Source organism: Pyrus communis, chromosome 12 (genome assembly GCF_041283825.1).
Source record: "Pyrus communis isolate YQ-2024b chromosome 12, ASM4128382v1, whole genome shotgun sequence".
Lineage (NCBI taxonomy): Eukaryota > Viridiplantae > Streptophyta > Magnoliopsida > Rosales > Rosaceae > Pyrus > Pyrus communis.
In genome coordinates, this window is record NC_142576.1 from 9,202,330 (window position 1) to 9,274,418 (window position 72,089).

The 72,089-nt window shown below is 37.4% G+C and overlaps 4 protein-coding genes and 2 long non-coding RNA genes across 6 annotated transcripts; 1 reads left to right on the top strand and 5 right to left on the bottom strand.

The window, feature by feature from the left end:
- Positions 1–17,753: 17,753 nt before the first annotated feature.
- Positions 17,754–19,008, bottom strand: LOC148692302 (uncharacterized). Its single transcript, XR_015953819.1, has 2 exons — positions 18,067–19,008; positions 17,754–17,916 (listed from the first exon to the last, which is right to left on the bottom strand). It is a non-coding gene; the product is annotated as an uncharacterized LOC148692302 (long non-coding RNA).
- A 2,466-nt stretch (positions 19,009–21,474) lies between these two features.
- LOC137744342 (uncharacterized) lies at positions 21,475–29,476 on the bottom strand. Its single transcript, XM_068484179.2, has 18 exons — positions 29,064–29,476; positions 28,341–28,562; positions 28,164–28,259; positions 27,628–27,680; positions 27,291–27,387; positions 26,606–26,679; positions 26,213–26,330; positions 25,553–25,663; positions 25,087–25,163; positions 24,619–24,685; positions 23,984–24,049; positions 23,556–23,663; positions 23,287–23,417; positions 23,000–23,066; positions 22,824–22,888; positions 22,662–22,752; positions 22,458–22,528; positions 21,475–22,349 (listed from the first exon to the last, which is right to left on the bottom strand). Exons 1-18 carry the CDS (start codon positions 29,211–29,213, stop codon positions 21,770–21,772), a joined length of 2,244 nt encoding a protein of 747 aa, XP_068340280.1. The 5' UTR covers positions 29,214–29,476; the 3' UTR covers positions 21,475–21,769.
- A 1,882-nt stretch (positions 29,477–31,358) lies between these two features.
- On the bottom strand, positions 31,359–37,174 carry LOC137745761 (phosphatidate phosphatase PAH1). Its single transcript, XM_068485768.2, has 11 exons — positions 36,688–37,174; positions 34,615–36,243; positions 33,940–34,520; positions 33,765–33,838; positions 33,389–33,473; positions 33,120–33,206; positions 32,865–32,937; positions 32,223–32,266; positions 31,987–32,115; positions 31,793–31,894; positions 31,359–31,680 (listed from the first exon to the last, which is right to left on the bottom strand). Exons 2-11 carry the CDS (start codon positions 36,128–36,130, stop codon positions 31,627–31,629), a joined length of 2,745 nt encoding a protein of 914 aa, XP_068341869.2. The 5' UTR covers positions 36,131–36,243; positions 36,688–37,174; the 3' UTR covers positions 31,359–31,626.
- Positions 37,175–42,466: 5,292 nt separating this feature from the next.
- Positions 42,467–44,188, top strand: LOC137744827 (protein CANDIDATE G PROTEIN-COUPLED RECEPTOR 7). The gene has a single exon (XM_068484633.2). The coding sequence runs from the start codon at positions 42,581–42,583 to the stop codon at positions 43,895–43,897; it is 1,317 nt and encodes a 438-aa protein (XP_068340734.2). The 5' UTR covers positions 42,467–42,580; the 3' UTR covers positions 43,898–44,188.
- A 6,667-nt stretch (positions 44,189–50,855) lies between these two features.
- On the bottom strand, positions 50,856–56,478 carry LOC148692303 (uncharacterized). The gene is made up of 6 exons (XR_015953981.1): positions 56,288–56,478; positions 55,896–56,192; positions 55,634–55,795; positions 54,085–55,532; positions 53,384–53,827; positions 50,856–51,737 (listed from the first exon to the last, which is right to left on the bottom strand). It is a non-coding gene; the product is annotated as an uncharacterized LOC148692303 (long non-coding RNA).
- A 5,642-nt stretch (positions 56,479–62,120) lies between these two features.
- On the bottom strand, positions 62,121–62,893 carry LOC137744665 (uncharacterized). Its single transcript, XM_068484432.2, has one exon. The coding sequence runs from the start codon at positions 62,821–62,823 to the stop codon at positions 62,350–62,352; it is 474 nt and encodes a 157-aa protein (XP_068340533.1). The 5' UTR covers positions 62,824–62,893; the 3' UTR covers positions 62,121–62,349.
- Between the last annotated feature and the right edge of the window lie 9,196 nt (positions 62,894–72,089).

Below are 72,089 nucleotides of genomic sequence, written 5' to 3' on the forward strand. Positions count from 1 at the left end.
TTCATGATTGATCCACATAGGCATATATAATAAAGCAACAAGGTTTGCAGGCTAGCACAAATCACAACGCTCTGCATTCTAGACGCACTCATGGAATCAGATAGAATTGATACACAAGATGGGAAGTTGGATTCCAAACTTATATAATAAAATAACAACGTTCACTATTCCAGATGCACTCATGAAATCTTTTCGCATATTTATAACAAAATAACAAGGTTAGTAGGCTAGCGTAAATCACAACATTCTGCATTCCACTTATGAAATCAGGTACAATTGATACACAAGATGGGAAGCTGGATTCCAAACTTATAAATAAAATAACAATGTTCCACATTCTAGACGCACTCTGGAATCTTCACACACACACACACACACACACATATAAAATAAATAACAGGGCTAGTAGGCTAGCGCAAATCACAATGTTCTGCATTCCAAACGCACTCATTAAATTGGATTGAACTAAAACACAAGATGGGAAGCTGGATTATACACATACTCCTGGCATACCTAGAATGAAGGTATTCACATGGGTTTCAGATCAACTCATGAAACCAGAAAGAAAGTATGAAGCCTAGGGTTTCAAACATATTTATAGAACCAGAAAGAAAGTATACAACAATACCAGTTCTCTGTTAGCCTTCTGAGTTTGCAATCATTCAAAACATACATACATATCTATATATATATATATATATATATATATATATATATATATCATTTTACAAAACAGATCAATGTCTGGGTAATAACACATTTACAATTTCATGTCAAATCCACAAAGGATATCAACATGGGGATTTTCATTGGTGAACTGCTTATCAAATAATATTAAAGTCACTCACCTGAAGTCCAGACTACTACCAACTAGCACGAAGATAGAAACACTTAGACACGATCAACGCAGAATAAAATACACCAAATTAATTCGGAGCTCGTTGACTAAAAATTCAACCATTGCCAAAGTAGGCCCTGTTAGGGTCAACAATCCTAAATTCTAAACTCCGGAAGATCCGAACATCATATTTTTGTTCCATAAGTTCTCAAAATTCCGACAATCAATAAATAACATGCTGACAATATTGAACGACGATCCAACGGTCGGACTGTCGTTAATTACGAAAATTGAACGACGGTACAATTATTTCAAAAATTGAATAATCGAACCTTGGAATCGAGTTTTAACCAACGGAACTTGAATATGGGCTAAGAATATCTAGCTGTCCAAAATCCAAATCACCAGAATTTCCCACTTGCTGCCATGTGTGGTGGTTTCCAATGACGAAAATCAAAATTTCTGACTAACTCCAAATTCTACCAAGTTTTATATGCATGTAGAAACCAAACAACTTTTATATATGAAACGAAGTCCAAAAGTGGACAGAAGACAACCAATTTTGCCACAAAAAGGACTTTGTAGTGGTGGCGTCGATCAATTCTGTTGGGGATGGTCGAAGTTTGGATCGGAAAATTGCAAAGTAAAACGGGTTAGTGGGGTCGCAGGTTGTGCTATCTGGATTCTGGGTTGGCTTTCCTGTTTTGCGAAGTTTTCAACTCTGGTAGGTTTTAAGTTTCCAAAAAGGGCAAATTCCTCTTTATAGTAACTGGCAAAAGACTAAATTGCCCCTCTTTTTTTTTCTTTTTTTTTTTTTTATGCTTGTAACTTCTTCGTTTCAACTTCGATTCGTGAACAGTTTTCTCCTAAATGCTGGTTGGATTAAGCTCTATCCATTTATTATGTACCAACCTCCAAACACCAAAGTGAAATTTAAACCAAAACACTCATGAAATCGTTTTTCCCAAAAGCTATAATATAAATAAATAATAAATGTTCGAGACGTGGTATAACAAAATCAATCCCAAACAAGCCTAGTCTCAAATATTCCCTAGGGAGCTTGCTTCTAATGAGTTCAAGATGTCCAATCAAGACATATAAATGCGGATGTGGATTGTTTGCCCTCTACTCACCATCTTCTTCTCATCCTCTCATATTTGAGAGGTCACGGTTAAACCACGTTAATATTTTATATTGATTTTTTTATAAAAAAATAATAAGACAAAAAACAATATGAATATAAAATACTAACGTGACTTAACCGTGATTGTTTAAATAAAAGAGGATAAGAAGGAGATGGTAAGTGGAGGGCAAACAATCCCCATCCCCATCCTGTAAATGCAAGGACTGTCGAGCGCGATTAGTGGATGACAATTCTTGAACAAACAAAACCCTCATGCATGTTCGTTTTCATAGTCTACATCCACTCCACCCTTGAAAATACCTTGAACTTGGATTTTCAAACGTTCTTAGACTGCTTTCCGACCACCACAAGTAGTACAAGATGTTGACAGAGCAGAGGAGAAGAAAGTCTCCTGTTTTTATTGAGAGTTTCAATGTATAAAACATCCCATCCATCTTTTGAACAGTGTTAAGAAAATGAAAGTACACTGAGAACCAGATCAGAATCTCAGATTGCCAAAATCAGAAAATATCTATGTGGAAATTCTAAATGGAAAATTATCATCGCCAAATCTTTATTCGAAGAATTCTTGCCGGATTCTTTTATGAAAAATTTTAGGAATTTCGTGATCGTGATCATTTATTGTATATCATACGATCAATTTTCGTTAGATATTATTTATATTTAATTTTAAATTTTAAATTTTAAATAATTTTTTACCGCATAACATACAATTAACGATCACGATTACGAAATTCTTAGAATTTCCGGAAAAAGGATTCCGTGAGAATCATTTTCGATTCTAAATGATGGGTTACTTCTGCTTATCTCTTAGAGGTATTCATCAATTCCCCCCCTGAACTTGTGACCATTAGCCAATTTCCCCCTCAACTTTAATTTTGGCCAATTTCCCCCCTCAACTTTAATTTAGCCAATTTCCCCCCTCAACTCTTATAATTAGTCAATTTACACCCTACTGTTAATTTTTTAATTTGATCATAATTAAACAAGTGTGTGTAAGAAACTAAATAAGATGTATGTTAATCATGTTCCTATATCTTTATCCTATTACAAATAGATTAAAATTTAGAATTTTACAATTTATCATAGATAGTATTATTAGTCATGATAAATCAGTATGGAGTAATTTTATTTGATTTTTGACTATACAAAATTGATAACGACAATGATTGATGTGTAAATTTTTGTATGTGAATACAATTTTCTTTATAAAAGTGAAAGCTAAGTTCAAGTAAATTGCGGAGAATCGAGCTTTAATGAAAAAATGGCTAGTCCATTCATAATTTTCGACTTCTTATTAAGAATAACCCATTTTATTGAAATAGGTCTGATCCATGAGTTTAGGATTATTATTTCTTTTTGTTATTATTTCTTCTTCTACATGCTTTAAACCCGATTTATAACTTTTTCTTATAATCAACGCATATCACATACTAATTGTATTATGTTTTTGTACATTTTACCCTATATTATGCAGGTGAGTTTATATTAATTTTAGTACTTTGTTGGAAGTTATTAGAAAGATTGAAAATTAAGAAAAGAATAGATGGAAAATTAAAAAAATAAATAAATAACAGTAGAGTGCAAATTGACTAATTTTGAGAGTTGATGAGGGAAATTGGCCAAATTAAAGTTGAGGGGGGAAATTGACTAATTATGAGAGTTGAAGGGGAAAATTGGCCAAAATTAAAGTTGAGGAGGAAAATTGGCCAATGATCACAAGTTCAGGGGGGAAATTGATAAATACCTCTATCTCTTAAGTCTGTCCTTCCTTTTTCTCAGATTAGTTGTGACAGTTTTGAATTTTCCTCGAATATTGAACCCTTTTTTTAATGCATTGTTTATGTTCTATGACAATGGCCATGTGGAATATGAGATCCAAGGGAAACAATAATTTTTTTAAAATATTAATTTGGTTTAGTTTACTAACTACTGTTTTTCTTCCTTTTTCTTAATTGAGAAACATGCTTTGCTCTGCAATAATTACTAACCTCTCTACAAACCAAGATTTGAATTCGAAAACAGGTGATGAGAGATCAAAATTTTAGACATTTTTTTTAAAGATCACATGATACGGTGATCAATAGTTCAACTCCATAGTAAATGATTAAAAAAAAAAAAAATACAACCGCCAATAGTCTACAAAAAATAATTTGAAAATATAGTCTATCTAACATTTTCTTTCAAAAACAAGTTTTTCGTTATTTTTATTTTATTTTATTTTTGTGTGGACAACCTGTTTCTCCAAATCTGGTTTTCTGCACTCTCACAATATAATCAGTGGGAGATTTATCTTTTATCTTTATTATTTTTCTGAAAAAGGGAAAAATAAAAAAATATTCTCTGTCTGCACAACTATGATGGGCTATCATACTTGGATGTCGTTATCTGACCTAGTCAAAATGTTGTAGATTTTAACCTCCTCATCATCTTGTAAGTATTAACTAACAAGTAGTTACTCTTAAGTAAAAATATAAAAACAAAAACTTCAGTAGAAAAGTCTTTGCATGGATACCAATATGTTTTATCTTCATTATTTGGTCTTGACCTCTCTATCTTTTAGCATTATAACACATTTTGACTTAGATATTGGTAAATATTTTTTGAACATGACGCTTATTCAATCGAGAACAACTTATTTTTCTACATTTTTTATCTTATTTGTTGATGTGGATAATTATGTATGGTATATAATCACTGTCTAGAACTTGAATTCAGGTTTGTAGCCTTGAATTGTTTAATAATTCTAATATTTGTTAATGATAAGTTAAAGTTTCATCATAAAATCAATGAGTAACATGAGAAGTAATTCAACTATTTATAAACATATGCAAAATCTATTAATTCTATTATATGAAATTGGTACTCTCAGCACCGACTAGGTTTTAAGTTTAATCATTTGAATTAAAAGTTAGAAACAATCAATCATCTTGAGGAATTTGTGTTGATTTTCTTTTTTAAATTTTACTATTATTAAAAGAATGAAGAAAGTCCGAAATTTTTATATTAATTTAGAGAATGAAGAGTTTTGAATTTGAAACGCATAGATAAAAATTCAACATTCTATCCACTAAAAATTTGTGTTGATTAAAGCATACATGTATTAGTTTTGTTGTTTTGGCCCGACACACATGCAATAGTTGACTCGAATCTAACCTCCCACGACTTTCATGTTATTTTTTAGTGAGTGTCTTTGAATTGCTTTATGAATTATGAATTGATTCTATATTTTCCCCAAGAGCTTTTTTTTTATAACTAACCTTTTTTGCTTCTGTTACATTTTCCTACGAGGTCCTGCATGCCGTGGCCATTGAAAGGAACGAAAAGGTAAAAGCTCACTGCCAGTAAGGGTAGCCACCACGTGCCTACACGAGACAGTCGCAGACCCCACATTATCTCACTTAATACTTGACCAAGAGGTCACGTGATGCTTGATTACTGCTACTAAGCACGTGATTCATCACATTTCTTGTAGCTAATGTGATTGTAGGAGTCTGCATGATCTCCATAGTAACTGGTTGATTTCATTGTTTCAGTCGGGTACATCATGAATATCACTGATGTTGTCTTCGCTAAGCTACATATTCTTAAATGTTGAATTTTATCATAAAAAATCTCAATGATATTAAAAGTGAGCCTTTCATATACAAATTGTATATTATTTTATTATATTTTCAATGTGAAACGTTATTCTCTAACAATTTAACCTTCTCTGGCCCCATTGTAATGACAAAATGGTGGACTTTTTCTCATAGTTTTCATGTTTCGAGCATAATTGGTTAGCGGACACATTATGAATTATGAATATGAACTTTATATAATTAGAGAGAAAAAGTTCCGGTCAAGGCCGAAGCTCAAGTTTGATCAAGCACTTTTGGAGCTGAAGAGTAGGTTTAACCCCCCACAAGCCAGAAAGACTTACCTACATTCAGAATTTGATGTGGCGGTATTCCAAACAAATCATGCAGTGTTATTTCACGTAGTAAAGTTAAAAATGGTGTATGTTATTGGCTTAGAATACTGTCACATTATGTTTTTCTAAACAAGCAACAAGTCAAACCTAAGGGAAGGGCATTGAGCGAGGAATTTGAAAAATCTCACCCAATGAACCAACCACTTGGTGTAAGTTCCTTCTAATTTGCAAGAAGGCAATGTTTGGGCTAGATTTGTCCCTTGCACAACTTCCCTGGGTCTTGTCTGTCGGGCAAGGTTTGTTGTTTGGTGTACTGCAATATGAGTTTGTTATTAGTTTGAATGATGCCTTTTGTGGGGCTTTTGTTAGGCCTTGAGGCTCACAATCAAAACTAATATGGGTTTGAGTGTGCACCTGTTATCTTTGTATAACAAATTGTTCTTTTTAGTTATTAAATGAATTGATTACTTGTGCCACAAGTTACTTTGACTTCTTAGTTCGATTGGATTGTTCACAGATGGGTTAAGTTTGTATAAAGTTCTTTTTCTTGCCTTGTAAATAAGGACTTTACTCATAACATCATATGTCCAATTAAAGGGAGTCCAAGATCCATCAAGTTATTTCTTTGGTTACCAGTTTAGGCTAACAGTAAAGAAGCAAGATTAATTAGTTTGACAAGATTAATTATAGATGATACTTGAATGAAGGAAGTTGAAAATGACATAAGATCCAATGAAAGACGCATAAACAACACATCTACTTTATGTAAGTACAGACTCGGGCAAGATTACAACCTTGTCAGGCAAGGTTCGTCTTCTTGCAACCACTTCTCTTTGTGTTTTACAGGGGTTGAAGTCTTGGAGAATGAAATATAAACCGGGTTTACCAAAGAGATTCTATACTACAGCACAGGGAAAGGTAGCATAGCTTCTAAAACTTGACAAAAAATGGCTTTTTATGGTGGACCTGCGACTAAAAGGGTAAGGTTTGAACAAACTAAAGCTTTCTGGTTTTTTTGCTTGTTAGAGTGTAAAGTTGAATGTCTTTTGATTAATTGGTTGAGAGAGTCTTATGTTTGCATCCCTTACTATTTTTATAGACTTTCTAGCCCAATTGTCCAAGCCTTCCCTTTTGGTGATGGCTTCCAGAGTATGGTAAGTCACCATCTACTTTTGTTATTTACATATCCATGCCATGGAAAAGTACTTTTTGCTAAGGGTGAGCTGCCCTCTATCACTTGTCACTTCACATAGACTTGTTGCCTATTTCTTGAAAAAACATTATTTTCAATTATTCCTGGGCTGCCAACTGTTCGAGCCCAATTCTCCTTCTACATTACACGTTCTTGAACCTTCAACCGCACTAAGCCCAACATTAAATATCCACCCAAACAATGCCCCTTTTAATCATTGTTAAGTCTGCTAACTAAGACATTGATAATGATTAAAATTAGTTGCTTGTCGAAATTGGGTATTAACCTGTGCACTAACCGACGACTTCCAATGTTAACGACTTGCCCGTTAATTAACTTCCACTTTACTCTTTTCGATCATTACCTTCAACAAACTTGATTCTCCGAACTACCAAATTTTTTTGAATTTTCAGTCGTTTCTTGCCTTAATTTCTAGCCAATTTTTTTCACTTTTTTCTTTGAATTCAATAATGGCTCTCAAATTGCACTCTGTATGCAAGTCTGGAGAAGGGATTGTCACTCTTTGTAGTCGACTCAACGACCTTCATCGTCCTTAGGGCTTGCCTAGACTACCAGAGTTCCTATTAATGTGGAAAGCAACATGCTCGCTACCAACTGGTTCACTCCCAATCCTTACATCGCTAAGGCAGGAATCAATGCTTCAGAGTGGTCTCACTTCAAAAATGGGTTTCCCCTCAATGAAGGATGAAGCCTGGTCCAAGTGGGTGGACGAATTAGAGCCCATCTTAAGGAAGAAGTGGATGGCAAATATCATCTATTAGCTTATTATGATGTCCAAGACTATTATCTCTATCAAGCATGAGCTTCTTTCAACAGCTCTCATCTTCTGGAACACAAGGACCAATACTTTTGATTTCAAAGTGTGTCTTATGTCTCCTACCATTCTAGATATGGCTCAGGTATATGGTTTAAGACTGTCGGGCAAGTGTGTAGACATTACACACGATTGGTCATCACCTTCACACCTTGCTGCTAAGGCTCAGAGACTTCTCAGTTTATCACCAACTTGGAGTATAACTCAACCACCTTCAAAAGCTATGAGACCTCATTTGCGAGATTCATCCTATTTGCCAAGAATATGTTCAGCCTGCCTTCCCCCACTGCTGACCCAACTCAAGAGTAAATGTACTTTCTCTTATATTAGTTGAATAAACATGAGTTCCCCAACAAATTGAAAGGAGTGAAGCTGGAATGGATCATTTTGGTGGAGGCATTGCATTCCTTTGACGATGTCACCACCCGCCCTTTCATTTTAGCACATCTCTATTATCTGATTTATGAGATGACAAGGGTCCAGCCCTTCAAGACCAACGTCAATGGAGCCACCTGGATGGTGCAGCTCTGGCTTTAACGGTATTTCCTAGAATTTCGGGCTTCAAACTTGGAGTTTCCAGAAGGAGTAGCTCTCGCCCGAATTTTAGCAGAAGCCCCCACCACCAGCCACTTTACTTTAGCCTGCCTCTATTTTTTCAGAATTTGTAGGACTAGGGCTGGTCTCGAGTGAGGTGCCTCAGTGCTCATGAGGTACCCTTGGTTCTTGGACAATGTCGATGGAGCCAGCTGGATGGTGCAACTCTGGTTTCAATTCCCAGAATTTCGGGCTTTAAACTTGGAGTTTCTAGAGGGAATAGCCCAAATTTTGGCAGGGGCCCCCACCACCAACCATTCTACTTTAGCCTGCCTCTATTTGTTCAGAATCTGTAAAACTAAGGCTGATCTCGAGACGAGTGTCTCAGTGCTTAGGAGGTACCTTTGAGTCTTGGACAACCTCTTCCAAGATTCCTTTAGGGATGATGTCAGCAGCTTCTGCAAGGAGAAATTCATCAACTGCATCTAGCAGAGGGATTTGGCATGGGGAGTAAAGAGTGATCGAGCGAGCTATAAACGTAGGCTGGAGGTCTACCACCCTAACTTTTGTGGTAGACAATTATGGTTTGGACATGCAATCCTAGTCTTCTTCTTTGATTCAGTCTAGTGTGGCACCTCATATCACCTCTGTTCTCTTTCAAAGGCTACGTTGTAAGCAAACAGGTGTAGCTTGGAGGTAATGATCAAGATAGCTCATAAGCATGCGACCCTTAATTTTGAGTGCATATCTTTGTTCACCATTTGGTGGGAAGCCATGTGGTCTAAGAAATATGATGGAGATGTCAAAGAAGCCCATGATAGGATCTTCGGGCAAGTTTTCTTCATGTTCCTTCCCAAGAAAGAAGAGTTTGAAAGCTAGAAGGAGGCCATCGATCAGGAAAACCAACTCATGTTGATAGGTAACCTACATCATTGCCTCTTTCCTTTACTTCATAATTTCATAGTTTTTTATTGCTAACTCTCTCATTGATCTTGTAGCCAAAGGTAACTCTATGAAGTCGGGCCAGAAGAAGAGGCTACTAATGCCTTAGTTCTTCGAGAGGCTACTATAGAGGTAGCTAGGCAAGAAACAGGCTTTAGCTATGTTTCTGAGGATGTTGAGAACATCTCTGAGATGTTTAGTGAATCAAAGACAGAGGCTAGGCCCAAACCAGAGATTAGGGCTCATTGTCGGGCAAAATCTGCAGTTGTAGAATCTTTTGATTTTGAGGCCGAGAGGAAGTCCAAGGCTAGACCTGATGCCCCCACTCTAAGAGCCACCCCAACCAAGAAAAAACCTAGATCTTAGACCTCCCAAGTCTCTAAATCTCTTCCTGCCTTCCCAACTAAAGCGGGCAGGAAAAAACAGAAGTCTGCTAGTAAGTGATTCAAACTTGATTTTGCTTTATTTAATTTCATCTCCTCAAGTTAAGAACTTATTATGTTCTTTCTTGTGATTAGGACCTGTTATTAGTAAGAAGCCTGATTCTCCTCCCAAGTAGATGAAGGTAGGTGTGGAAATGCAACAAAGTGATGAGGAAGTTCTTTCTAAGATTTTAGAAGAGTTGAAGGTAGTTTTCTTACACTTTTAGTACTTAATTATTTATGAAATTCATTTGTTGTACTTAACTAGTTATGTTATTTTCCAAAAAAAAAAAAAGCCTCCAAAGCAAAAGGGACTTCCCAAACCAAGCTATCTTCATCTCCAACCCAACCTGTGCGCATTTCTTCTCCTCGGACCGAGCCTTCAGAGGTAAAATTCCTTTTCTTAAAGCTTATCAACTTTGTATCTCTATGTTTTCAGCATTGACTTCATTTCGATCATTTTCCAGGCAAAGGGAAGCACTCCAGCACCTTTAGTCGGGCAAACACCAATTCCCTCTTCTTCATCTATTAGCAGTGACCCTCATCTCCCAATTTAATCCAATAATTAGATAGATGCTTCATTTTGTAGAGGATGACAACATCTTTGTAAGTCATATTCTCTTAAGCAATTTTAAGCTTTTCTTAATGTTTTTTAACTTTGATTTATGCTTTCTACTCTGTCTTTGCCAGTCTTCCCTCTTACTAAAGGTTACCAAACTTCCAACATCAGCCGTTGATGAGCCCATAGTCTTTGAGATACTAGTTGTTTCATAGGTGACTAGTCTCAAGGCTTCTCATGCTCCTACTTAAGCAAGCCAGCCAACTTCTTCCAAGGCAGCTGCAGCAACAAATCCTCCTCCTAAAGCACAATATCCTCTAAGGTACAAACATACTAACAGTCTTGTCTTTTTTCTAATTTGGGTCAAGATTGCTCCATTGATTTGTCTTTATTACGTCTAAGAGGCCTTTGGTGAGGGTTTGGGTTTCTCAACCTGTTATGAGTAGAGTAGTTCCTCATCAACCTCTTCGAGCTACTGGAGTTTCAGGGATTCCAATCCCTCGGCCTAAAAAAGTAGTTGCTGCTAAATCCTCTCATTCTATTCATGTTGAGGTTGCCATTATTGCTGCTGCTTCTGGTGGCGCTAGTTTGATGCTTCCTTTTCTGGCTTCTCTTCTAGCCACAACCTTTTTACCCAAACTAGTTAGAAAGTTTGGGCAAATTAGGACTAAGATGAGATCCTTAAGGCACCCTTCTGAGCCTCAATATCTTTAAGAGCAGCATAGGATTTTTAAAGAATAGATGCAGAATGATGTTTCTGCCTTTTTTAGCCTTAATGCTCTTCAGGATATGAGAAGGCTGTCACTGAATTATATCAAGCCTAGCAGATGACTAAGGTGCAGTAAGTCATTCATTTCATTCTTCGAAAATCTAAAGGCTTTGAGGGATTAGCATATTAAGGCTGAGATGCAAGCCAACAGGGTGAGGTGCTACAAGAAGAAGCATACTCGGACCTCTACTAATCTGTAGCAGCTGGTGGAGAAGGGCTCAGCCATGGAGGATCAAATAATGGTAGTAGCTGCAAAAATCCAGAAGCTGGAGGAATAACTTTCTACTCAAAAGGCTAAGCAAATGACCCTCTTCAGTAAGCTATACAATAAGACCGAATAGGTGAAGAAAGTAAACTAGGAGGTGGAAGAGTCTGAAGCCCAGTTAGCCAACATCAATATAGCTTTAGAAGAGCCAAGTTGCATTTTTACCATCTAGCAGACTTATCATTCTAGGATAGCTACCCTGGCTAAAGATGTAAACTTGTAATTTAGGGCTTCGATACTTTCCCAATTATTGAAAAAGACCCTTCACTGTTTTGCTATTTTACTTGCTTATTCGCATTTTTCTAACATAAACAACTGCTTTAGACATATAAGGGCCCTCACCCCTTCTCTAAGTATCAAACTTCATTAATATAACAATCTCTAATATCCCAAAGAGTTAGGCGGTACTTCTTTATAAATTTAGCATTGATTGGATGTTTCTGTAAGTCTCATTCTAAATCTGCCAAGTAATACGCCTATCTGTCTAATACTTTGGTAATTGTAAAAGGGCATTCCCAAGTAGGACTCAATTTCCCAAAACCTCTAACTTGAGCTCCCGAGGGCAAAACTGTTTTCCATATCAATTCTCATTCTTTAAAAGTCTTTAGTCTTACTGTCTTATCGTAGGCTCGGGCAACAGCCTTTTTCCCTTCTTAGATCTTATTTAAAGCTTAAATTCGGGCAACATCCAAATCCTCAATTCCTTGACACATGGCCTGAATAAATTCATCATTATGTAGGCCAAATTGTTCTGAAGCCTCACAAAACTCACATTAATCTTCATAGGGAGCAGCATGTACTTGATCACATCAGTTTTGGCAACATGTAGTGCCTTAATTTGCTAGCAAAGAAGTATAAGGCTAAGCATAATTTCTCAGTTGGGGTATATCTTGTTTCCACCTCTGTAAGGATCCTACTAAGGTAATATACTACATGCTTCTTTCCTTTTCCATTATTCTGAGCCAATAAACTCCCTATAGATTTCTCGGATGTGAAATGTAAAGCTTCAAAGGCTTCCCATTTTGGGGACATATAAGCACTTAAGGAGAGGCTAGACAAGTCTTCACTTTATCAAAGGCCTCTTGATGTTGAGGGCCCCACCCAAACTTGTCTTGATTCTTCAATCTTAACAAAGGAGTTAAAGGTTGGATCTTGCCCGCAAGATTAACAATGAATCTCCTTAAAAAGTTAATCTTCCTTAGCAACCCTTGCAATTGCACTTTGTTAGTGGGTGTAGGTGACTCCATTATAGCCTTAGCCATGTTCTTGTCCACTTACACACCTCTTTGATGGACCAAGAACAGCATTCATCGCCCTTTGATATGTAACACCAGCATTTTTCAGCCTGAAGGGCATAACAACATATTCATAAGCTCATATATGTCCTGGGCATCTGAATGTTGTCTTATGTATATCTTCTTTAGCCATTTTTATCTGATTATATCCAGCATTTCCATCCATAAAAGATAATACTTTGTGTTTTGCAACTGTATCAATGGATAGGTCGGCCATAGGCATAAGGTATTCATCTTTGGGAGTCACTTCATTAATATTTCTATAATCGATACAACATAGAATGGCATTAGTTACAACTTTCAATACAGGTACAATGTTAGCCAACCACTCTACATATATTGTAGGTCTAATAAAGCCTACCTTCACTAGCTTCTCAATTTCCTCCTTGACTTTTTCTTCTATTTCTTTTGACATCCTCATTGATGCTTGCTTTACAGGCATGTACCCCTTTTTAATAGGCATTATATGCTCTACTAAACTAGAGTCTAATCCTGGCATTTATGTGTAATGCCACGCAAAATAGTCTTTGAACTCATGCAAAAGATTATTATATTTGCCCGATCTTCTATTTCCAGCAAGCCACTGAGTTGTATTGGCCTTGGATCCTCCTAAATTCCCAGATTAATGGTTTCTAAGGGGTCTTGAACTTCGAGTGATAGTTTATCGGGCTCTGTAAACAAAAATTCTACTGACTTTGGAGCCTCGAGCTCATCCTCTGGCTAATCCAAGTCATATATACATTATGCTATGTGGATGGCTGCTTTCATTTCTTCTTCCATAATTTCTCTTCCTTAATCATCTTTGGTGCCTGAAGTTCCTTCTCCACACTCTTCCATTTCTTTGGTTGAGCTTTTTTGGATATCTCTTCTTTCTCTTCCATAATCTAGTAGTCTCTTGATTGAGGACCTAATTGCCATCACCTGGTCCTTTTTCTTTTGGTCTATCATCATTGGTGTTGGCAGGCAGGGACAATATAAGGCATGTCCTATTCCTCCTGAGTGAGAGAAAGTTCTTATTCTAAGAGCTTTTGGGTCGTCACCTTGGTAGGGCGGCCGTTCTGATCAGCACCTAGACATTGTAGGATCCCAACATTGGGATTATAGAAATTAGCCTCATCAACATTAGCTGTGGGGAGAAATGACCATGACTTGGCCTCCACTATTTCTCAAAATCCTTCCTCTGCAGTAGTAGGTTCATGACAGACATCAACTTGTTGGTGTAAGGTAGATCGCATGGGCAAACTCTAGTGTATCCAATCCCTTCCCAACAATGCCCCATAAGTAGAGCTGTTGTCTACTACAAAGAATGCCAACATAATCTTCTTGGATCCTAAGTCTACTTTTAAGGGCAGTATCCCATATGTTTTGGTGATGGCCCTAGAAAAACTAGACACTGTGAGATCAGTGGGAATAAGGTATTCCTCACCTCTGTAAAGTTTTTTTATCTATTTAAGTGGTAGTACATTAACTACTGCCTCTCATCTATCAACACCTTTTTAAAATGGACCCCTTCCAAATAAGCTGTCACATATATGGGCTTTAGATCGTTTGCTAAGGCTAGACTTAGTTTTTTGAATACCATCTTATTAGAATAAACTCTTTCAGGGTTTTTTCATGTGGGGTCGGGTAAGTCTACCAAGCTTGACTCATTCTTACTATTATCTTCAATGTTTATAAGAGCCATCATTAACTCTTATGCCAAATAATCATCCTTCATTATAGCTGGTTGATTTGGTTTTGCACAGAACATAGAGGACAGTACATGGGTCATGTTGACATGAAAGTTACTAGGTCCAGGTGCTCATTCCAGGCTTGTGCATCTTTGTTTTACATTAACTCGGGCACTTCCTCTTCTTCAATTGTATTGAAATCAAGTACCTGTTCTAGAGTCCCAAAGGGAATACCTTTTTATGGTGGCGGAGGCACCCCTCTTTCTGGAGATATAGTTCCAAAACAAATAGGCTCTGGATTCTAACCTGGTTTAGGTACCATCAACATACTTTCTTGCATAACTCTCTTGCATTCTTTTTAGTACCCTGTATTTCCCTGGATGAAAGGTTTGAGGGACATGATCCCCTCCGCCTTCAGCATTGCTATTAGCCTTCTCTACTTCTTTCTTGCTTCTCCAGCTAGGTCGTCTATCTTTTCCTTGGGTAAACTCTTTAAACTTAACATTCTCAGAAGCTTCTGATAGAGTAGGAATTTTTAGTGATTTCATATGAGCCTTGTGTTGCCTCTGAACCCTTCTTATCATGGATGCCCCTATTTCTTTGATTGGTCTTCCATTTTTGCCCACTATATACCATTTTCGGCCAAATCAGGCTGAATTCACCTCTGAAACTTGTGGTATCGGGCTCATGGTCCTTTTTAGTCTCCCTTATCTTATGTTGTCGTGGTTGATTGGCTGAGGGGTCTTAACATCCACCCAAAGTGGTAATCTCACATATTTATTTTTCATTTTTTCAGATGCTTCAAAGGTTCTAATTACCTCAGATAAATTCTTAGGCTCTGAATCTCTTCCCAACCTTTAGAACACATTCTTAGTATTCTCTTTATTTGCTTCAGTAGTCTAGAGATTACTCAAGTGGGCATCCTATTCTTCTATCCCTTTCATTTTGACCAACTTCTAATCAATGATGGCACCTGATGCTGGTACCTCGAGCTCACACTCACATTGACATCTGTTGTATAAAACCACTCTTTTGACCACAACTGCCTAGGACTTGTCGGGTAACCTCCTGCTGCCTTCCGTTGGCATACGTGCCTCCCTTATTTCCCCTTTACCATCCAAGATAACCTTTCCCTTTCCACTCTCAACCCAATGAAGATTTATCATGTTGATTGGGGCTTCAGGGAAGGGGTCTATGTCAATCATCATCTTAGCCTTGGGCTTTTCTAGCAACAATTTCCCTTTGATTATAAGGTATTGGATCTAATCTTTAAATTGCACACAATTAGCAATAGATTGATTGAACGTGTAATGGATCTTGCAATACTTTTTTCCCTCTAAGTTCTTTAGGTTTAGGCATCTTCTTAGTGCTGTCAGGCAAGATTACCCGAGCCTTGTTCTTCATATATATATATATCTGTAACCGTAGTTAAGTCAAAGAAACATAACTGATACTTTTGAGGTTTTATGGGTACAAACCTTCCATTGTTCATCACGATCTTCTTATCCTTGATGGGTTGAACTAATTCTTTCACCATCAAAGGTTTGAATGGAGTAGTCATCTCTGCAGCACATAGCTTAATCCCTTCTTCCAAGCTATTATTATTTTCTCCCGCCTCTAGGCCTTCAAACTCCAGTTGATGTATTGGTGCATTATTTTTATAAAAATGAGGTACTTTAGATGAATGTTTCACTTGTTGTTCTTCTATCAATAGCTTTTCATACTTAATAACCGTAATCACCAACTCATGAAGCTCGTTAAATTGCACATCATAGAACTTCTTCCTCAGAGGTATTCTCAAAGCATTCTGAGCAATGGCTAAGGAACTGGCATCTCATCATGGTCTTCCTAAACCTCATCATAAAATCCTTTGTAGACTCATGTTCATATTGCTTCATTTCCACCATATCATTAATGGTCATCTGAGTTTCCACCCTATAGAACTGCTCATGAAAAGCCATCTTCATTTACCCCCAGTTAGCAATGGAATTAGGGGGTAGCAGAGAGTACCATTGGGAAGGCAAGTTCACCAGCGAGTTCCCAAACAATCTCATTTTGTAGTTGGGGTTGTCTTTAAAAACCACACAGTGATTTGAAAATTTGAAAATGTGATCTTTGGAAGATACATTATAGTTTTCCCCGCTAAAAGTTAGGAACACGGGCATTTTGAAATTGAGAGGGAAATGATTTTGCTCATCAACATACTTAGGATAAGGCTTCTAATATGCTATTCTAAACATCGGGCAGGCTTGAGGTTGAGCATTATGTTTCACCATCCTTCTGAACTTTACCAACTCTTCCTTAGTTGTTGAGTGGCCATATTATTGTGTGGGGTATAAGAAGTCCCCCACTTCGGGCCATAGTCGATGCCCGAGGAAGCTTTCCTCTGTATGTCGAGCTACCTCCATCTAGCTTATTTTCATCCCTTATTAACCAATGGTGGTGGCTTCTAAGGAGAAGACTTGCCCTAGTTTTGGATAAGCCATTTCCACTTGTTTCTCCAACTGAGTTAGATGCACCGATCTTTATTCCTTCCTGCTCGATTTGCCTTATAACAACTACTGGTGGTGGCAGAAGATCGAGCAAGCCTATCTCTTGAAACTCCTTTTTAGGGTCTTCTTGATGACTGGTTTCCGCTCATTCCTTCATTTTCCCTTTGTTCTTCTTTTCTTCAAGTAAGGGGAATTGAGGAATTGCTGGCTCTTTTTCTGGGCTTGCCTCCACGACTCCTTCACTGGTATAGCCATATTTCGGTGTGGAGTATTCTAACTCCAACTTTCTTTGTAGCGTTCATGTTAAGGAACATAGCCAGGCTTGTTGCCTATTGCTTGGAAAAAAAATGATTTTCAATTCTTCTTGGGCTGCCAACTGTCTGGGCCTAATTCTCCTTCTACTTTTCGCATTCTTGGGCCTTCTACTGCACTAAGCCCAACATTAAATATCCATCCAAACAGGCATATGGTATGATTTTCAATTTTTCGGAATAATTGACAGTACGTTTTAAAAAATTGTTATTTGATCGTAAACATATGCCGGTTTAATGATCAGTTATTGTGAAATACATTTATGCGCACACTACTAGAAATTTGGCTATAAGCCACCCTTTTCATTGGTGGCTATTGTCAAGTGTTGCCACTCACATTGGTGGCAAACCTCTATGGCCACCAAGCACCCACTAAACTAGAAAGTGTGGCCTATGTAGAGGACTCTATTGTAACAATGGCTACCAATATTGCATTGGTGCCTTTCTTGCAGTGCCACCCTAATTCACATCGGTGGAAAAGTTGCAAAATAATATTTAAAAAAAGGATGCCCTGTGTGGGCACCCAAATTGGAGTGTCATATTTCTTTTTCTATTTTTGGTGAGAAAACAAATTGTTATATCATTAAAATATAAGAATACAACTATAAATTTGCATAACTGATATTTTATAGAATTTTGTACAAATGTTGGAACCAAACTTTAAAAGGTCTTCGAACCATTTGTTTCCAAGAGCTTAATCATCTCAATAACTTGAATCTGATCACCAGCTGCAGCCTACACCCAAAATCAAACCCACAAATTTCGTAAGAATAATGGTAACTCAAGTCCAACTGAAAGTGATTAGAGTTGAGGACAACACTGAGATATGATCATATAAATACCAGGGAAAAGTAGATTTTCAAGGGGTTTGCAGCCATAATTTACCATACAAAAATCTCCACAAATTCACTGCAACCCTTCTACAACTTCAACTAAGAACATATTAAATTGATAAGTTCATGAATATGCAGACCAACTTCAACCTTGAAACAACAAATGATCTCCCAATCAGTGTGGGTATTCAAGAATAAGATAAAGAAAGCATAAATACTATATTTATGACCAATGAGCAGAGGACAAGATACAACAAAGCATTTACATATGAATGAGGGAGAACAAAAATGAGAATGGAATTTCAGTGAAGAGCACGCGCATACTCACACATATAAATGCATTAACATTTTCTCTTTTTTTTCAGAAACTCAAAAAACCAGGAAATTCCAATACAAGAGATCACCAACTAATGATCAAGGCAGCTACAAAACATAAAACAAAAAAGTGAGTTCTAATTGAATTCATTTACATAGTGATAGCTATTTACTGTCATTTCTCACCATAATCTCGACTGTATTCCATTATTCAAGCATTCTACCGTCCGTTTAGTTCTACCATATGTGAATGTCTTCATATACATGTCAACATATATATACATATGCACACTGAATTCTAAAAGTAATGAGAGAAATATACCTTTGGGGCGTTGATGCCAAAAGGTTGAATGAGAGATCTAAGATGTTTGAGAGTAGAAATTTTTGAGCAATTTGTGTGAAAAGATTGAAGATCTTCGAACAGAGTGGAGTGAGTCGGCCTGGGCTAAAATAAAGAGGATGAACTCTAGAAAGTAGAAAATGTTGTTGTTCAACCAATCTCAAAAGTAAAGAAACCATACTATTACCAAAAAAAACACATAAATAAGTTTTATATATCAATGTTTCCATGTAAGTTGTTTGAGAAGGCAAATTAGCAACACATACAGTGATCAAAAGATTAACAGCAATAAACTACTCATTATTCGAAATATACATGAAAGTTGTCATTCACATGATCCAAATGACAAAACAGAAGGAAACAAAAATTATAGCAGCATAAGTTGAATAATTGCAGCAAGCAAACAAATATAAGACTTAAAAACTGGAAATGAAAACAGGTAACATTGAGTTTTAATAACCGAAAATGAACCTTGTTTAAGCAGCTCCACAACAACATTTATACTTGGACGATGAGCTGCAAAAACAGAAAAGAAAACACAAATTAAACTAAAAAAATATAGAATTTAACACTAATCCAAGGATTAAATATCAAATATAAAGTCATTAGGATTGGCACCTTTGCATTGAGGAATATCTACTACAATATGAGTTCCTAATGATAAAGCCTAATCAGGGGGTTTTCTGGTGACCCACGAACGGCTAACTTTGTGTGACACTGCCAAACCCATATAATATCAAACCTTACATGTTCACCAAACAGAGTTTGGAGTATCAGTCCAATTTATGGGAAATACTCAAGTTCAAACAGAATAATTAAAAGGATTCCTAAGACATATCAACCGGGATTTGGATTTAATTAACACCTAAACGGATTTCTGAGACAAATCAGTTAGCAATTAGTTTTAATCCAGTCATTTATGTCCAAACAATCTTCCCAGCACACAGGAAGGACAACCCTACATTGGCTGAGTGCATCAGTTTGCACATGATGACCTTCTAAATTCAAAGAATTCCTTCTACATATATATGGTTGGTGAGATTAATTTTAATAATCTTTTCATCTAATACTATTAGCTAATTGGTCGTGTAACCTGATTACTCCTGCGTATATCATAAATTAACACAGAAAATAAATCAAAAACACAAAAAAATTTGAAATTTTCGTACCTTAAGTTTCTAGGAGGGTAGGAGTAAAAAAAACACGAAAACGATATGTGTGTGCTCAGATTAAATCAGCCAGAACTTGATAAAATTGCAGCAATGGGAGTGAAATCCGAGTTCCAATTGCTGTACCTCCTAGCTTCCTTCTGCTGCAACTCAAATTTGGTAGAACAAAAGTCTCAATCTTTAATAGATCGGAAAACCCCAGTAATCACACATATTTAACAGATCGAACTTAAAAATTAAAGAACGAAAAGAAAAGGTGAGGAATTTACTCGAACCCACAAAATTAAAATTAATTATAGTATAATCAGGCTAAAGATTCAAAATTCACAATGTAAAGACCTAAATTAAACATAAAATTCAAAATTCACGACGCAACAACCCGAATTAAACACAAAATCAATGTCCTTTCAGAAACATAAGCTTAAGAAGGCGAAAATCTGAAACCCTTCGAAAGAGAGAAAAAAGAATTGGGGGAAAAGTTGGGAAATTTACCAGAGGGGTTTAGGTGGAGGCGTCGAGATGAGCCGATCGGCAAGGCGGATTGAAGCTCAAAGGGCCAAGCTTGGACTCTCCGACAGTGGAAACTTAGATTCATAAAATAGGGAGTGAAATAGAAACCTTGATTCGAAGAGAAATGGTGAAGCCCTAAATCAAGCTGTTTGGTGCAGGAGAAGAGTGAGGCGAGGAGGGAGACAGGGAGAGTAGGAGTCAAACAAAATAAGGAAAAGCTAATAATGGAGAGAGAGAACCGAAGCACCCAAAGAAATCGAAATTGGAGAGGATAAACGTGGCCTTAGAGGGCAAGGAAGTCATTTTACTGTAGAAAATATGGCAAAAAAAATGGCTTAACAAATGAATTGAGGGGCATTTTGGTCCGCACACTGCCCTAGAACAGTACCACCCGAGTTTGGGTTTTAGTATATATAAATTTTTATTCTTGTATTCCGTAAAGAAAAGAAACTTGGCGTATAGAACAATTATAGGTACATAATGATTTGATAAGATAACACTTACAACTGTGCAAGACCTTGCTATTGCACCAGCATGGTAGCAAAGCGTAAATTATTTTAATCAAGTACATACCAATCGGTTGTGAATTTTCTGACTGCAGGTTGTTGAAATACCAGCCACAACAATCTTAGCATCAACCTCCTCCTGCAAGGAAATGAAGTTAAACTTAAAACATATCAATCTGGGAACACATGTAAATGAAAATTAGGGTTGTCTAACTTTGTATTTATTTGGTGGTAAAACTACTGTAGAATAAGATTATTAAATGAAAAAAAAAACAACTATTTTTTATAGATAAAAAGGAGAAGACTAAAAAGGAAATAAAAAAACATGTCCCAAATTTGAAAAAACATGTAAAAAGTCTTTGGTGTAATTTTAAGAAATAAAGTTAGTTAATAGACACCAATCATTGGTGGTTGATTTCTTAAGGCTACTGATATCAGTGGCATCCCACTATAAAGCCACCAAAAAATAGTAAGAGTAGCAGCTTTATATCTATGGCCACCAATTGCAAAAGGTGTGCAAAAAATGATGTGCAATGAGCATAATTCTAGTATTGGCACGTCAAAACTGATTGGAGTCTTTGGAAAGGTAAAAATCAGCTTGAAATAATTTTACAGTTCAGTATCCACACGAGAATATAGTTCACTTTTAACTTTTAAGGTATTATCTACATCTTCAAATGATCAAAGAATTCACACAGCATCAAGAGACCTAAGCAACTCCAATGTTTGTCAACTATATATTTACAACCTATGAAGAGTGTCGTCTGTAGATACATAGCGTTACATCTCACGTCGAAAGAGACCTACTAATTTGCTTCTTCAACAAGAAATGTCATAAACCTGCAATGGTATAAGATCAATATGCACTGGTAATGCATATTCCACCGTATGAATTTGGCATACATATGTTGGTGGTCAGCTAGTTCTTTTCATTTCCTTTTCGAGTTCATCAAACACCATATCGCTAATCTCATCCGCTGAGATTTCTTTGACAAACTTCCCAAGTTCTGGCTGTAGTTTTGCCAGTTCTTCATTTACTTCATACTTTTTAAGTTCTAGAGTCTCAGTGGTCGTTGGATTGGCCTTCCCAATGTCAGGGTCTAGTTTTGGCAACTCTTCCTTCATGTCTAGTGTATTTGCCCCCTTGATGAAGGAAGAATTGGAGACTTCATCCTGTTTGAGTTCTGGAGTCCCGGTGGTCAACAGGTTGGTCTTACCAAGTTCCGGCCCTAGCTTCATATCTTCCTTTGGGTCCAGTGTCTCCCCCTTAGTTGAGGAAGAATTGGAAACTTCATCCTGTTTGAGTTCTGGAGTCCCGGTTGTCAATGGAGAGTTAGCGGTAGGAGACAGACTTGAACTGGCCCTATCACTAGAGGGCGTCTCTGGTCTTCGTGGTGAAGCTTCAATCTCCAATATTGGTCTGTCAATGGATTCAAATTCGTCTTTCAAATTTTTGATGGCATCAAAGAGTCCTTTGACCTTCTGATCATCTCTCCTGAATCAAGAAAACACCGTGTATTCATCCATATAAGAGGAATGAAGTTATAAGCATAAAAGCACCGCACCTAATGGCAGTAGGGAAAATGACAGCACTTACAACTACCTGAAAATGCCTTCGGTTTGAACGTAGAATTGCTTTTTCATGGTATCCACTACACTTAAGGTAATCAGAAACTGGAAAATGACCAAAGAAGCATAGATTGAGGAATATTTCCCTTATTAACGAAAAACACATAATGAATTCCATTAAGCACTAATTCAGACAATAGATAATATTAGCAAAAAACAGGGGAAGATTTATGCATACCTTGGCTTCCATGTCCACATAATCCTCTTCAAGATTTTTCCTTGGGTTACTTTCTTTTGAACCTCCATCATCTATGCCAGTTATATTTGCTCTGATGTAAATGAATAATCAGAGGCTTTATCTAACGGTGTAAAAACAGCTAAGAGAGAAACAGAAAATTACCCTTTACTTGAGTTCAAGCACTCCACAAGAGTCCTGATGCGAGTGATTGAAGATCCCAAGGTTTCCTAATTGCGATACAAGAGAGACACGCCAATGAGGTGGAAAAAAAATGTAACAGATAACAAGCGAATATGATGCAGTATTTAAAAACAACTATCAATGAAGAAAAGTATTACCTTGTAAGCAGAGAGAAGTTGGATTACCAAATTCACAAAATAGTCTCCATATCTCTCCAGTTCGCCACTTGAACATGAAAGAACCAAGTATCATAATTACCGAATATGTTAACTCATCATTCACTACAGGATGGACACAACAATGCAGGTACGCTAATCATTAAATATCTCGTATCACAAAATATTAATTCCATTTCCAGTTTTATGAATACATTAATTTGACGTAGTACGTTGGGAGTCTTGGTATCAAATTAATTTGCTGATCAGTGTAAATGAGATCTACATACTTGACCTGCTTCTCCTTTTGATGCGTGTATGAGGATTGCAGAACCCAGGTATCTTCCAAAAAACTAATCCACGTATTGACCACATCAACTTCTGCTTTACATGAATCAACAGATCTTGATAGCTCATCTTCCTGTCATTAAAGAAAACAAATATAAAAAGATACTTCCATAGTGAACCATCAAATGTTCATCCAATTTAGAGCTGAAAAAACCATACGTAACGTATGCATTCTGAATTCAAACTAAGGCATAATAAAAAACCTGTATACCTTTGCTTTTATGTGTACAAGAATCTGATTGCTTGCTTCATCAAATTGCTCTCTTTCTTCCCTTGCATTGTGAAGGCGTGCACGAACGGCATTCAAGGTGATAATCACCTATAAAACAATGTTCAGCTGTATATCTAATCCCAGCAAAAGTTTGTGAAAAACAAAACTCAACCAGACTCATTTTATAGACTAGAGAATTGGCAGGAGTGACATTTGATATTCAGCTCTAATGTTCAACAACAAAAAATGCATACGGACGATTTACTGTCAGGTGATCGTGATAATCAATATGGATAGTTCAGATTACATGTTACCTAGAAGCCGAGAACTAACAATCAATTAAACAGTATTGGAAATGACTGCCATCTCCTAGAGTGCATGTTTTCTTGAAAGCATAAAAAGAGTGATATAAGAAACAGAGGAGGAACCTTTTTCAATTCACTTTGGAGTTCTTCTCTTTGCCTCTCAAGTTTTCCGATCTCTGCTGCCAGTTCCTGAAAAATTTACTAAAATTTGTATACCTCAACAATTCAACCGAACACATTTATTTCGATAAACAGTCCACTACAGACCGTAGGCCTAAACCATATACGACTTATAATTTAACAGTCCACCAAGCAAAAGATGTCATTTATCTAAAGTTAAACTTCTATAAATTAATGCCTTAGGAGTTAGGAGCAAGGAAAATCTATTAATTTAGCGAATACTAAATAATCAATAAAATAATAATATTAATTAACAACTTATTAATTTGTCAAGGTATCCCTTGTTTTTTTTTAAGTATTGTACCTTGTATTTAGTTTCTCGCTTTACCAAGTAACAATTCTACGTATTTATTTAACCAATTAAAATTCATAAATCTACTTATTTTTCCCAAAATAGATTGCACATTGTTCAACGCACTACATTATTTCCTTTTATGAACATTTAGCCATGGGTATGAAAACTAGGGGGAACTTTGCAGTTTTTATTTAAGCATCAGACTAATTTGGCACATGCCATTGTAGCAATACTCCAACGACAAGGTTAATTGGACGAAAATAAGTCCTTTGAGGCAGCATACCTTCTCAATTTGGCTTACTTCATTAGCTTTAGCTACACGAAAACTGAGTGCTTCTTCTTTCTGAAACCTGCTTGAAGTATCGCAGGAACAAAAAAGCATTTTACCAAAATCAAAGCCAACCCTGATTAAGAAAACGCCATATGCTCAAAATTTAACATTTTCCATGTCAGATAGCAATTAATCAAAGATCATACTGGAGATGCATGCCCCAACATGCACCAAACAAGTACTGATCCCAAAGTGAACTATCCCTTTATAAAATAACAAGCAATCCTAATTCACCTAAGAAATATTGACGAGTACCGGACGCCCCTACTGATGAAAAAACAGTTATCGGGTATGCTCAGTCATGACGAAAAACTATCTTCACAAAGGATGTGATTAAAAAAAAAAAAAACATGGAAACATGCATACATACACTAGCACCTATAAACACAAGAAAATATCTTTTAAGATAGTATTTGAAACCTGTGGTCTGAAATGCGCTTTTCAGCTTGTGAAGTGGAGTTGGCAAGAGATTCTGATAATATTTTCAATTTCTCAACCTGGAAGAAGACTTAGAACACCGCAGTTAAATACTAATAAGAGAAGTCCTGACCCAAGAATATGGGTCTAATTTCCTACACACGTGCAATTGCCTTCAAGTGGCACAGCTAAGCTTCTTACGCAGCAACCATAAGTACACATAAAGAGTATTAAAAAAAAAAATCTAAAATAATTTTAGATAAACTTTTGTAAAACGACTGCCTAGTTCTTCAGACTGTTTCTCTAGAATGGTTCAAGATGCAGCTAGTTTCCATGCATACCAAGAAATGTTTCAGAATTTGTTAACCCTGAATCAGTCTAAAAATTGGGAACTAGTTGTCAGTTCAACTTTGGTGACAGTTCAAAGAAGAGGGGAAGGGACGGGGTTGATATAGCACGGAATTTAGACCTTTTCAGAATGCAGCTCGGGTGAGTCCCCATTGCCCAATGATTTCTTCTTTAGTAACAGATCCTCCAACCTGGAACAGAGTTGAATTTCCACAAGTGCATCTTTTAAATTCTGCAAGGAAATCAGAGCTTTCAGTGATTTGCACTTAACTACCACAATTCCTTATTAAAATCATCACAATGCAACTGCATCTATAAGAATTATCAGTTAGCTGCCTGAACTATGCAGCTACTTTGGCACAGCTGTACTAAATCTAAACCCTAAGTACCCTATGCCCATTCTTTTTTACTTCTTCTAAAAATTGGTTGAGCACAATCCGTGGACTCATAAGATATAACAAGATAATACATATGTTTATGTTTATGCTTTTTGATGTGTAAAGAAATGGGAATACATTGGATGTGAAAATTTTGTTATAGAAGGACAGATAAATCAAAACAAAAATTAGAAAAAATATGCACATAAGAAAAGAGATGTCTTCCCAAAGTCAAAATAAAAGTTGGAAACACGAATAAAATCATCTTCATTAAAGCCTCCATGTATGGGCTGTGTATCTGCATGTGTGCGTGAAACTCCAAACAAATGTGAGTGGATTTGCATACATGGATGAACATACATACATATTTAGTGTATCTGCATAAATAAGAAGATCAAGCTTACCTCTATTGTCGCATTTCTTTCCTTCTCAGATGATTTTTCACAACCTTCACTCAGGGGCTTCTGGTGTGCCATCAATTTATCAAGTTCTTCCCTGATACTGCAGGCTTCAGCATCTATTCTGAGAGCACAGAATAGATCACCAAAACATGTGGAGAAAAAGATGAGGTGAATCAACATTCACTAAAGGAGATCAATACAGGGTAAGCAAAACCTTCCCATACATAATCAACCACCAAAGACAACCAAAATGAAATGGTATAGAAAGACAATTACAAAATCACAATACACCTCCAATAGAACAGTCATTTTCATTCCATATATCTCTTAGCGCTTATGTCAATGCCCAGACATGCAACAATGAAAAAGGAAAGAAAAATGTTCATCAATGACCACCTTGCAAGATCTGCATTTATTTTCAGCCCTGCAATTGCACCTTGAGCAAATTGGAGCAATTCTTCTCGCTTTATCTGAAAAGAGAAGTAAAAAGTAAATTGGAGAAGATAAGGGATGGGATGAATGCGCTAAAATCAAAATTTTTTAGTTTGTAACATGATTGTGTAATGTTAAAAATGCAGCTCTTTTTTATTAAAGCTATGGAATAATCTGGAAAGTTAAAAACATGGTCAATCATGTAGCGAGAAAACCATGCTATGCCATACGGAAGATGGTAGTTCGAGAACATGAGAAAAAAGGGAACAATTTGTTGGGGACTTGAGCATTCAAATGATAATAATATACCAATTTTAACAATAAGAACCTTAAATCATTAAACCTTGGATTGGATTGAGACACGAAAATCTCAAGCACAACGTTAATTTTTCTTAGATCATAAATCAAAGGACCGGAAACTTGTACCAAATTGTAGCAAACTTAATGGTTCCATTGGCTAAATGAGCTACCTAGTACCATTTGGAGTACAGGCTCAGGTCTTGAAATTTATATGGCCCTTTGCAAAAGCTGAATATATGGACCCCTTTTAGGTGCCTGATATCAATAGTATTTAGAGGCATACAGTCTAAATCAACCCTGTGTAAATGTGCATGCTGTCATGCTGAAGACATGCATACCCCGTCCTTACCAGTACTTCATCTTGATAGTATGAAAGTGCAATTGCCAAATTCTGTACGCTGCTCATTACTACAATATGTACTTCCTTCCCTCCTGTGAGACAGAGCCTGTATATAACCATAAAAGAAAATTCACGTAATAAATACTATTCAAATAACATTATCTGCAAAAGTGATCTTTAAATAAATTAACAATCTTTCTTAAATTTTTTTTTGGTCAACCAAATATAAGTTTCTTATCCTTGTCATCGACCACAAATGAAACTTCAAGGACCTAAGTTATCCCAAACAAGTACTAATAATAATAATCGGCCATTATGAGAAGATTTGAAGAGTGAGAAAAATCACCCATATATCTCCAAAAGTAGTGAAACTTCTTCCTCATTTGGTTCTTCAAGAATCTGAGTCATACAAAAGAGTTAACCTGCGGTTAAACTCCCTGGATCAGCAAATACAAAGCCAAGCCACTGTATGCAGAAAGTCAAGGGAAAGCTAAAAGGATGGAAAATCTAGATATCATACTTCTACTACTTTTCAAGCGGGTTAGAAGGAGAAGGAAGAAATCCTAACCATTAAAAGCAGTTATTATAATTGTGTATATAATTCAAATAGCGTTTATCTCTAATTATAATGAAATTATTATGCACATGTTGATGACGCCCGATTATTATATAATCCGGTGCTCTGTTCGATCACTATTCATATATTCACTAGGGATCAGCCTTGTAGTTGGTAAAAGAAAATAAACACTGCCTTCTAATTCTATGTCAACCAAGTATATATAGTGAAATCTCACTCATCGTACATACGCCAAACACTCATCGTTTACAAGGAGATTGTTATCGAGCCTATTGAAAGCAAACAAGTATACTTTCTCAACTTACCATGGACAATGTTATGCCTTCAAGAGCTTGGCTATGAAGAAAGACATCACGAAAAGTTTTCAGTTCATCACCAGCATCAGAATCTACGTAATAAACCTGTCGTAAACATTAACCCAAGAATTACAAAAGAGCAACTAAAAACAACACCATAGAAAACAAAGTGCATGGTTTACTCACCAGGGTAGGTTTTCTTGGGGAATCTGTGGACTCATCAGAATTAAGGTGGTCTTCGGGACCCTTTTCATTACTCGCATTGTAAAGGGTGGACAATCTCTCAATTTCTTTAAGTGCAACCAACCACCTCCGCAGCAGCTGAACCCTTTCTACACCTCTACAAGAAACAGAAACTTCTTCCAATCTTTTCGCAGTGTGCTTAAAACTCTGTAAATTTCTCGGTCGCTGATTCACATAAATCATGTGAGCAAAACCCAAATTATAAGATAAATCACCAAACAAATAAATAAAGCAAATACGAAAAGGGAACTCATTTCTCCCCAAATAAATTGGGTGCGTTTGTGTACGTATTTCGAAAAAGCACTTCTTCTCGTAAGCATTTTTACTAAAAGTACTTTCGTTAAAAGCTTGTTAAACTGACTTTCACACTCTCCTTTTGTCCCTTATTCTCCCTTTATTCGTTCAATTTTACTAGAAACAAGAGGGCGAGTGCAAAGGAGAAAAGGGGAGTGCAAAAATCAATTTCCCAACCAAAATTCAATTGCTTTCTGAAAAGCAATTAGAAGTGTAGCAACTATAAATGCTTTTGGCCATTCTAATAAGCCTCCAAACACGCCCTCCATTTAAACAGAAAAAAACCGCAAAATGACATAATAAAGAAAGCGACTTGATTCAAAATTTGAATTTTTTTTTCAAACGGAAAACAAGTGAGTAAGGAAATCGTACAATGCGGTCAGGGAGGAGGAGTCTGGCACCGGCGACGGCATTGCCGGCGTGGAGGACGACAGTGTCCGCGTAGTTTCGTACGGTGCGGGTGAGGGTGTTGGTGGCCCCTGCTTCCACTGCCAGGTTCACCGCATTTCTAATCCACGACATGTCATCCGACGGACGCTCCCTTCTTTTTTTTTTCTCGCTTTTTCTCTCACAATTTTCCCGCTCGCCAAACAAGTAGTAAACAGATCAATTTATGAAATTAGAGGAATAAATTAGTAATTAAATGGTGAAATTATGCTTAAGTTTGTTGAATTTGGGTTGATGAGCATTGGAAGAGAGGAAGGAGGAGAAGAAGTCAAGCGATTCCTTTCGGGTGCAGAAATGAAACCAACGGTTTTTTCTGGTTTTAATTGGGAGCTCATTGCGCGGCATTGCCTTTTGTTTCGCTTCCTTATGCCTTTTCGGACCCTGAAATTACCAAACTACCCCCACTTACCAATTGCACACGAGTTCTAGCATGGGACTGGAGGATTTCACGGAAGAAAACGCGTAATCTTTTACCCCCTTCGGCCACCTCCAACCCTAGGCTATGGGCTAAATTTCCTCTCAAAATTTCCTTCCAAACTCAATCCAACTCAAGAAAAAACTTTGGGCTAAATGCTAAATAGAGAACTGAGGCCATATTCCGCCCAAAATTTAGCCCAAAAGTCGGTGTGGGCCCCACCGAAGGAATTGCTTTTCAGCGTTTGGGCGCCAAACGCAGCCCACAATGGCGCCTAACTCGCGAGGCTTCCGACCTCCAGGGACCCACCCACGTGGGCCTGTCGGGCACGTTCCGCATGAGCCCCAACGGCTCCTTCCATCCAACGGTCATAATCATCAGGCTGTTGGTTAATCCAACGGCCTAGATTCAAATTTCCTTTTGTTTTTGTTTTTATATTTATATCTTATTGAAACCAATGGCTGAGATCGAATATAATTAAATCTAACGGTAAAATAAAAGATCTAACGACCCAAATTTAAATCCAACAGCTAAAATAATAATAATAAATTATTTAACTCAAAATTCACCCAAAAACTCTATAAATACCTATGTATTTGTTCAAACATCCACACAAAACTCAATTTTCTCCTACAATTCTTCCAATTTATCTTTCTACCATTTCTTTCCATTTCCAAATTGTTCAACATGGCAAGAGAGCATATTAGAGGTCGTAATTGTATCTGTGAGGAAAATGTTGCTTTATGCTTGGCATGGGCTTCTGTTAGCAAAGATGGTGCAGTTGGCACAAATCAAAATAAAAAGGTTTTGTAGGATAAAATCATTGCAAAGTTTCAAGAAAACTGCAACGGGGAGGGCAGGATGGTGGTGGTGTTTATGATCGGTGGAAAACTATCAACAAAACATGCACTTTATAGAAGGGAAGCTTGGAGAGAGCATGGAAGCAGTGCCACAAAAATTGTCCGATGTGGGGAACCGATGCTGACCAACAATGGGGAAGATTATTAATGAAAATTGAAAGTTTGGTATTAAACGGTTGGTGAAAGTTGAAAGTTTGGTGAAAGTTGAAGGCTTACTTTGTGGAAAATTTAGTGATTTTGCAATATTTATCGGAATTTAAATATTTTTAAATTAAAATGTTCATAAAATTAATTTACGATAGTCTACATATTTATTTTTTTTAAATTTAATTTAAGAAAAAAATTAGCCTAAGTTCATTCTTTAATAATCCTGGGCTAAAATTTTAGGCCAAAATGGTTAGAGCAGAAAAACTGTTTATGGGCTAAAAGCTAAATTTTCCGAGCTAAAAAATTTGGCTTTTAACTCAAGGGTTAGAGATGGTCTTACGACGTCGTTACGGGCTTAAAAATTAATTCTTGCTCTTTTTATCACTTTTTGTTTAGTTATTCAGGATTGAATTCAGTCATTTTAAAATTACTTTCAAATGAACACTTATTTGTCATTAAGAATTTAACTTATGTTTCTTGGTTGAACTTCATCATAAGAAATATACGAACTCAAACTTTATATGCAAATTTTTAGCTTCATGATCAATACTCATGACTTTTAGTTTAGCAATTAATATTCAAGAATATTTAAATTAAATAACCGAAACTCCAACTGTGCCAAAGTCCAAGACCAATGCTCCAATACGGGAGTTCCGTAATGATTTTTCCTTTCTAACACGAAGTCATTCCAAATTATTCCAATTTACAGAAAAAGGAATTTCAACTTCGGTGCAAGGAACGAACAAACATACATTTGCAAAGTAAGTAATTCACTAATATTAAAGGAGAAGGACAACGGGAGGGGCAAGAACTTTTATTCTTTAAGAAAGCTTTCTTTCCTATTAAAATTCGGAAATTCTAGTACAATGTCAATGGCTTGGATATTACACTAATAATACAACTGACCAAGAAAAGTAACCACCACTTCTATTGTGTGCATAGAATGGGGATGATCAGCAAGAATGTGGAGTGTTGTTATCTCTATTTCTTCTATAGCTCGTCGTCGAAGCCACCAACACCGACGTGTTTGGCCAAAGGGAGATGCTCTCTCGGCAAGTAACGTCCATCAGTCAATTTCCGGTAGTGGCACTTTCCAATAGTTCCACGAGTTGAAGTCTTCCTGCACATATGTCGAAAATCACGTTAGTTCATCATCAGCGATACATAAAAATCCAGAGTTAAAGGGCTTGGGATTATGTTTGGAGGAGAGCATGCAACGGAGTATAAGTTACCTGCTCAACCAATGAAGTGGGAGGAAACATGTCGTTGACAAGAGTGTGTAAAGATGTGTACGTCTTCACATCAACGGGATGATGGCTGATGGCTACCTCACCCTGCCAGTTAATGACAACGGTTTAGCCACATACGAAATATGCATTCCTCTTTAGTTTGTAAAAGCATCACCAGAAGATAATACGAAATATACCTTGGGATTGATTATGAATATTTTGCCCTTTGGAATCCCAATTTTCCTGTAGCTGAGCTCATCCGTGTCTCTATTTCCAAATCCTGCGTAGAATGGATTGTAATCGGCGGGGAAGAGTTTTTTAATGTCCTGCAATATATGATTTAGCATGCATCACAACCGTTAGAAGAAGGGGATACAATGCCAACCCAAAGTGTTCGAATTTGAACTCGAGCTTAACTTTTTTTGCTATTTACCTCTAAACAGGCAATTTTGAATTCATGTGGTGCTCTTCTTACAACTGCCATCAGCAAATATGAAAAAACAAACTGATCAGCACTAACTAAATAAATAATTTCGAAAATTAAAGCAGGCAGAATTCAAAATTGTGAGCAAATAAAGGAGCTATTTAGTATCTGGAAGTGGTGGTATGTTGTATAACAGATATAAACTATATCTTATTTGTCAAAGGCCGATGAAAGTAACAAATGACGATGAAGTCAGTACTGTCAAAGCCAAGTGAAACACATAAAGGAAACGTTCTCATATCCAAATCTACAGAGAACGTGATAGTCTCATCGTGTATCAATAGTGAACTGGAGAGCAAGAATGGTTGCTCGGTTTGCAAAGGCTCCACATATAACCACAACACAGCCAATATGTGTTGATTTGATCCAAATCAACCTACCACCTTCTAAAATATCTAATTTGTGATAAATACTACAAAAAATCTCTATGTTTGCGTTTCTCCATTGTTTAGTTTCCTTTTTGGTTTAATTTTCATAAAGATGTACTTCATGAGAAAAGCGGCCAGAACTAGTGTTACAGAGTGCGCAGCAAAAACATCATAATACAGTTATTTAATGCAAGCTGAACACAAATTACAAAGAAGACCTCACCTTCACGAAACAATGAAGGAAATAATCCATCAGGTGAGATAACAACAGGTCCATTGGGTAAAGCTTTTCCATCCTTCAAGTACAGAAGAGTAACCAAATTGGTTATGCAAATCATTCTATCAACAAAGCCTCGACAATCTCAACCCTATCAAGTCTAATATCTGCCCTTGATCACATGAAGGAGGTAAAGAACAAAATTTTGGTGTTGGATTAGAAGGAAAGGGAGACCAAAAACCAGGCTATTTATTAGCTTACCTGTTTTAGGTTGAGTAAAAAGCTTCTCGTTAGATATGCCTGTACGATTGCACGTGCACTCAAAAACAGTAGCTGATATCCATTTTCCTGTAGTGAAAGTAGGAATCAGTATTAGATACCCACCCACACAAAAAAAAAAAAGCAAATCAGTCCATGATGATGTAAAAATGGAAAATAATTGCAATGTTCCAACAATGACCTTAATGAACCTTGATTGAAAAATCAAGCTGATAACCTTAATTGATAAGTTATGCAGTCAAGAGATGTACCTTAATCGCAGAGAAAAGTCTAGACACACCAGTATGCGTCCAATCCTTTCCAACTAATGGCATGAACTGACCTAACACATCCGACCTGGAAAAATGCATCAAGGTGAAAAGTTTTATCATTAAACTAAGCAATAATATTATCACGATGCTAAAGTGTCTTTTTTTTTTTTTTTTTTTTTTTTTTGTATATTTGAAATGCTTTATTTTTCATAGCTTTGCAGATTTCATGTGCTGTCCTATGATAGCCCAAAGGACTAATTTGTATGACTGTCCATCACTAAACTACGTCTCTTATGGTTTTGCCCTTTGGCAATAGAAAGTTGCAGAAGCAATCGTATTTAGCAATCCAAATCATATTACATGACACCAGCCTTACTTGGTAATAGTTCCGTCCACATCAGAAATTACAATTCTGGCATTCCATTTCCACAAGTAAATATGTGCATCAACCTGGTAAAAGATAAACATGGGTTAGCAACTAAATGGCATAATATATAACTCTATCAGGCTGTATCTCAAAATATAGTTGAAACACCAGATGATTGGCAAACCTGTTGTGTCCCCCAAACCCTTGTAGAGAAACTGAAAGTTATCATATTTTGACCTTCTTTGAGATTTAAAGATGCTATCTGCTCGGTGGTGGGAACATTTGTCCTTACGAATTGCTTCTGGGGTAACTCAGGACTTGTTTCAACTTGGGAGTTCTGCAGACTAGATTCAGAATCAACAAATTCCTCCTCATTTGATGAATTACTGTCGGTGTGCTCAAGTGTTTTGACCCTCCTAAATGGAATGGGCCAGAGCCTCCATCTGCGTCCAGTAGGAGTGGAGGGCGTTCCTGGATCCTCATGCCTTGGCTTTTCTGAGCCATCTTGTTCGACAGGAATTGCATCCTCAGGCTCAACAGATAAATCTAGACTAAATACTGCGGTTCCAAGAACAGCAGGAGCCGCTTTTTCCCACAAAAAGTATCTTTCCCTGTATCTGACAATCAAATTTTCATTTTTCAAAATTGATTTTGCAGAAGTTATAAAATCCTCTGCAGATACACGATGTGCAGCAAAGGTTTCAGCAGCAGCTTTCACACCCATACCCGGACGAAGTTCATTTCCACAGAGAGAAATCTCAAACCCTGGAAATTGTAAGAAGAACAATCATTAATTGATTATAAAATCACCGAAAAATAGAGAGTTAAATAACAATTGGAGCCGGTAAGAGGTGCTTACTTATGCTTGAATGGACTTGTGTTTCTTCACTTGACGATTCTGTTGGGGGTTTTATTAGCTCATTTTGTGCTTCTTCGCTTGAAGATTCTGTTGGCGGTTCTATTAGCTCACTTTTACTGCATTCATCTCCACTTTCAGGTCTCTCAATCCCATCATCCGCTGCTGATGTACCACACTGTTCATCCTTCCAGTTCGGATCATTGCTGACAGAATGTAAAGAAATGCTATCAATACTCATTTGTTCTGAAGAAGGCACAATCTTCTCAACTGATTCATTTCCAACTTCTAAATGTGGAGGTATATTGTTGTCGGGTGAAACAGAATCAAAAGTTGAAGATGCCTCAACATTATTTCTCAAGTCAACAGTAGCATCTTCAGTTCTATCAACCAGCGGAAGTGTCTCATGAGATAGTTCTGGTGAACTCTGAACCCCCAATGAGGACCCCATATTTTCAACATCTTTCGCTTCATGTTTGGCCATTTGTTCTAGCTCCAAACAGCTCTTGGAAACCTCTGCCTTGTTAGTAGATGTGCCTTCTGAATAGCTATGCGTCTGAAGATCTCTTTCCTGTGTTGAAGTCTGCGTTTCTTGAGCTTGACAAGAATGTTCCCCTTCTCTTTCATCAACTTCTAACTGATATACAATAGCACTATCATCCGTCCGAACTCCACTAATATTACCAGAAGCAACACTACTTGTAGATGCATTCAGCTTACTGATATAATCAGCCCAAGCAGTTTCACCTGAACTAAACTCCTCATTGCCTTCACAGAAGTCCGCCTCTTCACCTGGGCCCAGATTGAATCGAGGTGTGTCTAACTCCACGCTTTCTGTGGTTTGTTCTGATGCTGAGATGGGAGCTGTCAATACATGACCATCCACACTCACCAATATAACTTCCGAGTTTAAATTCTGTGATTCCACAATATGCTCACTGTCCAAATTATCATATCGACTCGACCCAAACTCCGATAACTCAACAGAACCCTCTAGAGGAGATTGCTCATCTTGGAATTCATAGTACCTCCGATCAGCATCAGATTCTGCCCTCTCTATCCGGTTTACACCAAACGAATTGCGTTCCTCTCTCATTTCAACCACCACCGAATCAGAGACACTGTGCTCAAGTCTACGAATGTCATGACTCTGGCCATCACCATCCAAAGCATTATCCCCTTGTGTAGCTTCTAAATTGACAGAATCCTTGACAACCCCATTTGTCTCACTTACTTCACCCGACTCAACCTCCTTTATAAAGTAAGCCTCACCCGAGTTATCAAGATACATGTGGAAACTGGCATCAATGCCATTTACATTTATGCGGACCATCTTCTCCGCACCTTTGAGAACGCCCTGAAATTTACCAAACCGGACATACCAAGGCGTGCTCCTAAACGTCCCATCCTGCTGCTGAACCACAATAACATCAACAGCCCCACCGAACGGATGAAAAGGGGTGGCAACTGAGTAAACACCTTGGGAAATTAGGCTCCCAACTTTGCCAACCACATTCATCGGGTCAAACACTCAAATTAAACCCCACTTATCATCTAACCTCAAAGCTCTAAATTCTTTCATACATTCATCGAAAACTCCGGTCCCGTGATCTTCTGATCTTTTTCCGGTATCTGCATAACATGCAACGGAATAAAAATCAAGCAAAATGGTTTCCGAATTGAAGAATCCACATAAATAGAAGCAACCAATGTCATCTAAAAGTGATTGAAAACCCTAACACCCTGTTTGGTTGCCAAGAAAATAAGTGGGAAAATCTATTCTACAATTCCCATCATTAAATTCGAAAGTTTTCGATGCAATCCGTACAATTTGAGCTCCAAGATGCTAAAAGGTCTCAAATTTGATTCCCTGCGATTTCTAATCTTCTCGGCAACCAAACAAACCAATAACGAGAATTCTCCAATGCATACGAAAATTAAACAATTCAATCAATGACCCAAATTGAGAAACTTAAAAACCCCACTTTAAAAAAACATAAATTGTATAAAATCGGAAAAAAAAAAAAAAAAAAAAAAAAAAAAAAAAAAAAACAAGAACATTGTGATGGAATCAACCTGACGGGTTCGGATTGCAAAATTTTTGAAAAGATAGAGCAATCAGACAGCACAAAAGACTCGAACAAATTCCTCTATACGTCACCGTTTTCCTTCAATTTTGAATTTTTCCTTCTGGGTTTCTGTCCGCGATGGCTAATTGGGAAATCCAACCTCCGTCGTTTGAACACTTAGGCTTCCAAGTCTGGATTTCCGTCGCGAAGATTCGTCTGGATAAACAGGAAAAAACCAGAGACAGAAATTTTCATGGAGAAGCATTAAATAGGTAATCCTGGGAGTAAAATACCGAAGGGGTCCTGTGGGGTCGGGGAAATTGCATGGGGAGCTGCCGGCAGTGACGTGTAAATATCGGGATAAGGATAAGGGTATTTCGGGAATTCGGTTTGTTTACTTCGCTAGTCAGATGTCGCGTCGCCAGGTTATAACGGGTAGAGAGAGAAAGTGGGTCGGACCACCACGTCGGAATGATACAAGTCTTTGTCCCGAAGTGAACAAAATTGTAGCACGTTTCTTATCAGTTTTTCCATCGTGCCCTCTAAACCTCACATTTTTATTCAATTTATCTTTTTGTTTTGTTTAGGTTGAGATGCTGTTTTTGTTTTCACTATTGTTATGGCATGTCAGGTTGGTTAGACATGAGTTGGTAGGAGTGGGATTCTTTTTGGTTTGGGTTATATGGCCTGAGGTTGAAGCCAATGAAAGTAAGAGCAACTCCACCCCAAGCAATCTCCTAAGTTAGGTTAATGGGCAATTCAATTCCCCAGCCCACCCCCCCCCCCCCCTCCAAAACAAGCTCCTGCCCTTCCCAATAACCAGGGCTCCAGGGGAGCACGACAAAGCCACCAGCCTCGAATTGTCTAGCTCAACGACTGGCCAGAGTGACGTTAGACTGATGTTATGGTGGCGTCAACCATGATTTTTAATTTTATTTAGCCAGGCGTGTGCAATTCACGCACGAGGAAATGCGAGCCGGCTGGTAGGACTGCAGCACTGCAGCACTGGAGCCTGCACTGCAACGCACTAACCCTCTCAATCGTTCGATCTACACAGGATTCTATCCTACGATCCAGATTTTTTTCAACTAAAAAATAAAAGAAAAATCTGAAACAATCACTTTTGACTTTTTGGGCAACATGGCACAATGTGTTGGATTACAAAAAAAATGTAATACGGAAAAATTGTTTAAAAAAATACAAAAAAAATAAATATATATTCAATGGTGCTATTGGGCAATCCACAAAAATTGTACTTTCTTAATGATATAGGCATGACGAGATTGGTTAAAAATCTATCCAAAATTGAAAATAAAGTTATCGTTTGTTATTTTATAAATAAAAAAATGATATTCTAATACGAATTGCCTAGCCTATTTAGTTTAAAGGTGGATATGCACTTGGATAATTAGAGTTCACTAAAGGCAGTTAATGTGCACTTTGGGGGATTGGATTGCCTATAGCCCAAGATATATTTAAGGGGGGGGAGTTGCTCTAAAGTCGTAGTTCTGGTTGGTTTTTTTTTTTTTTTTTTTTTTTTTGTCAAACTAATTTCCTTTTATTAAATAAAAAGACTAGTACTAGGAATAGAGAGCTCAAAAGGCAGCTCATAATTAAATAAATAAACCTTAAAAAGAGCCAGTTGAAAAACAACAAAAACCCTTAAAATTGGAAAGGAAACCAACAGCCACCACCAAGCTAGACGCGCCTCCATCGCAAGGCCCCCACCACCAAGAGAACGAGCCAACAAAAAAATTGGGTCAACAAAAAATGGGGGTGAACAAGCCACCTGCGCAACAAGTGCTCCCATAATCCTACCAAATAATGTTAACAACACTTTAACAACTACCCAAAACTCAAGTGTGTCGCCAAGGAGAAGCATTTGGGCCAAGTAGCAATGTTTGGGGGTTGAGGACGTGCGATATAAAGTAGCATCGGAGCAAGAGATGTGCATGAATACGCAAATCTAAGACAAGCTTAGGAATTGAGACAAAAACTCAAGGAAAGCGAAAAAGCAAGGTAGACACTAAAAAGGAAACAGAAAAGGAGGAGAAGTTGGATAGGAGGGCTGAAAAGGGGAAAGGAAAATGGGCTGTGATGCAGTAAGAGGGAAAGGGCAGAGAAGATGAGAAGGAAGGAGGAGGATTAGGGGAGGAGGTAGCAGGCTGCTACCGACCCCAAGCAGGAGCAAACGGTAGCAACTAAGAAATAGATCTAGGGTTTGTAGTTGGCCTTTCAGAGCTTGTTAGGGCGAAGGGTAAAATTATGTAGTGTCTCAGGTTGGTTTGATTAGCTTATAATGGTGTAGGTGTATAGTTAAAAGTTCATCTATAAATCTATATTACTAATTCATACACAATACTAATAGCATGTTTAATCGAAGGGGCAACATCATGGGCCATATAACATTACCTTTCTATTGGAAGCAGTGGATCCATTGACCAGATGGATAGGATTTTTCTCTTCAACTCACTGCGTTTTGAGTTCAAAATTTTCTCCTTCTTTTTAGTGTAAATCAACGTTAAATATCGCTTGTATTCAAATTTAATGTGTGTGTATATATGTACACACACGTATATTACCTTCTTTTATTGAATTAAACCACCTAAGCCACTCCATTTTTTATAGGGGTGTACTCAATTAAGAGTTTAAAGAATTTTAAAAGAGTGTACATATCTAGATACATTTTATCAAGATTTTAAATGAATTCATGAAAGACTATAGGTATTCAATCAAGATTTTAAAAGAGTGCATATAATTTTAAAGCAATCCTTGGAATTTCGAATTTAAAAGTAATTCATAAAATGTTGTGTATTCAATTAATATTTGATTTTATAGTATTCTAAGAGGGTGCATGAGTTTGAGACTCTCAAATCGAAGTGTATTCAATATTTATAAACATTTAAAAGTTCACCTTGTAATGAATAAAAAAAATTTATGACTTCAAAAAAGTCTACAAAAATCTTGTAGTATTCAATTATGACTTCTTTTTTTATTATTATAAAAATTCATATGCATTCAAGACTTCACTTATTTAAAGACTTTGAAACGGTCATGTATTTTGATAGAATTGGAATGCTTTTTTTTTTTATTAAAAAAAATTCAAAACAAATTCAACATCTTCCCTTAAGATTTTAGTGGATCTCATTTTTCTCAATTCTTTGATGATATATTTTACTACCCACCATATTACTATGACTATATCTCCGCTATCCACCAGACCACCACCATAACCGTGTCACTCTTGTTGGATAAATATCAACAATCTGTGACAAATTTATATATGTTAATAATAAATGCGAATAAATATTTTACAGAATATAAACAGAATGCAATAATAATTAAGCAGATAAATAGAAGATCGAGGTTTGCATATCGCAATGTCCTTGAAACAGAAATTTCGTCCCTACTCAGTGTTTGTTGTTCTACGGACGTCTGCTTCACCAGGATTCAATGATCAAGTTAAAATTCTAGCACCGGAAAACTTAACTTCTACCGAATTTCTTTGTGGTTCTCTCAATAAGAATGCTTTGGATTGTAGAAGGAGATTTATGTTTTTCTATGTTCTAAATGCCATGCAGATGGATGTGTGTGTATATATAGATATATTATATAATATGATTATGCCTGTTTGCAACATGTATGGAGAAATGATGCATCTGTTGGGAGATATCTTCTTAGATGGGTGTTTGCTTTCTGCATTCTTTCACCACTCTTTAGACTTCATCTGAAAAGATGAGTCTGTTGGTAAAAAATGAATAATTAATTAAATTCGAAAATAATTAATTAAATAATTTAATTATTAGAGCCCAAGCCCAAGAGCCCCAAGGCCCAATGCCCATTTTTTGATAATTAACTATATATTAATTAGTACACCTCAAAGCCCAGTCCTACGGGTGCGCCCAATTTTATTCTCCATAGTCCATCACTCCAATCACTTTCTATGAGGGACAAAACTTTATAAAGTGAGGGGACCTTTTGGTGGTGAGTAATGTGGAACAATGAAATTCTACTCAAAATTTCCAACAATACCTCACATTTGAGTTGAAATTTCATTCAAACACCACCAATTTACTTATAACACCCCACATTTGAATGCAAATGTATGACTAGGCTGCCTAAAACTGAGAGAGAATAGACAGGATATGCATAAGGTGAAGTGTCATTTGGACTTGAACTTACCTAGTGAAAACATATCAGGTTTACTTGGTGATGCAGTGGATGTGGAAGATCTTCAACTGTTCACTGCAGTAGTAAACCGAGACAATATGCTACACACATATCATGTCTGCCACATGTTAATTCATACGGTTATGTTCATTTTGTCCCTGAACAGATCCCGGAATTTGTAAAAGCTTTAGAAAATTTAGCCATTTCAATTATCATAAATGCGGCCCCATTTACTTCTATATAGGTGACATTAATTAATAATAGTTTGCCATATTTCTCTTGATAACAAGATATTAATGTCATTAAATGTATAAAACATAACCCCTCGAACTTCAACAAACAACACACATTTTATCATAAGAATTGGTAGGTTGTGTGTTCAACTTTTAAATCAAACTCAATCAGTTTGCCTATTGAACCCAAGACCCATCTTTTGATAAATAATTATATATATTAATTAGTACACCCCAAAGCCCAGCCCCAAGGATGAGCCCAATTTTATTCTTCATGGTCCATCACTCCAAACACTTTCAAAGCCTTATAAAGTAAGGGGACCTTTTAGTGGTGAGAAATGTGGGACAATGAAATTCTACTCAAAATTTCCAACAACTCTCTCTTATTTTCTCCCTCAACGCTTAACTCCCCATTTTCTCTAACCTATCATCTTCTATGTACATTAACACAGATGGATGCCACCACCAACTCACGGTTTTCCGATGAAAATCCGATCAATTCCTCGTCGGATTGGATGAGAGTAGGACCACGGATCACTTCCCCTTCATCCTGAGGTTCTGATTCGAGCATGGGAGGCTCAAATATGCCTCAATTTCGTGAGAACCACAAACACAATTTTGGGCTATCAAGCTCAAGCCGTTCTCATGCCATTATCCGGCCACGACTTGGCCTAAAAATGGTATATTTCTATTCCTTGTTCTTTGATCTTCTTTTTGAGATAAATTTCATGTGTTTTGGTAAAGATTTGAGGTTGAACAGAACATAAATTTTCCCGACCTTCTTCCTTGCAAGATTCGACGGTTGCAGCAGTGCAACCTATGGTTGAGGGATGAAGAAAGAGACATGAGTTCGGAGAGAAGGGAGTGTTTGAGGGAGAAAGAGAGAGATTGGGGATAGGTGCCCACAAAATTATTTTTTTAATTAAATTAAGTTGTTAAATAAATATGAGGCCAACAAATTTTTTTTTCAATTAAATTTAATTGTTAAATAAATAAAAATAATTTATTATTTATTAATTTTTATTCTAGTTGGCGAATGAGTGGACTCCGCTCCTTCTACGTCAGCATTTGACAGAAAAATTAACGGATGTATGACATTGTAACAATTTTATATGACATTGCAATATTTAAAATATAAAGTATGAGATTATTGTGTAATTCATAATTAAAGTAATTTTGTGTAATTTACTTAAAATAAATAGGACAGAAAATTTCTGAATTTTTCAAAGAAAAAAAATACATGGTACAAACAAAGAACCAGAAATGAAAGTTTACCCATTTTCTCCGCGAGTCCACGTAACAGAGAACCAGAAATGGGCCTGACGGCCATGGGCTTCATTTCGGCCCATAAGAAGGGGGCAATATGGTTAACTAAAAGAAATCTTAATATCCACGCCACCACATATTCGCTTCCTTCGTCCCCAAAATCCCAACCTTCGCCCCGATCTCCCCCATTTCCCACCAGAGGTCAAACCCCCGACCCTCGCCGAGAGCAAAATGACGAAACTGACCCTCGTCCCTCTCGTCATCGCCGTCCTGGTGGCGGCCCTGGTTTCTCCGATCGCCGCGGAGATTAAGACCCTCACGATCTCCTCCGACAACCGCCCCATGATCCTCTTTGAGAAGTTCGGGTTCACCCACACCGGTCACGTGAGCATCCGGGTCTCGCAGGTGTCCGTCACCTCCAAGCTCAACAACATCGAGCCCTCCCGCCTCGGCTTCTTCCTCCTCTCCGAGGAGTCCCTCCTCCAGGTCCTCGTCGAGATCCAGCAGAACCCTCAGCTCTGCGTCTTGGACTCCCGCTACATTACCCACCTCTTCAATTTTAAGGAGCTCTCCCCGCCGCCGCTCGCCTCCTTCGAACACTCCTACCCGGTCTCCGCCCCCAACGAATACAGCCTCTTCTTCGCCAATTGCGCGCCGGACACCACAGTCTCAATGCTCGTACGGACGGAGGTCTACAATCTTGATCCGGATGGGTCCCACGACTATCTCTCCGCCGGGTTGACCCACCTGCCTTCGCTGTTTTCGGTCTTTTTTGTCGCGTATTTGGTGTTTGTCGGCTTCTGGGTCTACCTCTGTTACACCAACAAGAGATCCGTGCACCGGATCCATCTATTGATGGGCGGATTGCTTCTGATGAAGGCGTTGAATCTGATTTGTGCGGCGGAGGACAAGCACTACGTGAAGGTCACCGGCACCGCGCATGGCTGGGATGTGTTGTTCTACATCTTCCAATTCCTCCGTGTCGTTTTGTTGTTTACCGTGATCGTTTTGATCGGGACCGGGTGGTCGTTCTTGAAGCCCTTTTTGCAGGAGAAGGAGAAGAAGGTGTTGATGATTGTGATCCCTCTGCAGGTCTTGGCCAACGTAGCGTCGATTGTGATCGGCGAAACGGGGCCCTTTATCAAGGACTGGGTCACCTGGAACCAGGTGTTTTTGTTGGTTGATATCATTTGCTGCTGTGCTATCATCTTCCCAATTGTTTGGTCCATCAGGTCTCTGAGAGAAACCTCGAAAACCGACGGAAAAGCTGCCAGGAACTTGGCAAAGCTGACCCTTTTCAGGCAATTTTACGTTGTCGTTATTGGGTACTTGTACTTCACACGAATCGTTGTTTTTGCGCTCAAGACCATCGCCGCGTACAAGTACCAGTGGGTGAGCAATGCAGCTGAGGAGACCGCGAGCCTTGCGTTTTACATGGTGATGTTCTATATGTTCAGGCCGGTGGAGAGGAATGAGTACTTTATTCTTGATGACGAGGAAGAAGAGGCTGCAGAGATGGCTCTTAGGGACGAGGAGTTCGAGCTTTAAATCGGGTACTGTTCAATTTTTGCTACCCATCTATATTTGACTGTGCTGCTGCTGATGCCACGCCCTCAATGTTTTGCATTCCGCTTATCGGATTTATTGATAGAGTTGATGATGGGTCAGGTCTGTTGCTACATCTGCTTTCCTTTCAATGGTATTATTGTTTTTTATTGCCTCTTATAAGAAGTTTGACGTGTTAAGATACTGTGCCGTGTAGAATGTGTTTGATAGGATTTCCAATGGAAAAATGCGGATAATGATTTTGTTATATAATGCTGATACTGATTTCAATTACGATGATGGTATTGATTTCTGCCGATAGTTTTTGTTTAGATTTGGTGTGTTATGCTATTCAGTTTTCAATCTGTACCACTTTACCAGTTGTGACTCATTTCATTCTTAATAGTGTTGTTAATAGATGTTTCAATCATAGACGATGGTGCCAAATTAAGTTTTTTTTCATTTCGTACCCTAATAAGTTCATTCATAATAAGATTTTGGTTATGGTTTCCGTACGATAGTGACCCAGTTCAAAGGTTCTTGGGCTTATCCCCTTGGGAAATATGGTAACTCCACGCTATTAGAAGCGTGAAACTGTTGGAAGTTCAATGATTCACACCAGGAAACTTTATAATTAAAGCACTTAAAACTTTGAATACTTAGCATTGTTCGAAACTACTGGAGACTGGAGATATAATCATCCGGTCAATCTTTACTGTTTGTTACAGATAATTGGGAAATTAGCAATTATGTTGATCCCCTAAGACTAACATCAATCTGAAATCTAGTTTAGCAGTGATGACCAATCTTTGTGGAGGGGATTCATGGGTCTTGATTCAGAGGCCTCAATCAGCTTGTGTTGTGTCCCTTTTCTCTGGCTTGTGTTCTTTTATGGTGTATCCAGAAAGGATTTTTTATCATTGATCTTAAAATGACGACTTATAGATGTTTTACTGTGGACGGTTGTGTTCTTTGGTTCTGTGTCTACTTCCTTTCAGCCATTCTGATCATGGTAAATGGCTTCTGTTCACCAGCTATATAAGTGTGCTTTGCCATTGAAACTGCGTAGTGTTCCTGTATATATTTTAAATTTTGAAAAGAAGGTTAAGATATGTATGCGCCTGCTTTGGTATTGCATCATAAGCACCTAATCAAACAGTGGTTTTTTGTAGTGTTGTTAAGTTGCTGATGTAATTGAAATTGAAACTTTCTTTGCTACCGTTGTTAAGTTGCTGATAGAGTCGAAGTTTGAAACTTTCTTTGCTAGTGTTGTTGAGTTGCTGATGTAGTTGAAAGTTGAAACTTTCCATTGAGGTGACCAGGGTCTAACCAGAGTTAGTTGCGTTAGGAGAGATGTCATAAGAAAGCATCCATGCCGGGGCAGAAAATGAAGACGGTATATATGGGGAGTCTGGTGAGGAAAAGGAGAGGTCGGAGTGATTGGTAGTTTAAGGAAAGGTTCTAATTTCTATATCAAGGGAGGACGTGTGGACGAGAAGGCGGGAAAGGAGAGGAAGCAAATATTTCTTGATTGAATGGATTCTTAGGAAAGGGAAAAAAAGTCTTCTCCCAAATGTAGTTGTAGTGCAAACCAGATTTGAATTGATTTTCTCAGTTTGTTTCTCTCTCTTGTCAATATTTACTTGTTTTGTTCATCACCAAGAAAGCAAGATTACTACAACTTAAGTAACATGTGTAATAATAAGTACATAAGCTCCTAACTACGGTTCCACTAGAAATAATGTCGACGGCTACGATAAGAATCTCCTTTAATACAAAATTGTCTAGGGATCTACGAACAACATCGCGGCGGTCCTCCGTTCATGGATGCCGGATAATATTGTAGGAGATGAAATAAGAGTTGAACTATTTGTATCAAATTTAACGGTCCCGAGTCTCGTAATGATATGGTCTATGTGAAATTTACTTTTGCAAGTCGATTTTATCTTTGCGAGCGGTGTGATGAACAACGCGACTTATAAATGTGGTGTGATTACTTTGCGGAGACATAAACAACTTTGGTGGGGGGTTGTTGAGGAAATATTAGAAATTTTAGAGGGTTTAGGGTTTAGGTCTTACGAAATGCATTTACTGCGATGTAGGCTATCAAAACACAAAGCAGTCTCAAGTTAGGCCATCTCCAACCGAAAGGTTCAAAGGGCCAAAGGGTTGAAAATAGCCCGAAAACCGTCTCCAACTGAGAGCTAGGCTAAAGGGCTCGTTGGCCCCACTGGACAAAAAAGGGCCAAAGGGCCAACTGGCTGGCCCAAAGCAACCAACCCCGGGTCGAGCCAGAATTTTCATTTTTCCTGTCGGATATACCAAAGGGCCAACTGGCTGGCCCAAAGCAACCAGCCCCGGGTCGAGCCAAAATTTTCATTTTTCCTGTCAGTTATATCCGACAGGAATGGTAGGCCAAAATTTCAAATACAACGGCTAGTTACCGTTGGATTCAAAAAAAAAAAAATTTGGGCCTTTTTTTTTTTTTTTATGAATTTAATTTGTAGTTTTTAAATTTAAGTTGTAGTTTTTAAATTTAAGTTGTTGTTTTTAAATTTAAATTGTTGTAGTTTTTAATTTAAATAATAAATTATGTTTCGCCCTATGAACCTTTGACCCTCGGTTTTTTGTAACAGAGCTAAAATGACCCTTATGGTCCTTTGACCCTCAGTTGGAGATAGAGGCAAATATGGTCATGTACTGTTCATTAAAATATTAATATCTTGGAGAGCCAGAGGGCTACAACGAGCCCTTTGGCCAGCCTTCGATTGGAGATGACCTTAAGTGTAGCCAGTTGGGAAGACTTGGGTTGCATGCCTACACTTGTCGTAGGATGTTAATCTTAAGTCTTAGCATTATAAGAGCATCTCCAAAGGAGATGTCAAATTTTAAACATCAAAATGATAGTTGATAGCTTATGTGGCAATTTGACATTTTGTACAATATTTTGCTCCACCCGAATGTTAAATAATAATGTCATTTAATAAACTTTTTATCTTTTTGTGGAGTCCAATGATTAAGGCAACCAATCAAATATTTCAAAAACATAACAACATTTATTATATATTATATTAATCTATTAAAATATCATTTAATAAATTTGACAGCAAAAGGTTTTACCTTCAAATGACTCAGCGCCATCTAAAAAATTGAAAGCTCGATTGGAGAGAGTTTGTTGCCATTTTTTACTGTTTTATGCCTACATGGCAATTTTGACATCTCCTTTGGAGATGCTCTAAGGCTATCTCCAATAGAGAAGGTTAAAGGTCTAAAAGTCAGAAAATGGACCGAACTGTCCAAAGATTTATCTCCAACCGAAGGCTGGGTGATAATTATATGGAGTTCATCGGGTCATTATTTGGCCAAAAGACATCAGGCTGGCCAAATGTAGTCTCCCATGCTTCTCCACCATATCATATCATATCATTTGTTGGGCATAAATCAAGTTGTGCGAGAAAACTTGGGATTTTGAAGTGACAATATCCGCGACCGGTGTGTGACTAAGAGGAGACAAAGAGAAGCAAGTACGAAGACAAGAGAGCAATGCAATCTCCTAGTCGGTGTCTAGTAAGTTGTCTTGCATAAGTTTTGTACTTCTTGGCTTTTTCTTAGTAAATTCTTTAATGGGCAGTGTGCTCGTGGATTTTCCCCATTGTGTGTGGGGTTTTACCACGTAAAAGAAATTCTCGGCGTTCTTGACACACCCCGTCCCGAAGGAGGGCATGCTGGCCGTCACGTGAGAGTGACGTAACCATTTGCACAGTTCGGAAGCTTTAAAAAAAATATACAACTTCTAAAATGAAACACCCGAAGGTGAGTCCTTATTTGGTCCATTCTGTCAGAACACCGTTGAACTTCCTCGTAGTCACCACACCTTTGCATTTCCTTAAACCTGGAGGGGCGCAAAACAAAGTTGAGTGGGTCAGCAAAACAATTCTTTTCCAAATCCAGACACTTCTCAAAACTTTGTAACCCCTCTCCGTAAAACAAGTATAGTTTCCCAGAAAATAACATATATACATATGTACAAATATGCCAAACATGCTCCAAAATATGCCATTCATGCTTGAGAATATGCCATTCATGCTTAAGAATATGCCATTCATGCTTGAGAATATGCCACATTAGAATCTCATAATAAATGTAAATGCTCAAGCATAATTCACATCAATAACATATAATCTGGCAGCCGGGAGTCACCTAACGTGACATGTACCGCTGCATATAGAGCTCCAATCTCAACTCAATATCTGAATCTGCACACGAGTCGGAGCCACCTAACGTGGTCTGCACGACATGACTGGGTGTAATATATACGCTCTAGTGCTACGATCACGTGAAGACTGTGCGAATAATCGCGGGTCACCTACGAGTCGGAACCACCTAATGTGGTCTGCACGACAAGGCTTGCACCTAACTTGGATCCAAGGCGAGCGTGTGGTGCTGGTGAACATCACGTGAAGGACTATGCCCTGGCCCTGGGCGGGAGCACTAACACCGGGGGTGCAGATTATGAGCTCTCTAAACATCTCAAGCTACTACTGAATATAAACATAAATACCACTTACCTGGCACTTACCTGTGCGTCCACAACACCAATACACATATATAAATGTATGCCACTACTAATGCATGTGATGATGGTATTTCAATCGTAGCTTACCTGGGCCTCCTCAGCACCATGCAACAGTATGCATAATTATGGTAATGCACATATTAAAATATGATGCATATATGACAGGATAATTAATTCGTATTTCTTTTAAAATACGTTTCTGGGAAATACGTCAAGCATACGTATATATATATATACTGAAAAATAACTGCCCACTCACTGATCACATCGACGTCTCATAGGTCTCTGAACCTCCCCTAGCTTGGTTACATTCTTCCTCTGTATAATTTTCACCTATACAAAAAGTAACCAAATTGACGTTATTTAATGCGCATACACCAAACATTCGTCCATAACTTTCTCATACGTTACTCAATTTGGGTGTATGAATATACCACGGTGATCTACACGACGTCACGAACGCGTGACAATTTTCAGAACTCAATTTGGAGCTCTCACGCGCCCCCACGCGCACTGTTCATGCGCTGCCCACGCGCGCGTCTTCTTCCTCGCGTCGCCGGACTGGTTTCGCCGGCGGTGGTGTTTTGCCGGAATTTCTGGGTAAATTTCAAAGTGTCATAACTTCTTCATTTCTTAACCATTTTCGACGTACTATATATCAAAATGAAGGTATTGACGAGACGAACACATCCATACCTGTCTCGACCCCTAACTCGCCGTGGTTTCGCCGGAAAAAGCCCCGACAGCTCCGGCCAAACTTTGAACTTGTCATTCTCCGTGTTCCTATGTCCATTTTTCACGTAATTTATACCAAAATGAAGCCCTAAACATAATCTACCACGTTGGACTAGTTTTAGGGCCTAAAAACAACGGAATCAAACTTTTCCAAAAATACGAAAATTCGGCCGGACTTACAGTTCGTGATCCCGACGTCCAAATCCTTCAAACGAAGCACTCCGAGCTTCCTTAGGACCTCACCAAGCTTCCTACAAGCTTCAAAATCCCAGAAAACATCAAGTTTTACGTGTGCATGAACAGTGCACACGCACAGTGAAATTGAAATCCATGTTTTCCGAAGTGAAACTCACCTGAAATTGGTACCATCGTGTTCGTGTGGTCCTCAGGAGTACGATGGTGGTCTTAGATCCTTCGTTGGTATAGTTTTAGGGTGGTTTGTGGGTGGTCCGTGTGAGTTCAAAGGAGAGAGAGAACGGAGAGTGAATGAGAGATTTGTGAGGGAGGAGAGAGAGAGACAAGATGCAGAAATGGGGGAGAGATTTGAGGGAGGTGGGATCCTACCCAATCCCCAAATCATCAAGTTACAACATATTTTACGCCCCTTAGTCCCGTTTAAGGGCATTTTCATAACTTCACGTCCTCGGAATTAAAATTCCGGGACGGGTTGTGACAACCTTCCCTCCTTTTAGAATTTCGTCCCCGAAATTCCAACAACCAATTTAATCATCTAAACTCATACAATAGCTTCGGATAAATCTCTCTCTTCCGATTCTCCTTTTCCCACGTAATTTCTTCCACTGAATGCTTTCTTCACAAATTCTTTACCAATTACACTGTCTTAATTCTCAATACATTCTTTTTCCAATCCAAAGTCGTCCTTGGTTCCTCAACCAGTTTAATCCGGATTAATTCTCAATAGTTGCACCGGAACTCCATGTGACGAATCTGCCACCTAGTGACAACACATCGAAATATAATACATTATGCACCTTAGCCAATTCTGAAGACATCACCACTTGTATGCAACTTCATCGATTCCTTTAGTGGTCAAAAACGGTCTGATGTGTTTAAAACTTATTTTGTCTCCTTTCCAAATCTTACTATTTCTTTTCGTGATGAAATTTCTAAAAATGTTGAATCATGAAACACATCATGCTCTTACAATAACTCTGGAAGTAAATCAAGTAACTTCACTTACTCTTCGATGATCACATAAAGTCCGATATACTTAGGACTTAATTTGCTTTCCTTTCCAAGCCGAATCATACTTTTCTAAAGTGAAAACTTCAAAATTATAAGATCATCTACGTTAAACACTCGATTAGTGACATGTTCAACTATTAATCTCTTTTGCCATTCCTGGCTACTCTCAGGTTAAACTTAATCACTTGAATACTTTGAGAAGACTCACCCATAGTTTCAGGGCCTACCAAAACTCTTTCGTGATCGAATCTTCTCTATCCAGAAGCATTTCTTTCACAACTCAACAAAAATCGACACATTTCATGGTCCTTATGGCCTTACTTTGGAAACTGCGCAACCAACATACTTAAGAAACTCAGCAGTTCCGTAACTCAAATCTCTTCTCCATAAAACATATAAGTATTGTTGCACCGTGGTTGTTACTCAACACTGGAGTAAATGTACTAACTTGGTACATTGATCAACTATCACTTCAAGTTCAATCATAACCATCCTATTCTCGAACTCAGCAATCTTTCTTTTTCCCTTCTTTCTTTGCCTTGGTTAATTCTTAATTTTCGTCGTTAACCATTTGAGTCTTGAGTACGACCTTACTAAAAAGACTTAACTTGAAAATTAGCAATTACAACTTCTTCTCAATCTTTCATTCTCAACTTTACTTCAGTTGATTTCCAATCCACAAGAAGACAATCTTGGCAAGCGTGCCAGACATTAACTCTTAACACAGTCTTTTCACCAAGTGCATCAGCTAGAACAATTTTACGATCACCCTGGTCGTACAATCATGTTCATTAAACAATTCAATCCACCTTCGCTGCCTCATATCAAAATCCTTCCAAGTAATGGATATTGGAGACTTTTTGGATTCGTAAAAATCTTGCATTCTTACCAAATATAATGTCTTCATAACTTCACAGCAAGAATGGTAATCATGACTTCCAAATCACCAGTAGGGTAATTCATTTCATGAGGTTCCTTTTGTCGTGAAACGTATGTAATCACCCTAACATTTGCATCAACATGCATCCAATACCATTCAAGAAACATCACTAAAAATTTATGATTACCACTATTCTCTGGGAATACTAAATTACGTGCATGAGTGAGGAAATGCTTCAGTTGTTGAATCCTTTGCTCACAATTTCCTTCCCACTCATACATAACCTCTTTTCTCAACAACCTCGTCAATGACAAAGCAATGACTGAAAAATCTTTCACAATCATCCGAGATAGTCTGGTAAGCTAAGAAATTCCGAATCTCAATTACGGCTCGTGGTTATTCCAATTTCTCAATTCCTGCTGCCTTTTATGAATTCACTTGAATGCCTGAAGCTGATATAACAAATCTTAGAATGCCACTTGATTCATTTAACTTTAGCATTTGCTAAACTTAGCATACAATCGACGTTCCCTCGATCTTTGCAATACCAATTTAAGATGTTTAGCATACTTGGCTCTAGTCTTATCAATCCTTTCAATAGCAACAACAACAAATCGGTCTAGATATCATTGGAATACTTCATTCATCAAATTTATAATGTAATAGATGCATTCGTCACTCCGAATGGCATCACCAAACTTGAAATGACCTTAACGAATCCTGAAAGTTATCATAAGGGCATCCTCACCGATAATCTTCAACTAATAATATCCAGACCTCAAGTCAATCTTAGAAAATATACAACCACCTAGAAGCTGATCAAACAACCATCAATGTGAGGTTACGAATAACGGTTTTCACTTGTTACTCGATTCAACTGCTTATAATCAAAGCACAGCCTTAACGTCCATTTTCTTTCTCACCAATAAACTGGGGTTCCCCCAACGTAATGTACTAGGTTGAATAAAAACCTTTATCAACCAATTTCCAATTCTCTTAGTTCAAAAGGCAATATTCTATAATATATGGTTTGTACCTGGAGACAAATCCATAGTGAACTCTACATCTTTAACTGGCGGCAATCCAGGTAAATTCTCAGGGAAAACGTCAGGTAAATGTTTGACTACTCCCACTTCTTCCACACTACTAGAAGTGACATCATTTAGCACCTCATGAGATAAGTATCCTTGGCAGCCTTTTGATAATAATCTCTTTGCTCTCACAGCATAAATAACGGCCTGCCTCACTCCACTTTGCATACTTACAAAAGTAATCTCTAGTCATCCAGACCGATGGAAAATAATTGGTTTCCCGGAAATAAAGTATATACTCATATACGTAATATATCTTGCACACATTCAGTACCACTTTGCGTGGTCTGCAACTCATCACTGTAAATAACATAATATGCTCTAGAATAACATCGAAATCTACGATCTAATGAAACAAAAGTAGCTAGCAACAATACATACTCTACTAATACTGAGCACTCTGAATAAGTACGATACTAACATAGGATAACCTATCGGTTTACTTGCTTAACGAATCCACGAATAAGTTATTAATATTACGGTCTGCAGCCCGCAATACTGATAAATCATCGTTGTCTCGATAAGTAAGCAACAACTCTCGAGGGTGTAATATTACTATTTTGCCACTCATTGGGAAATACATACACACGTCTCAACCGCGTTTAATTACTACTTTCTAGGCAATAACAATAATAACATAAAATTTCTACATTAATAACAAATAGACTCTAACTAAGTCATTAAGAATAATTAACATATTCCTAATCAAATCCGAATAATTCTAAGTATCTTGCAGTGATGTGTGGTTAACACATCCTTGGGTTTGTTGTCGTCTCCCACAACCTCTATTAGTGTAAATACTTCGCTCATGTACACCACGGCCTAACTGACCATAATTAATAGATCCAGGAACTTGCTGGATCGGCGCCAGTTGTGGCAAAGAAGACTACTAGGACTTCTGTTGGCTTTGGACATAATTTGTAGTTCTATGTCCCATCTAACCACTTGTAAAGCGTCCACTGCTTTCTCGCCTACATTCTCAAAGGTGTCCATTATTGTACCTACAGCACAAAGGTACATTTCCTTTACCAAAATCACCTTGTCTCTGAGATCTGAGATTACCAATACATCTATCACTTCGCCTCTGGTCAATGGCATTAAAACCTTTGCCAAAAGAACTAGAATTAGCTTCACTTCTTTTGAAGTTCCGAATCTTTCTATATTCTTGATATGAGGAATCATTAACTTTATCGTCCTCTTTTGATTCCCATTCTTTTATCATTCTTCTTTACTCTCGCTGAACATGTTCTCAGAGTCCTCAAGGCTCAACAACATCTTGTATACTCTTGGTAAGAATTACAATGGATAGTGGTCACCCAAAATACCACTGCCTTGTGCCACCCAGCCTAAAACAATATAACACTTCAATCAAAATAGCAGCAATATTCAAATGGGACGAGGCAAGTCTGAGAACTTTCTATAATACTCATTGATCGTCAGCTTTCCTTGTCTCACATTTGCAAACTCTTGCTTTATACCATCGTAAGATGCCAAAGGAAATAATTCTTTTCTTTAAACAAGTCCTTAAACAATTCTCAATCGGCTGTTTCCTTCGGTGACAACGAATTATACTCCTGTTTCCACCAGGATACAAGTTCATAACTCAAACCAGGTAGTCATCTTGACTTACCTTCAAAAGACAGATTTCCTTAACTTGCATAATCTAAAACGTCTTTTCCAAAAGATTAAGCCATCGCTTTGCTCCCTTAGGTCCATCATTTTTCCATAAGGTGATTCAAATTCAACTCATAACCCATCTTAAAATGTCCCTTTTTGATAATATACTGAATCACCAAAATAATAGTTTCCCCTAACAGCTAAATCAGGGAGACTAAGTTCCTCTAACTACGTGGTTTGCTACGAGGCGGTGTAGTTCTGACAGAATTCACTAGAACTTCTCAAGATGTCCAAGATTGAAACTAGGCTCTGATACCAACTGACACACCCCGTCCCGAAGGAGGGCATGCTGGCCGTCACGTGAGAGTGACGTAACCATTTGCACAGTTCGGAAGCTTTAAAAAAAATATACAACTTCTAAAATGAAACACCCGAAGGTGAGTCCTTATTTGGTCCATTCTGTCAGAACACCGTTGAACTTCCTCGTAGTCACCACACCTTTGCATTTCCTTAAACCTGGAGGGGCGCAAAACAAAGTTGAGTGGGTCAGCAAAACAATTCTTTTCCAAATCCAGACACTTCTCAAAACTTTGTAACCCCTCGCCGTAAAACAAGTATAGTTTCCCAGAAAATAACATATATACATATGTACAAATATGCCAAACATGCTCCAAAATATGCCATTCATGCTTGAGAATATGCCATTCATGCTTAAGAATATGCCATTCATGCTTGAGAATATGCCACATTAGAATCTCATAATAAATGTAAATGCTCAAGCATAATTCACATCAATAACATATAATCTGGCAGCCGGGAGTCACCTAACGTGACATGTACCGCTGCATATAGAGCTCCAATCTCAACTCAATATCTGAATCTGCACACGAGTCGGAGCCACCTAACGTGGTCTGCACGACATGACTGGGTGTAATATATACGCTCTAGTGCTACGATCACGTGAAGACTGTGCGAATAATCGCGGGTCACCTACGAGTCGGAACCACCTAATGTGGTCTGCACGACAAGGCTTGCACCTAACTTGGATCCAAGGCGAGCGTGTGGTGCTGGTGAACATCACGTGAAGGACTATGCCCTGGCCCTGGGCGGGAGCACTAACACCGGGGGTGCAGATTATGAGCTCTCTAAACATCTCAAGCTACTACTGAATATAAACATAAATACCACTTACCTGGCACTTACCTGTGCGTCCACAACACCAATACACATATATAAATGTATGCCACTACTAATGCATGTGATGATGGTATTTCAATCGTAGCTTACCTGGGCCTCCTCAGCACCATGCAACAGTATGCATAATTATGGTAATGCACATATTAAAATATGATGCATATATGACAGGATAATTAATTCGTATTTCTTTTAAAATACGTTTCTGGGAAATACGTCAAGCATACGTATATATATATATACTGAAAAATAACTGCCCACTCACTGATCACATCGACGTCTCATAGGTCTCTGAACCTCCCCTAGCTTGGTTACATTCTTCCTCTGTATAATTTTCACCTATACAAAAAGTAACCAAATTGACGTTATTTAATGCGCATACACCAAACATTCGTCCATAACTTTCTCATACGTTACTCAATTTGGGTGTATGAATATACCACGGTGATCTACACGACGTCACGAACGCGTGACAATTTTCAGAACTCAATTTGGAGCTCTCACGCGCCCCCACGCGCACTGTTCACGCGCTGCCCACGCGCGCGTCTTCTTCCTCGCGTCGCCGGACTGGTTTCGCCGGCGGTGGTGTTTTGCCGGAATTTCTGGGTAAATTTCAAAGTGTCATAACTTCTTCATTTCTTAACCATTTTTGACGTACTATATATCAAAATGAAGGTATTGACGAGACGAACACATCCATACCTGTCTCGACCCCTAACTCGCCGTGGTTTCGCCGGAAAAAGCCCCGACAGCTCCGGCCAAACTTTGAACTTGTCATTCTCCGTGTTCCTATGTCCATTTTTCACGTAATTTATACCAAAATGAAGCCCTAAACATAATCTACCACGTTGGACTAGTTTTAGGGCCTAAAAACAACGGAATCAAACTTTTCCAAAAATACGAAAATTCGGCCGGACTTACAGTTCGTGATCCCGACGTCCAAATCCTTCAAACGAAGCACTCCGAGCTTCCTTAGGACCTCACCAAGCTTCCTACAAGCTTCAAAATCCCAGAAAACATCAAGTTTTACGTGTGCATGAACAGTGCACACGCACAGTGAAATTGAAATCCATGTTTTCCGAAGTGAAACTCACCTGAAATTGGTACCATCGTGTTCGTGTGGTCCTCAGGAGTACGATGGTGGTCTTAGATCCTTCGTTGGTATAGTTTTAGGGTGGTTTGTGGGTGGTCCGTGTGAGTTCGAAGGAGAGAGAGAGAACGGAGAGTGAATGAGAGATTTGTGAGGGAGGAGAGAGAGAGACAAGATGCAGAAATGGGGGAGAGATTTGAGGGAGGTGGGATCCTACCCAATCCCCAAATCATCAAGTTACAACATATTTTACGCCCCTTAGTCCCGTTTAAGGGCATTTTCATAACTTCACGTCCTCGGAATTAAAATTTCGGGACGGGTTGTGACAGTTCTTGTCTCATTAATACCGAAAATTTCGAACCGAACTGAAAAAATCCCGAAGCCAAACCGAAAAAATCCTAAACCTAAAATCCCAAAAATTTCAGTACTCAATCTCGAACCGATCCCGAAATTTTGGTATGGGATTGGTCTCACATTTTCATTCGTTCGATAATCCCAATCGGACCGAAATAAAAAATATATATATCATTTAATTTTAAATATATATATATATATATATGAAATTGTAACAGCCGTCTGATTTGGTTGAGATTTAATCTCAATCGTTGAATCTAAATAAAACCCTCACTCTCCCTCGACAGTCACCTCGCCCTGCTCTCTCTGTCTCTCATCCTTCACCGATTTCTCTCACTCTTTCTCCTCCTCATTTGCCATCTTCTAATCCGGCCACATCACACAAGTGACTCACCTCTCTCTCTCGACCGACCTCTTTGATCTCTCTCTTAACTTTCATCCCTTCTTTTTCAGGAATGGCAGCAGATCGTCGATCTCGACCAAGAGTTTAGCTTCGTTTGAAGGGCTCAGACCTTCAAGCCTTAAGTTTGGTCGAGCATGCAACAGTTGTAGTTGACAGCAACATATGATGCATGATACTGATGAATAATAATGCTATTAAATATAATTCGTAAGTAATTTTTGGTTTTATTACTTGCTGGCTTGCATATGCAGCAGCAGCGCTGTTAAACATATATATTGGAGGACTTAGAGCTGTTTATATATTAAGCATATATATATTTATGTGTGTGTGTATATATATATATATTATATTATGTTTTGTCCAAAGGAAATGAAAGTAGCTTTGTTTAGTTTTGGGTGGAATGGCTTCATTTTTTTTCTTTTTCAATTTGGGTATTTGACTTCTAGGGTTTTGGATTTGGGGGGTTTCAATTCCATGAACTTCAAAGGCCTTCATTCACAAGAAGGCAATTAGGAATTGAATTGAAGTTCCGAACCGTACCGTAATACCGAAATTCGAGAATACTGGAATTTTGGTTTGGGATCGGTCTTCAGATTTCCGTCCCAAAAATAATCGATTTAGGATTCGGGATTACCTCTTCGGTTCAGTATCCCATACCGAACTAGTCCTAAAATCATGGGCATTCTGCGCGACTTAAAAGATTGCAAATAGTTCCAAACCATGGACATCTTTTAATTCCTCATTATCAAACACAAAAGTACAGTATTAACAAATGATTGAGGACTATCACGACATAAACTGAATTAAGATATCAAAGTATGGACTGTGGAGCAATGGGAACTAAGAATATGAAAACAAGCTAACTGCATTTTACACCTTTTAAGTTTGGAGAGATTTTTAAAATGGGGCACGAGTTTTTAATTTTCTCAATATTGCACCATGAAGTTTTAAAATCATATCAATTAATGGCTTCTGCCAAGTTAAGTTATTTGTTCCTTAATTAAATTAAAGATGTGACAAGCATGGGACTCACGACACTTTCATACCTCAATTTTTTAAAATGACAATGTCATACCTCCATCAGTTTTTCTGTTAATTTATCAGTTAAATGCTAACGTAACTTGATTCGGGACCCACTTTCTATTAAAAATTTATTAAAAACTAAAAAAAATTAAAATAATAAACAAAAGTTAAAAAAAAAAAAACAAAAAACAAAACTTTGTCTTCCCCCTCTAGGCGCCCTCTGTCTTCTCCCCCATCTTCATCTTCTTTTCCTCTTCTTCCCCCGATCTGCTGCAACCTAGAAAAAAGAAAAAAAAACAAACAAAACTTCCCCCCCCCCCCCGCGCACGCGTGCCCTCTCTCTTCTCCCCCATCTTCATCTCCTTTCCTCTTTTTCCTACCTGCTGCAACCCCAGGAAAAAGAAAGAAAAAAAAATACACAAAACTTTGTCCCTTCTCCGCCCCCGCCACCCCCCCCCCCCCCCGGCCTGCGCCCTCTTTCTTCTCCCCCATCTTCATTTTCTTTCCTCTTCTTCCCCCTATCTGCTACAACCTAGAAAAAAGAAAAGAAAAAAAAAAGAACCAATTGTTTTCCCCCGCACCCACCCTCTTCCCTCCTCTACACATCCCACTCTTTAAATCCACATCCATTCCCCCCATTTTCTCCGCGCCCAGGTTCTCCACTCACAGAATTGGGCTGGCAACAGGATCTGGGTTTTTTTCTTCTTCTTCCTCCTCCTTCTCCTTTTTGGGTTGCATGGGGTTGGATTTGTTTTTTTTTTTTTGGGGGGGGGGAGACAAACTGGGTTGGGGTTTTTTTTTTTTTCTTCTTCTTCTCCTCCTTCCTTCCTTCTTCTTCTTCTTCTTCTTCGCCCGCGGGGGGGGGGGGGGGGTGGGTTTTCAAATTTTTTTTTTTTCCTTGGTTAAAGATTAAGCAGGGAAGAAGATGAAGATGGGGAGGAAGGGACGAAAGGTTTTGTTGTTTTGTTTTTTGTTTTTAAAAGTGGGGTCTGGATCAACCCACGTCAGCATTTAACTGAGAAATTAATGGTAGGCTAACGGAATATATAATATTGACACAAATTCGTAAGATGAGGTATGACATTGTCAATTTTAAAATATGAGGTATGAAAGTGTCATGACACCAATAGTTGAGGTAGTTTTTTGTACTTGATCCTATTTCAATTGATGTAGAAGCCACATTTCCACCATATGAACCAAAACTAGTCATCACGGAGCTTCAACATCTCCTCAATAATTGATTCATAATCCAAAACGAAAACCAATCACATGTATGGAAGTGCTACTTCTCTGAAGCCTATAAAGGGTCTCACATTGGACACAACAAAAATTTACAAATTATCATACAGCCAAATAAATAGGAAACATAAGTTGTTATGATTTTAGAATCTACCGTATCAGAAAATTAAAACCATGTGATTCATTTTGAAAATCACCTAAAACACAGAAGGTGGAAAATATAATCAAATATTCTATGCTAAGATGAGAAAATAGGATTTGAATCTGAGACGTAGTAAATTAAAAATAAAGTCCCTAACTACAAAATGGTAAATATAGTAAGTCATCCTGGCATAAGAAATCCGTTTACTAGTAAAAGGTTTATAAAATAAACCCATAACCATCCAAATAAACTAGAAGTCATTTGCATATCTCAATTTTGTTGAAACAGAAGATTTAACATGCATACACTAACAAGTGGTTGATTGTTTTGGTGGTCAGAGCTTTCTTTTTTAACCAATTGCATTCCAAGTTCAAACCCTTCCCACTTTCCTAGTGTAAATTAAAGTAGTAATAATGCGTGTATTTAAAAAAACATACATACAATACGAAGCAAAATTAAAAAAAAAGAAAAAAGAAAAAAAAAAGAGAAACATAAGTCATGAGAGATGTGAGAAAACTTTATATGCAAGATTGACCAAAATATATAAACTAACCGATCATCCACTTTGGCTTCTGAATAAGCCATTTTTGTCACTGTTACAGTGTACTAATATTTCTCTTAAGTTCAACTCTTTGAAATGATAAACTTCATATTAAATTATGGTTGTCCATTGTGCTACATAGCCTAAATCTCCAACTCCGAATATCATGTATACATAAATAAAAATAAAATAATTATTACAAGTTTATAAGTCTCAGTTTTTCGGTACTTTTTCGGATGTTGATGAGGACCATAAGGGACCATCAAGTATTAGCTGCAGGCGTATTGATTAAGGACATGCTTAGAGTGCAAGTTTCACCAACAAAATTGCCAATGTGTTTGGTGGCCATTTTCATTATATCTTTCTCTCTTTTTTCATTGTCCCCCAACTTGTCACTTTGTTATTTCCTCACTCTCACTCCTTAGCTATCACATCAACTTCGTTAAGATCAAACCCTAATCCTTCAAGTTTGGGAGATTATGTAATTAACAGCCAATTTCACATATTGATGTTTCTGGCTAGCATGATTCACAGTTTAGTAGCATAAATAGCAAATTATTTGGTAACATAGCACATTTCGTTTCTTTATTGTTAGAGTTGTGCTAGCAACAATTACTCACATGCGCGCGAATGACTGTCAGCCACTAATGTTTTTTGAATAGCTTTTAGGTGTTATACAAGTTTAATCTACAATGCATCAAACTAGCAATCATCCACAATACATCAACGATTGAAAGAAACTTAAACATATATGTAACCGTCTTATTTACCCACGTTTTAGTGTTGTTAATTCATGCCTTCTAGTCTCTGATAATTCCCATGAGCATGATTATACATGCCATAACTTCATTGTTAATGGAGGTCATGACATGAAAACCTTCACTAATCAATTTAACTTTGGCTCTTTGTAGTATTTGAACGCCGTTTAATCCTGTTGGATATTGAGGATTATATTAAATTTACCCATCCGATCAATCTCATAATATAAGATCGAAGAGCTATGGCACTCATTTCGTGTAGGAAGAGAGGGATATACCCCTGATTATATGTAAGATTCTCCACCTTATTTCTTTAATGTCGGATTGCAATAAGTCACGCGTTGAGTTTTACAACTTTTGAATTGCAACAAAAGAATTATAGTTATATCATACACAGGAACATAATTTTTCGTCATTCAGCACGTTTAATTGTTCCTTTTCTATGTTTCAGTTGGCACCAAATCAAAGGTTAATTTAACCGTAACGGTAGGCTTTTCCTATTAAGACAGCAATATACTTTGACCCAAAAGATCCCTCAACCCAACAGAAGCCAATTAGCAAAATTTTAACATAAAGTTTTTGTCTTAATCCATATATATACACCTTTTTAATTTTTTGTCGTCAAATCGAATGAATTGAAAAGGATCAAAGGATATAAATTAACAATAAATATGTGAGAAGTAAAAAGAATATCCCCTATATATATTATATTTATTTTCAGGTTGTAATACTGATCAAAGCTCGAATCCTTTCAGTACCCAATTAAAAATAAAGCTTGAATCTTTTTGTGAATGACCATTCAGATTCAAGGATTTGGAATCTCTCCAAGCCAACTGATCGGGATCCTCTTGACTAGTGTTACAATTATTATAACTTTTAGAGAGCCCTCTATTTGTAACCGTTGGATAAAAATCTAATGATCCACTAACACTGGTCAGGAAGATCCCGAACAGTTGCCTCGGAGAGGATCCAAATCCCAGATTCAAAACAGGTCCTGCTATTATTTATTTATTTTGCTGAATTAGGTGTTATAAATTTAAATCCTGTGCAGTTCAACGATACTCTAACAAAATTAATTAACTGGGATAAAGCTCGAATCAGTCAACTTTTCTATTGTTTTGATGCATGTTTCAGCAGTTATACATGTGTCTTACATGTTTTATAATATCTCTGTACTTAGCTAAGCTATGTACCTGTTAAATGCTAGCAACCTAAACTGTTTTTTCTTTTGGTACACCTGACACGACATTCGGGAAGGGGGAGTCGAAAACTGGTCGGATTAAAAATGCAGAAATAAATGTTCTTAACTAATTGAGCTTCAATCGCGCTGCCTAAACTTCTCTTTTTGAGTCGCTGATTAAGTATTATTCTACACCATTTACTGAGAAAGATTCAAATTTCTAAACCAAAAACGTATACATGCAGAAAATATTGCAGAACCAAATATATATGCTACTATTTTCTCTCAGCATTTATACATTAACACGAATTACATAAACAAAACACAAATTAACAGCAACAATCTCTGGATTATAATTTAATTAAAACACCAAAATAAAAATAAAAAACATTCAAAAAACACAAATTACAAAAAACAAGAAGTAAATTAATCATCATGATTCACAACATCTATACTAGCAGAGCAAGACAGCAACCTCTGAAATATTCTAAAGAGAGCAGCAGATGAAAACTCCTTCACTTTCCTGAGAGCCAAACACGTACCGTTCTTTTTCCTCCCCACTTTGCCCTTCCCCTTCTTACCCTTATTCCCGTTACTATTGTAATTTCCAGCCATTTTCTCCTTCACTCTCCCAAAGCACTTTTGTGTTTTCTCCGGCACGCTTTCTTTCCTCGAAAACTTGTAGCTCCTGAGATACATTTGCCTGCATGATATGCTGTCCACCACCCTCGGGTGCCCATGTCTCTGCGCGGGATCAGTTCGCCGCCCATTGGAGCTCACCGAGCGCACAAACTCCGCGTCCGACTCAGGCCACTTGTAGAGGTTCACGTACGTGGCCCGGATTGGCACGCGGGGGTCACGTGCGTCGTTGACGCAGTTTGATATGCAAACTGAAGTCATATGTGGAGTTCAGAGGTGTATGCAAATGGGGTTTGGGTGTTTTATATGGAGTTTTGATGTGCTTGGAAAGAAAATAAAAGGGTAGACTAAAACAGAGAGGCAGAGGGAGAGGAGGAAGAGGGTATATATGTAATTTTGGGTGTTAATTATGATTATGTGTGTATAAAATTATGAATGCATATAATTTGCAATGACTGCTTGTTTGTATTGTGTCACTTCCTTTTGTGTGTACTGTTGTTGGGCATGTGTTGGAGTTGGATGGTCTAAACACTTACACGTGTTAGATTACAATCGACGATGTAGGGTGGGGACGGAAATTGAGAATGCGAGAATCACTTCTATTTTTTGATGCAAACATTTATATATAGGGAGATGATCCTTACACGCTCATTTTCTCTTCTTGCACACCTTTGTTCACTTTTTGTCGTTGATTTTCTTTGATTTAGTTAATCTAGTGGCCATATATATATAATGTAGACAAATAACATTGGTAGTGAGTTAAATTATTAGTTATTAGAATGGAGGGGGAGCTACACTGGGAACGAGATGCATATCAATAGCGGAGCTACATTGGCATAACCCACACCAAGATGCGTACCAATAGTGGAAACTGAGAATGCGAGAACCCACACCAAGATGCATATCAACAACATAGCTAAACTGGGAGCAATGGGTGTTCATGACCCCAATAACCCAGTGTTTTCTCTTTGTATTTATTTTGTTGACCCCTATAAGCAATGCAAAGAATGCCTAATTTAATGGTTTAGTTGGAACGGTGGCAGATAGTTTTGCATATATTTGGAAGAGTAATATTAGGGAGATCAAATTTGTAGATAACGTTTTGGAAACTAAAGGATATGGAAGTTGGTGATTGATTTATTAGTTAAATGTTGATAAACATGCTTATTCTTATTAGTGACCATAAATAATATAGGATCTGTAAAAGGAGAAAAATATCTGTAAAAATCACTTTTTAAAATATAATGTGTTCAACATCTTATGGATTTTGTTCAGAAACAACATCTTATGGATTTGTTTTCATTTTCTTTTGTTTTTAAATTTTTGTCTATATGGGTCGTAATAGCTTAAACAAGCAATTTAATCTCATAATGTTAATTAAATCACTAGATTTGGAATCATTTCTTCTAAATAGGCTCCTAATGTCAACTAAACTTAGTGGTTAAGTATTCAGATATCAAAATTCCTAAATTTTGTTCCTTCATCATTTGACTTCTTTCTTATATTCTCCACTATAAAATCTAGAAGATTCCCAAAATGCACCCAAAAGCTTAGGATTGGTTCGACATTCTCGAAAATTTTTCAAAAGCAGCTTTTTAGAAAAGTTGGGGTTAAAATTATTTTTGGTAAATGAAAAGAAAAAAAGTGTTTTTTTTTTTGTTTTTTTGTTTTTTCAAAACCATGGATTGGCAGCAGCAAAAAAACAAAAGCAACTCTGCTTATACTTCTGAAAACAACGTTTTTTTTCACAGTATATAAATCTCAAACTGGGTATCCACCACTTAAAAGAAAATTCCACAACTTCTATTTCTTTTGTGCCTCCAAAAAAATCTGCGTGCCCTTGATCGGCTGTAAGTTAAATTAAGAATCTTAATTTGATGTTAAGTACAACCAGAGATAAAAAATGGAAATTTACAGTCTTTTGTAACAAAAGAAAAATTATTTGTAGAGAAGGTGATCAAATGGGCTGGTAAGGCCCATGTTCAAAACTTCGGTGATTAAATAGGCTGGTTTGATTTAAGTAAGAATTTTTGGATTTGAGTATGGCCCAGATTAGAACTGATGGTTATGTTCTCTTGAGTCTTCAGTGGAAACCCATGATTGTACTTCACTGAAAAAGAAAAAAAAAAACCCATCATTGTACGGGCTGAATTAAACATAAGTCTATACCCTATAGTTCAGATTCCTGAAGAAGGGCCACGTTGCAATATGCCAATTATTCTGTAGAAAATCTTGGACTCGGCCCCCGGTCACGTGACATCTTCGACCATCCAGTATACATACGTTCTTGATACCATCCATACTTCATTACTTAGGTGAAGATATGGTGTCGGTATGTTTGTTAGCGTAACTTTAAGTAGAAAGCAAATGACAAGGTAACTATATCTTATTGAACGATTGGACAAGACATGTGACTAGTCAATCTGATTAAATATCTGATTTTTCGCTCATCTTGATACTATACTCACTCGTCTTGAATAAATTAAAGAAAAGTTAAAAAATGAAAAATAAGAAAATGGAACAAAATGTTTATGGTGCTTTGGAGTATCCTATTTTTAAACTTTCTAATCATTAAATCTTGTTTTTTGTTTTTTTTTTGTTTTGGCAAACAATAAGAAAATTTAGGCATTCATCTAAATTACAGGAGAAAAAAAATTAAAACACAAAACTTTATATGCATATACGAATATATTTAATTAACTAAACTACAAACCACTTGTATCTCAAACTTAATATCTCGTTGGTGGGAAGAATATCTTCATCTTTGATCTTTGAGGTGGTACCTTCGATGTGTCTCTTCTCACCCTTGATCTTCGCCATTTAACTAAAATATTAAATAATTGAAATATATTTATTAATTGTTTGTCTACGTGGTAAAAGTTGGCAGCCATGTTAGTACAAATGTGAAAATTACTATTACCACGTAATCATTTAATAGTCAATTTAATAGATTGACTAATGGTTATATGAAATTGAAATGAAATATAAGTAAATGTATGATATTGAAATGTTTTAAAGATGTTGTATGAGATTGCAATTGCACTCAAACTTGAGATGGAAGAATGTAATTTAATCTTTTTTTTTTATTTTTTTTTATTTTTTATAATCTATTTCCAATACCAAACACATATTTCAACCACAAATTCAAGCAAATTTGAGTTTTCACTACTAGATCTCCAAGATTTATGATCGGAAGATAGAAAGTTTATATACAACTGTAAATCAAAAGATAGAAAGCTTCATATCAAGACAAAGTGTACATCCTAAAATGAAATCAAGTCAAGACAAAGTGTACATCCTAAAATGAATTCAAAGTGTACATAATGCTAAAGATAAATGAGGAAAAGAAGAGAGGAGAGAGAGGGATGAAAACTGGAATGTGAAATCACGGCTATAGTTGAATGGATGAGATGAGGTAATTACCAAGGGTTTGGCTTTTGGGCTTGAGAATTTTTTTATATAGATTTTTAGTTTGGGCATATAAAACAAAGGCTAAAGAAAAAAAAAAATTAATATAGACGGTCCGGTGGGGTTCTTATGGTTCTTGAGAATTAAAAACTGAAACGAACCTTGGAACCTGACCCAGGACAAGGGACGTGTCATTGTCCAAAAATTCAATTTGCCAGAGTCCCCACACGCGGCGGTTTCGATAAACAATAACCTAACTCCAATCGTCACCAACTTTCATAGGAAGATAGAACAAGTCAAGGGGAAGAGTTTTCATTCCTAAGCTGAGGTCCAATTCGGCCGAAAACCACCTGAAAGCTGATGCGGATCACCGAAAACCCTAGAAAGGGTGTACGTCGAATCGACGTCCAACTAAGCTTCGACACCTTTGATTTTTCTTGGGGTTTGTTCCTGAGGTGAGGGAGAGTCAGATGGGGGTAATGGATGTCGTCAAGAATCACAGAAACGGCATGATCGCTGTCATTGGTTCGTGGAAGCTAGTGAGCCTTATTCTTTGTGAAACCGTGATCAAAACCTTATGTTAGCACGGGCTAGCTTTAGTTAGCTGGTGAAATGGATAACTCAGCTAACACTAATCTAATAAGTGAAGTAGTCATCATTTGACCAATTGGCTTGGACACCAGATCGCTTGCTCCTGCCATTTTGTCTCGTTACCCCTGAACTAGCAGCCTTCGCGCCAAGTCCACTACAAGAAAATAGGGCCTTAGCGACCATGGCAAAGCATCACAAAATACTAAAAATTCGTCACATAATGGTATATGTGACGAATTTCGGTCGTCACAAAAATCGTCACCTATAGTAGGTGTGTAATTCGTCACATGTTCTCAGTATGCGTGACGCCCAATTCCTCACATATTTTCAAGCCCAATGTCAATTCTGAGTCAGTTTGTGACGACCTAGGTGTCACAAATCCTGAAATTATGTGATTAATTAGGTATTTCGTCACCTATTTCTTTGAAGTCTTTGTATTTTATTTTTCTTTATTTATTCTTATACATTTTATCATTTGATTAATTAAACCAGCATTTCAACTTCCTATAAATGGCAAGCACAATAAATACTATGAAACTGAATGAAAAAAAATACTCTTATCATTTAAATATAGGTAGTTTTTACATCAACATGTCCAAGGTTAACTAAATACAATACATCCCAATTATAGATAAAAAAAGATAATAACATAACTAAAAATATTGAATTGGAGTTGTCTGCTACAATATCTGTAGTATCAATAACATGGCAACCTAGAAGAAACTAGCCATTGGAATAAGTTCAATCTTTACCGCTCCAGTTGCATCATCACTTTTCATTTTGTAATCCATTCCAGCATTCCTATCAAAAATTGTTTCACTCGATAAAAAAGATTAGGTAATCCAAATGTTGTTCAAATGCATATATAAGTTTATAACTTACAAAAAAAACATTATAACAAGAAAAAAAAGTGTTGATACATTTCCTACAATACACTTAAAGGTGGGCATATTAACACTTATTTAAGTTATTAAATCACTTAATCCTGTATATATTTGTCACTGCACTTGGAAATATAGGTGGTGATCTAACGAATAGCATGATCGACCTGCAAAGGACAGAAATGGATTCACAAAAGTTATTTACTGCCCACGCTATTTGGATCTTTGGACCATTTTTTCCATATTAGTGTACCTAACCGTACACAAAGAGACCATTCCTAAAAAAACAGTGAAACCCAAATACTCAATCCCATTTAAAAAGCAAAGCAAGTAGACTTTAGTGAAACAAGAACTTCAACAAAAATTTCAAACAAAATCCATCACAACAAAGAGAATACAGCACGCACCCAAGTCCTCATATGAGCTAATAAAAGGGTTAGAAGTCAAGCAACCAAGTACCAACCTGTAATTGAAAATTAATATAAAAAATGAATTAACCAAACATTCAAAAAGATCCAAATGTGTAGAAGCCCAAAAACACAAAAAAGAAAAAAAAAAATATTGAAGTGTATTACAAACTATGGATTAGATAGTGATCTCAAAAGCCAAATATAACCAATAAGCACAAGTTCCATCATTAGTAAAAACCGATCGATTCATTGATTTTCATATGAGTGATACAAGTATTAGTATACACAAGCAACATGAGGAGATAAGCCTCCAGGACGTGTAGGATTACAATGCAGAGCAACTAAAAGATAAACATTAGAATTGAGAGCATTAATATCCTAATATCCAATAAACAGTAGCTTATGTTTTTCATTTTAAAACCACTCAAGTACAGAGCACTCACTGCTTTGGATTCAAAGAGAACCTCACATAATAAAATCGCTTCTCCATAAAACATAAATGATAGCTCTTGGAATTGACTGCAAAGTATAAAGTGATAGCTTAAACAATTATGTATGGTTCAATTTTATAGTATCTACAAAGCCCAAAAACACAAAACCTTCTTTTCTTATTAATTTGTATAAGCAACAAGCCATAAAGATTTTACCTTTAAACAGCAAGAAAAACAGAAGCATCCCAGAAAAATAATTTCATCCTACAAATTCACAGCAAAAAGAAAAATACTGAAAAATAAAAAGCAAATAGAAAACTGATTAAAACGATCCTCCATATGTAATAATAAATCAAGTTAAAAAAATCCCCAATCACAGAATAATAAAGACATGCACAAATGCATATAGATTTAGAAAAATCAAAACCAAATTTACCCAAACTGAGGAATGCGAATCCGCAGGTAGAGGGGCTGCTGGAGGAAAGTACCTGTAAATTCAAAACCAAATTTATATAAAAATAAAATAAAATTTTGAAAAAAAAAAACTTCAACCTTAGAACATTGGGAGAAAAACAGCGGTCTCATGTGTCTGAGAGAGGAAGATTTAGGTGTCGATTTGAGTTTTTTGCAGAATGGATCTCTTGGGTTCTTGAATTTTCGGTGGTGGACAGCAAGTGACATGGAGATGAGGCCATGGACCGAGACAAAGCGATGGAGAGAGGGGTTTGTTGTATGGGTAAATAAATCTGGGTATGACATGCACACCAAAGAGGAGATGGCCTTTCTGTTGGGTCACAGTGGTGTGAAAGAAATGAGTAATCTGAAAGGCAGAGAGAAAGAAAGGGGAAAGTGAAGTGGAATGGTCTAGAATTTCACTTGTTTGATATTTCATTCTGGTGCTATAATTTCCCGCAGTGCATTTTTTGTAAAAGATCTGAAAAGTTTATGTGATGCAAATGTTGTTGGTCACATGTTTCAAGAATAAGTGATGAATCTACTCGCCACTAGTCGTTTTTAAGTTAGATATGTAATGAATAGGTATATATGTGACGCAAATGAATAATTCCTCACGGATTCTTATAGTATGTGACGAATTTTTAGGCATCATAATCAATTTTGTCACCTAATCTCTGTTTTCTTGTATTGGTCATAATTTGCAAGAACATTCTATGGTGTTAATAAGAAAAGGTAGAGTGAAAGAATGGCAGATGTGAAATTCCATTGTATTCGAGGAGTCAAGGATCTGCTGGAAATTCCGAATCGAATAAGAGGCAGATCAAAATTTGGTGCCGAGGGGAGGGGGAGAAAAAGGTAAAGGAGAGGAAGCTGGAAATGGAGACAAAGAAGAACACAGAGAAAAACTAGCTGCAAAAACAAGATAGGGATTGCCCGCTCGGCAATGCTACCTTAAGAAGGAGACAACAACACACTTTGTAATTATAACAATTTAAACTCATATTCAAAAGCTTTTTCAATATATGAACAAGATTACTATCAAAGATTCGTCTAAACATATAGATATTGATTGATACAAAAAAATTCCCTACAGACAGCTTAACTCCGTCAAGCCTGTAGGATTAGTGAAGAATTATAGTGAGTTTGGTTGTTGTCCAACAAAAAGCGTGGGAGAAAGGATTCGGCCCCGTAACCTTCATCACCGTCACTTCCCGCAACCAAGCCTTACTATGTCTTTCCCCATCAAATCTAGGTGGGAACGAAAGTTGGGTTGTCGTGGGGTCGTTTGGTGGTGGTGGCGAGGAAGCCCTCAAAAACTTCGCCTAGAAAACAGTCATGCTACAGAAGCTGGTCGAAGAAGAATGAAGGGGAAAAGTACGGAGATGGGCCTCTAATCCCAGCCACCCACTTGGCTTCCTAAACGGGGTACCTTCTCCTGTTTTCTTCAAATCTTCAAGAAACATATGTCCAATTGACCATTTTGCCCTCGCCATTGTTCACTTATTTCTCATTCGTGAATCGCCATCGCCTATGAGCTGGTCAAGCTCTATCCAAAAACACTAAGAGTAACCTTGAGAGATCTACAGATTTTGAATGGCTAGCTATCAAAATTCAAACATTAAAACTAGTTTAATTAAAATCTAAAATTAATAGAATTAAAATAAATTCCCTGTTGCAGTCATATTTAGAATAGGAAAGTGATTGTGTAAATCCTAGGGAATCTGGGAATGTATCTTATATTCCTATTAGGATTATATTACCTATTAAAGTTGTAATCCTAAAGGGAAATGTTTTACCCTTTCTACAACTATAAATAAGGGCACAATGGGATGAATCACACACACCTCACAATTAAATCAATCTCTCTTCTCCCTAAAGCTTGCCGCACCTCTTTCTCTCTCTCTAACCTTAGATCGCTCAATCAAATAGGCCTACAACACGTTATCAGCACACTCTTGCCAAAAACTGAGGAATTGACGCATTGTAGGAGGAGGCTATCATCCACCACATTCAAAGGCTTATTCGTTTTCTGCTAATCAGGTACTCTTAAAATAAAGGAAGATATTTGAAACGTCCACAAAGCATGAAAACATTCCCCATGATGCATGAACCCCTCTATGTTTACATTTTCCTTTCGATATATATGTATATATATTGTATATGTTCATATATTTGTCAACATATATATTTGTTTCATGCATCACACAATTAAATTGCTATGTGGAATTTGTGAGTCAAAATATAAAATTAAATTAGAAGCAAATTTGGGTTATTCTGAAACCCTAGGTTCGAAAATTAGGTATGTTTTTGGTCTCACCGTGGGATGGCATCACCCTGATGCCCTTAGACTACCTGCGCAGCCCCTATAGGGCTTGTTGCTCCATAACCACGGGCATGCAGCCTTAGTTTTTGGTCCACAGCCTTCAAGTCTAGCTTGCTGGGCCCCTTCTGTCACGGCCTGCATCATTAGTAGCCAGCCCATGCGTTGGGCTTAGCTTCCCCTGCCCAAGACCCAGGTCCCAGCCTTTACTGGGCCTTTCCGCGTGCTGGCCCACAAGCCAGCGTGTGCTAGGCTTGTTTCCATGCTCCCTCACGGTCCAATTTCGAAGCTTGCGGCTGGGGTTTCCTCTCTTCACCATGGCCTATAGACCACCCCAAGGTCATTTTTAGGCCTCACCTTATATTTAAGGCACCCAACTTGTGCCCTATTACCCACGGCACTAAGCCCATATTATTTTTGGGGCTCTATTTTCGATCCAATAATATTATTTAGCTTCTACAATCGACCATGTATGGCCCGATTTATTGAATTAATTAAAAGTGACCTGCAATCTATTAATCTAATAATGAATCGAAAATTATCGACTTGAAGATCACTTTTGGACATTAATGATTCAATAATTTATTTTTACACTTTGAACCGTTACATACTTTCGTAGTAATGAAGCTCTCACACTTGAGTTCCCGAAGACAACTCAAATCCACTACACTTAGTATATTGCATTTTGTGTTTCTTGCAGGAATCTCTCATTATGAACTAATTGTTCATAAAAACTAAATTGAACCTGTAGTTTCAAATTTAGTACCTTTGAAACCTAAAGTTTTCATTCAAAACATACCATATGAACCCCGTAGTTTTCATGCATAAATTAAACCACTACATGTCTATAGAACTTGTATGTTCTACGATATATGTCTATGACTTACCATATGACTAATCACATTTTCTCCCTTCGTTTTTGTAATACCCTGAAAATTTAAATATATGAATTAAATATTCATAATTATGAATACGTAGAGAAAATCGAAAATAAATCGATATATGGTTATGGAAATAGAAGTGGGAAATT

Bases quoted from the DNA above. Each gene is read 5' to 3' on its own strand.
- LOC137744342 (XM_068484179.2), bottom strand. From the start codon at position 29,213: ATGTCGTGGATTAGAAATGCGGTGAACCTGGCAGTGGAAGCAGGGGCC. The intron at 28,563-29,063 runs GTACGATTTCCT...TATGTGAATCAG, and splicing joins TCCTCCTCCCTGACCGCATT to CGACCGAGAAATTTACAGAG. The intron at 23,067-23,286 runs GTATGTAGATCT...TTCATGTTCAAG, and splicing joins CAAAAGGAGAAGCAGGTCAA to TGGCGAACTGGAGAGATATG.
- LOC137745761 (XM_068485768.2), bottom strand. From the start codon at position 36,130: ATGAATGTGGTTGGCAAAGTTGGGAGCCTAATTTCCCAAGGTGTTTAC. The intron at 34,521-34,614 runs GTAAGCACCTCT...TACAATTTCCAG, and splicing joins ACAAGTCCATTCAAGCATAA to GGTTTGAGATTTCTCTCTGT. The intron at 31,895-31,986 runs GTATATTTCGTA...ATTAACTGGCAG, and splicing joins TATTCATAATCAATCCCAAG to GGTGAGGTAGCCATCAGCCA.
- LOC137744827 (XM_068484633.2), top strand. From the start codon at position 42,581: ATGACGAAACTGACCCTCGTCCCTCTCGTCATCGCCGTCCTGGTGGCG.
- LOC137744665 (XM_068484432.2), bottom strand. From the start codon at position 62,823: ATGACTTCAGTTTGCATATCAAACTGCGTCAACGACGCACGTGACCCC.